This window comes from Physcomitrium patens, chromosome 13 (assembly GCF_059467195.1).
Source record: "Physcomitrium patens ecotype Gransden chromosome 13, ASM5946719v1, whole genome shotgun sequence".
Lineage (NCBI taxonomy): Eukaryota > Viridiplantae > Streptophyta > Bryopsida > Funariales > Funariaceae > Physcomitrium > Physcomitrium patens.
In genome coordinates, this window is record NC_143422.1 from 610,794 (window position 1) to 680,046 (window position 69,253).

General features: G+C 39.6%; 7 protein-coding genes and 1 long non-coding RNA gene across 25 annotated transcripts in view; 3 read left to right on the plus strand and 5 right to left on the minus strand.

Moving 5' to 3' along the window:
• Positions 1-9,961: 9,961 nt before the first annotated feature.
• On the minus strand, positions 9,962-11,496 carry LOC112290294 (uncharacterized). Its single transcript, XR_002972124.3, has 2 exons — positions 11,358-11,496; positions 9,962-11,186 (listed from the first exon to the last, which is right to left on the minus strand). It is a non-coding gene; the product is annotated as an uncharacterized LOC112290294 (long non-coding RNA).
• Positions 11,497-15,299: 3,803 nt separating this feature from the next.
• On the minus strand, positions 15,300-21,663 carry LOC112290354 (uncharacterized). 3 transcript variants are annotated; one of them, XM_024536528.3, is made up of 17 exons: positions 20,999-21,663; positions 20,522-20,741; positions 20,255-20,326; positions 19,956-20,027; positions 19,691-19,762; positions 19,429-19,578; positions 19,218-19,286; positions 18,919-18,987; positions 18,505-18,663; positions 18,097-18,300; positions 17,776-17,858; positions 17,521-17,667; positions 17,212-17,330; positions 16,824-17,034; positions 16,364-16,601; positions 15,970-16,120; positions 15,300-15,784 (listed from the first exon to the last, which is right to left on the minus strand). In XM_024536528.3, exons 1-17 carry the CDS (start codon positions 21,132-21,134, stop codon positions 15,395-15,397), a joined length of 2,562 nt encoding a protein of 853 aa, XP_024392296.1. In that variant the 5' UTR covers positions 21,135-21,663; the 3' UTR covers positions 15,300-15,394. The 3 variants fall into 3 exon arrangements, 1 of the variants encoding a protein (XP_024392296.1); XR_012218809.2 differs by lacking the exon at positions 16,364-16,601; XR_016505938.1 differs by lacking the exons at positions 16,364-16,601; positions 16,824-17,034.
• A 713-nt stretch (positions 21,664-22,376) lies between these two features.
• Positions 22,377-28,469, minus strand: LOC112290355 (protease Do-like 9). 8 transcript variants are annotated; one of them, XR_002972143.3, is made up of 11 exons: positions 27,424-28,469; positions 26,476-26,794; positions 25,884-26,083; positions 24,952-25,132; positions 24,530-24,721; positions 24,142-24,374; positions 23,954-24,032; positions 23,717-23,818; positions 23,427-23,477; positions 23,141-23,245; positions 22,377-22,882 (listed from the first exon to the last, which is right to left on the minus strand). XR_002972143.3 is itself a non-coding variant. In XM_024536530.3 (10 exons), exons 1-10 carry the CDS (start codon positions 27,772-27,774, stop codon positions 22,778-22,780), a joined length of 1,839 nt encoding a protein of 612 aa, XP_024392298.1. In that variant the 5' UTR covers positions 27,775-28,469; the 3' UTR covers positions 22,377-22,777. The 8 variants fall into 8 exon arrangements, 1 of the variants encoding a protein (XP_024392298.1); XR_016505939.1 differs by having other exon boundaries at positions 23,357-23,477; XR_016505940.1 differs by having other exon boundaries at positions 23,944-24,032.
• A 407-nt stretch (positions 28,470-28,876) lies between these two features.
• On the minus strand, positions 28,877-33,384 carry LOC112290746 (single myb histone 4). Of its 3 annotated transcripts, none has more exons than XM_090255124.1 (7): positions 33,250-33,383; positions 32,845-33,109; positions 31,477-31,685; positions 31,269-31,353; positions 30,412-30,495; positions 29,553-30,018; positions 28,877-29,330 (listed from the first exon to the last, which is right to left on the minus strand). In XM_090255124.1, the coding sequence occupies exons 2-7, from the start codon at positions 32,992-32,994 to the stop codon at positions 29,287-29,289; spliced, it is 1,038 nt and encodes a 345-aa protein (XP_090111250.1). In that variant the 5' UTR covers positions 32,995-33,109; positions 33,250-33,383; the 3' UTR covers positions 28,877-29,286. The 3 variants fall into 3 exon arrangements, with proteins under 3 accessions (XP_090111250.1, XP_090111251.1, XP_090111249.1); XM_090255125.1 differs by having other exon boundaries at positions 32,845-33,021; positions 33,156-33,366; XM_090255123.1 differs by having other exon boundaries at positions 32,845-33,384.
• A 4,832-nt stretch (positions 33,385-38,216) lies between these two features.
• On the plus strand, positions 38,217-43,509 carry LOC112290356 (serine hydroxymethyltransferase 3, chloroplastic). The gene is made up of 11 exons (XM_024536532.3): positions 38,217-38,533; positions 39,056-39,248; positions 39,524-39,698; positions 40,222-40,339; positions 40,555-40,667; positions 40,853-40,975; positions 41,199-41,303; positions 41,603-41,689; positions 41,865-41,972; positions 42,337-42,409; positions 42,645-43,509. The coding sequence occupies exons 1-11, from the start codon at positions 38,302-38,304 to the stop codon at positions 42,941-42,943; spliced, it is 1,626 nt and encodes a 541-aa protein (XP_024392300.1). The 5' UTR covers positions 38,217-38,301; the 3' UTR covers positions 42,944-43,509.
• Positions 43,510-43,991: 482 nt separating this feature from the next.
• Positions 43,992-49,378, plus strand: LOC112290358 (negative regulator of systemic acquired resistance SNI1). Of its 3 annotated transcripts, XM_024536534.3 has the most exons (17): positions 43,992-44,873; positions 45,007-45,045; positions 45,186-45,351; positions 45,439-45,505; positions 45,751-45,844; positions 45,974-46,045; positions 46,222-46,293; positions 46,432-46,545; positions 46,686-46,767; positions 47,098-47,153; positions 47,407-47,640; positions 47,877-47,947; positions 48,072-48,141; positions 48,430-48,495; positions 48,610-48,735; positions 48,846-48,937; positions 49,037-49,378. In XM_024536534.3, the coding sequence occupies exons 1-17, from the start codon at positions 44,784-44,786 to the stop codon at positions 49,104-49,106; spliced, it is 1,581 nt and encodes a 526-aa protein (XP_024392302.1). In that variant the 5' UTR covers positions 43,992-44,783; the 3' UTR covers positions 49,107-49,378. The 3 variants fall into 3 exon arrangements, with proteins under 3 accessions (XP_024392302.1, XP_090111248.1, XP_090111247.1); XM_090255121.1 differs by lacking the exon at positions 48,846-48,937 and having other exon boundaries at positions 44,408-44,873; XM_090255122.1 differs by lacking the exons at positions 45,007-45,045; positions 45,186-45,351 and having other exon boundaries at positions 44,385-44,873.
• A 558-nt stretch (positions 49,379-49,936) lies between these two features.
• On the minus strand, positions 49,937-55,432 carry LOC112290357 (serine hydroxymethyltransferase 3, chloroplastic). The gene is made up of 11 exons (XM_024536533.3): positions 55,116-55,432; positions 54,401-54,593; positions 53,951-54,125; positions 53,310-53,427; positions 52,982-53,094; positions 52,674-52,796; positions 52,346-52,450; positions 51,960-52,046; positions 51,677-51,784; positions 51,240-51,312; positions 49,937-51,004 (listed from the first exon to the last, which is right to left on the minus strand). Exons 1-11 carry the CDS (start codon positions 55,345-55,347, stop codon positions 50,706-50,708), a joined length of 1,626 nt encoding a protein of 541 aa, XP_024392301.1. The 5' UTR covers positions 55,348-55,432; the 3' UTR covers positions 49,937-50,705.
• Positions 55,433-65,726: 10,294 nt separating this feature from the next.
• Positions 65,727-69,253, plus strand: part of LOC112290118 (putative GPI-anchored protein At1g61900) — a 5,855-nt gene continuing 2,328 nt past the window's right edge. For 3 of the 5 annotated variants that reach the window (XM_024536091.3, XM_024536095.3, XM_024536096.3), the window contains exons 1-6: positions 65,756-66,293; positions 66,418-66,538; positions 66,819-67,019; positions 67,531-67,797; positions 67,949-68,440; positions 68,930-69,049. In XM_024536091.3, coding sequence (XP_024391859.1) covers positions 66,953-67,019; positions 67,531-67,797; positions 67,949-68,440; positions 68,930-69,049 — 946 coding nt within the window. In that variant the 5' untranslated portion in view covers positions 65,756-66,293; positions 66,418-66,538; positions 66,819-66,952. Of the gene's footprint in view, positions 66,294-66,417; positions 66,574-66,818; positions 67,020-67,530; positions 67,798-67,948; positions 68,441-68,929; positions 69,050-69,253 lie in introns of all 5 variants that reach the window. The other 2 variants (XM_090255126.1, XM_024536093.3) reach the window with 2 other exon arrangements.

The following is a 69,253-nucleotide window of genomic DNA, read 5'->3' on the forward strand; positions in this document are numbered from 1 at the left end:
TAAAAACTTGGCCAACAAGGAGGCCACATGTTGACATGTTGACCACTTGTAGTACAAGTTGGACATATGGTGTATACCTAAGAAACTTGTCTTGCAAATTAAACATGTGTCCTATAAGTTAGATACGTATTAGAGGTCCTATAGCATGTCACCATATATTTCTTAGTTAAGTAGTATATATAGAGGCAAGACTGAGGCCTTTCTCACTATTGTCAACTCCTTTTCTTATTTTTTAGTGTAGTTTTAAGAGTCTTATGTTTTCTAGTCTTTGGCAATAGCCATTTTAGTTCTTCCTTGAATATATATACTTTTTTTTATTCTATCACTTTTCTTTTGATACAAATTTTATAAATTTATGCATCTTCTTCTAGTTTGTGTCCTTAATACATTGATAAGTGTACACATACAATATCAAAGCTTTGTCTTTTCTTGATTAAGAAAGGATTATTCCTTTTTCTTAATAAGACATAAGCATATTAGAAGTTGTAGGTTACCCTCTTTTAAATTGATATTATTTCTAGAATTTTTTTTTCTTGATTCTTAAATATTGTATTTTGTAAGAATAGATACCTTTTTTTTTACTATACTAGCATAATAGAACTTGCTAAAATGAAGAGTGTAATAGCTCAAATACAAGACCAAATGAGAGAATTAATGCTTGCAATGCATCAATTTACTCTACCACCACAAGAAGAAACAAGATTATCAGGCAATGAAGATATAGAGATGATTGGAGTTGCTTCAACATCTACACTAAGCCATACTACTATTCCTACAACAAAATATTATTTCAAGGAACTTAAAATTAGATTGCCTAAGAAGTTTGATGGCACAAGATCTAAGTTTCAAAGATTCATCAATCAGGTACAAGTGATGATTGAACCACAACCTCAAAGTTATCTAACTCAAAGATCACAAATCAAGTTTATTGGAACACTACTTTCAAGCTTTACTTTATCATGGTTTTCATCATTTCTTGAACAACGTGATCTAATATTGGATAATTTGGAAGCCTTCTTAGCGGAGTTTTGATCTATGTATGGAAAACATGATGCAATCCGTATTGCAACCAACAAGATTCATGTCTTACAACAAGGCAATCGATCAGTGACATTATACACTTTATAATTTTGATAATTAGCAATAGATATCAAGTGGAATGATATAGCACTCATTAGCCAATTTTTTTATAGCTTATAATATAAAGTAAAGAAATTGATGCCCAATTTATTTGATCCTAAAATATTGAATCAAACAATTGACTTTGTTGTGAAATGTGACAATCGATTTTTTGAATTTTGATCTAAGTATCATACAAAAAAACCTCAACATTATTACAATTCAATGATGACATCAACAACTTCTCAATCTAAGCATTTGAAAGTAGAAGACATGCAAATTGATGCAGTATGTTTTAAACCTCTTACTAAAGAAGAAAAAATTTCTCATTGTCAAAAAAGATTATATTAATATTGTAGAAAAGCTAAGCACATTACTTAATATTATCCAAAGATATGACACAACTCTTAATAAAGGTCCTATTCTCTCCTTAGAATCCTCTCATTGTTTTACAGTAGATGTGTGTTTAGGATCTAATAACCACAAAGCCTCTTCCTTAATAGATTCAGGAGCCTTTGCTTATTTTTTAGATGAAAAATTTGTTAAAAGTCATAATATACAATTAGTACAAAAAACTAAATTCATACATGTAGAAGTCATAGATGGTCATCCGTTATCTTTTAGAGATGTTACTCATGAAACACTTCCTATAGATGTAATAATAAATAGTCATAATACTTACATAATTTTTAATATAATTAGATCTCCCTCTAAATTAGTTGTTTTAGGTTTATCATGGCTAAAAAAATATAATCCTATAATAGATTTGATTTCTCATAAACTTGATTTTTTTTCTAACATCATTAAGAGTTTTTTTAATCCAGTAGAAAGCCATGAGTTTAATATAGCCAAACTTGTACTTATAGGTGTAAAAAATATTTTGCATGTTGTAAAAGAAAGATTGTCTTTTGTTATTTATGCCACATTTATTTTAAATGGTAGAAAGATTTCAAGTCAAATTCCAACTCAATATCAAGTCTTTCAAGATAATTTTGAAAAGAAAAATATAGATATTCTCTCAGAGCATCATCCATATGATTGTTCAATCGATCTTAAAGAAGAAACTCAATCAATACTTAGTCCAATCTATAGCTTATCACAAAACGAGTTGGCTAAACTCAAGAAATACATTGATGAAAACTTGGCCAAGAATTTCATATGCCATTCAAAATCTCCTACAAGAGCTCCTATCTTATTTGTGAAGAAAAAAGATAGATCATTGTGAATGCATGTGGATTATCAAGGACTCAACAAGTTTACCATCAAGAATAGATATCCTTTGCCTTTGATATCTAAACCTCTTGATCAATTAAATCAAGCTAAAATCTATACAAAAATAGATCTATAAGGAGCATACAATTTGGTCTACATTAAAAAAAGAGACAAATAAAAGATTGCATTTCAAATAAGGTATGGACACTTTGAATATAATGTCATTTCTTTTGGACTCAAAAATGCATCAATTGCTTTTCAACATCTTACGAATGATGTTTTTTGTGAGTTTCTAGATGATTTTATTGTCTATAATTTAGACGACATTTTCATCTACTCTAAAGATGTAGAAGAATATGAAGTTCATGTTCATTGTGTGTTACAAAAACTTAGAGATGTTGGATTGTATGCCAAGATGGAAAAGTGTATATTTCATACTACCTAAGTTGACTTTTTAGGATACATCATTTCAAACAATAGTCTAATGATGGATCCTAAAAAAGTTCAGACAATCATAGGCTTGAAGAGTCCAAAAATAGTAAAAGATGTACAATATTTTTTGAGATTTGCCAATTACTATCAAATCTTCATCAAGAACTTTTTTCAATTTGCAATGCCACTTACATGCTTAACTTGTAAAAACAAGCTCGAGTGGAATAAAGAAGCAAAAGTATTATTTGAAGTTTTGAAGAAAGCTATTATTTTTGTACTAATTTTACATCACTTCAATCTCTCCAAAGTATTTTTTATAGAAACAGATGCATCTAACTTTGCCTTGGGTGTAGTCTTATCATAAATAGGAATATATGGCAAACTTCATCCAATAGCTTTTCATTCAAAAAAAATTTAGCATCTAAGATTAATTGTGAAATCTACGACAAGGAACTTCTTGTAATTGTGGATTCTTTTCAAGAATGGTGTTATTATTTAGAAGATGCTTCAAGTCCAATCATCATATATATGGATCACAAGAATCTCAAGTATTTTATGTTAACATGTATTTTGAATTGTTGCCATGCTTGTTAGAGTATATTTTTGTCAAAATTCGAGTTTAATATCACTTATCAACCAAAAAAACAACAAGGTTTGTATGATGCTCTTTCTAGATGTTCTTATTTTATACCAAAAAAACGAGAAATAGATTTTGACTAAAAAAATCATAATTTTATTGAAGATAGAATAATTTCATGTCTAAGCAATGAACTCAACATTGACTATTGATTTGACTTTTCTGAAGCAGATTTCAACAAATATGTTCTCAGACCTTTTTGTTCATGATATTAAAAATAATTCTTATAAGTCTTAAGATACTTCCAAATTTGAATTCAAGGAGAGCCTACTCTATTTTGAAGGATGCTTATATGTTCCAAAAAAAGAAGCACGATTACGTACTCTTGAAGTTCGTCATAATTTTTCTTCAGCAAGATATTTTGGATATAATAAAACTTTGGAGCTTTTATCTAGATTTTTTTGGTGGCATCAAATGAAGAAGGTTGTTAAAGAATTTGTATAGACATATGATATTTGTTCAAGATTAAAAACTCCTTGTCATCAATCTTTTGGACTACTCCAACCATTACCTATACTAAAACAACTATAGTCTTCTGTTTCTATGGATTTTATCATGGATCTTTTAATTTCAAGTTTATATGATTCCATATTTGAGATTGTAGATTGTTTCATCAAGATGGCATATTTTATACTATATACAAAATCTATCATAAGTGAAAGAAAAGCTAAACTCTTCTTTGACAACATCTATTGCTATTATAGATTACTAAGGGATATTATATCAAATAAAAGAATACAATTTTTATCGAGATTTTAGAGAATTCTTTTCAAGTTATTGAAGGTAGATATAATAATATTTTCAACTTTCTATCCTCAAACTGATGGACAAACAAAATAGGTAAATCAAGTTTTAGAGCAATATTTGATGTGTACCATCAATTATCAACAAGATGATTGAACAACTCTTTTGCCATTGGCAGATTTTGCTTATAATAATTTGATACATTCTTCTACTCAATAAACATCTTTTTTTGCCAATTATGATTATCATCTACAATTTGATACTTTTGATTTTTTAAAAGTTGATAATCTTGTAGCAGAAGATGTCGCAAATCAATTGTCAAAGCTACATGCAATAATGAAGGCACAATTAAAAGAAGCTCAAGAATGACAAAAAGCCAACATAAATGTCTATCACAAGAAACAACCTCAATTCCACATGGAAGATAAGGTATGGTTATTTTGTCATAATATTAAAACTATTTGTCCTTGTGATAAGTTGAATTATTGTAGGCTTAGACCATTTTCCATTTGTGAATAGATCAATCTAGTTGCTTATCGATTACACCTATCGGAGTCTATGAAAATCTATCATATGTTCTATATATCTTTACTTGAGCCATACAAAACAATGGATATATAAGGAAGGACACCAATGCCACCACCTCCTATAGAAGTAAACAATAATGAAGAATTTGAGGTAGAAGAAGTCTTAGATTCAAGGCGGCCTTGATATAGTTTAGAATATCTTATACATTGGCATGGATATGACATTAATGAACGCACATGGGAGCCATCTAGGAATCTAACAAATATATTAGCCAAAATTAAAGCTTTTTATTGATAACATCCATCAAAATCAAGATAAAGAGTCAAAAAATTCTTTGCTATAAAGCAAAGTAAGCCCAATGGAGATTTCATTCTATCTTGTATCATTCTTTCTTTGAATGTTTTAGTGCTTAGGAGATAGAGAATCAATAATCAATAAATTTAATTCAAGAGGTATCATTTGTTAAGCTATCAAACAAGACATTGCGACTATTACAACCTTCAAGATAGTAAAATCGAGATGAAGATCCTCAAAAATGACATGTTCTTCCTTGAATAGATGGCAAGATACAATGCATTTGGTACCACGACCTTGGAAGGGACTTCTAGTGTTTAATGATACTTTTGGAGATAAGTCCACTCTTCATGGTATTACTAATATTTTATTTGAAAAAAGTTATGAAGGCCTCAATAATGATCAAATATTAGGGTGGTCTTTATGCTCTAATATGAAATATTATCAATGGTTGAAGGGACCTATTACCTATCTTTGAAGGAAACAAAGATTAGAGTATATGGCAAATATGATTTGGCACATCTTGGACTTCATCTACATATAATCACCACTCTTCATAGAACTCGTCTCTAGAAGGGGAGATAATGTGACGAACATACATATTTATCTTGATAATTATTTAGTTAATAAGAATAGGTAGAAGTAAGTCAAAATAGATAAATATGATATTATCTTGTGGATAGCTTCCTAAAAGCTTCATAGATGTTACTTTGCCTTTATACATGTCTATAGGTAATTAATAGGTTAAAAATTTGGCCAACAAGGAGGCTACATGTCAATATGTTGACCACTTGTAGTACAAATTGGACATATGGCGCACACCTAAGAAACTTGCATTATAAATTAAACAAGTGTCCTAGAAGTTGGATGCATATTAGCGGTCTTATAGCATATTACCACATATTTTTTAGTTAAGTAGTATATATAAAAACAAGAATGAGGCCTTTCTCACTCTTGTCAATTCATTTTTTTGCTTTTTAGTCTAGTTTCAAGAGTCTTATGTTTTCAAGTCTTTGACAATAGCCATTCTAGTTCTTTCTTGAATATACATACTTTCTTCTATTTTGTTACTTTTCTTTTGACACAGATTCCACAATTTTATGCATCTTCATCCAATTTGTGTCTTTATCAATATTAGAGCTATATACAACAATCAAGGTATAATTAAAGGAACTTCAAGAATGACAATAGATCAATATAGATATCTATTATTAAAAACAACCTGAATTCTATATAAACTTTAAAGTATGTTTATCTTATTATAATATTAAGAATAATTACTCTTATGATAAATTAGATTACTATAATTATCATTTTACTTATTCTATAAATTCTTTTAAGAATAAACCTATAGAAGAGGATTCGAACTCAAGGAAAGACTAATCACATGAGCTTACAAGTTAGGGTCATTCAACTAATTGTAGTCCGAACCACTAAAATATTCAAACAATGCTTGTTTTCAATAACAATACTCCTTTATCAATTGATAACCACAATGTGCAATCCTACACTCTCAAAAGATTACTCAAAACACATAAATTCTATCCAACACTAGGAATAACAGACTTCTTCTAACCAATCTAGATTCACAAAAATTTTGTAATAACAAACTTCTTCCATCTAAATATACATACACAACTCTCAATAAACAACAATCATAATCTTTCATCCATAATCAATTTTTCAATAACTTCTCATATAATTCAATCACATAATACTTCAACTACATAATCAATAATCCATAAATCAATCTCTGATTTATTCCATAGACTCACTTCTTAGTATTTAAAAACTATCCATTACTCTTCAACAACAAAGAAACAAAGAGGTAGCACCAAGCTTACTCCAGCTCATAACTATCATAGTCTAGTCTCCAAACTAACTTCTATAACTCTTATATACTTACTCCCTATTCTCAGATTCTAACCGTAGTTTTGTAATAACCACTTTTAATAATAAAGTTAATCATTTATCTTCCTGAACTAACTATTCTATAGACTATTAGTCTATTTTACCAATATCTTACAAAAACGAATTAATATTTGTTCTACAATTACCCTAGATTTAGACCATTTCTTATTTGAAAATTGATCAATCTAGTTGCTTATCAATTATATCTATATGAATCTATAAAGATCCAATATATCTTCTCTATGTCTTTTTTTGAGCCATACAAGACAATGGATATACAAAAAAGAAAAAAATGTCACCTCATCTTATAGAAGTGGATAATAATTAAAAAAAATCTTAGATTCAAGGAAGCCCCATAATAGGTTGAAATATCTTAAAAATTGGCATAGATATAATATTAATATAAATACATAGAAGACATCTAAGAATCTTATAAGTATAGTAGAAAAGCTCAAAGCTTTTCATCGACAACATCTATCATAACCAAGATAATAAGTCAAGCAATTCTTTGTTATAAAAGAAATAAAATTCACAAAAGCTTGTATTCCATCATCTATTCTAGATTATAGTTTTTATTATATTTGTAGTTCTATAGAGATGGAGAATCTACAACCACAAGATTTAATTTAAGAGCTATTTTTTGTTAATTTATTAGATGAGACATTGCAATTGTCACAACCTCAAGACAATGTAATAAAGATAAAGACTTTTAAGAACAATATGTTTTCTTTTAAATAGATAGTGAGATAAAACTTGTTTAGTATCATGACTTTGAAAGAGACTTCTAATACTTGGTAATACTATTGGAAATAAAAACTAGTCTTGATGGTATTCCAAATGTTTTATTTGAAGTTGTAAAAGCCTCAATAATGATTAAATGTCAAGGTGGTCTTCTTGCCTTGGTATAGAAGCTTATCAATGGCTAAGAAGATATATCAACTACCTTCTAAAGGAATAAAGATCAAAACATGTAGAATATACAATTTGTCACATCTTTAACTTTCTCAGCATGTGATTACTGTACTTTTGTAGAATTCATTCTCTCATGGCTCATGTAAGGATATATAATAGAAAAATACTTAAATTGTTTCTATTTTTTTTATTCTTAGTGTCATTGCATTAGTATCATTAGCAACAATTATATTTCTTGTGTTCTAGGAAGGCATGTGTGTATGTCATGTTTGTAGAAGTTTCATAATTTTGGATGTTATAATATTTGTATTGTAATCTTATATTATTACAAGGCTACAATGTGTTAGTAGTTTTTTTATGATGTCTTTTTCTTGATGTTGTAGCAAAGTTGTGGTTTCAATACAATTCCAATGGCGGTTTGGTTTGTAGTAAGAGAAGTGTGCAATGATAATTTCTTTTCTTTTTTCTTTTTTTTTTTCCTAGATAATTGGGTCTAGAATTTCTAGCCCTCTACAACTCCAAATTGTTTTAGTACTCTACATGATACAATGGATATTTAAAGCAATAGTAGTTGTACTCATTGGTAGTTGATTTGTCTCCTTGTAGTGTTGTGGTTTTTGTTTGTTGGAATCATGTTGGCAACTTTGACTTTGGTACTTAATCTTAGTTCTACTCGTGTTGATGATTTGTGGCATTGACAAGGGCTTTGTTCTTATGATATTCTATTTGGAATTCTACAATGTATGGTAGTTAAGGATCGACTTTTTTTTTTTTCTTTTACTTTTTATTCCTGTAGATAGCAATGGTGCCATACTTATTGCATGGCAGCAATTGTTGATAACTCACATTGTCTGTTGTAGAGTAGTTTATCATTGTGGATGTGCTTAGACTAATTGTATTGCAATAGATTAATTGAAGTTATGTTCTTCTCTACTATGGTTGAAATTGTTGAATCTTATTTAACTTTGACTCTCCTACATCACTAGCTTTCCCTTCTTCTTAATTCCATTTTGATTCATGTTTCGAGTAATTCTATGTTGTTATTTTCAATATGCCTAGTGGCAGCCACTCTCTCTCTTTCAATGTTGAGTTGCAGCTAATCGAGATTGTTGCTTGTGTCTTAATTCTCATAGTGATAAAAGCTTTGTCAACAAGCTCCTTTTTTGAGTTTTCTTTTTTTTTTTTCTTTTTTTTTCTTTCTCCCTACATTGAGTTTCAACTAATAAGCGCAAGTAACTTCAAGCATTGCTTATGTAAGAAGGACTTATGCTCTCTTGTTTATTTTTCTTTTATGGATAAGAAAAGGATGTAAGATCATAGTTTTTTTTTTTTTTTCATTACTTTTCTATTTTTTCTTTTTTATGTTAAGTATGGACAATAGTAGCTAGATTAATTGAGCTTGAAGTGTTGTTGTAATTGAATTGCATTAAAACATCTATTTGGCTACAAAGACAATAGTCTACTAGTATTAAAGTAGAGTTGTTGTGAGTAATACTAATTAGTGGTTTATTCTAACTCACTCAATAACTTATCTTGTAATAACAATTACTTACATTGTAATTTAACATCCAACTATGTTCATATTATTTTATTTTTACTTTAATTTGATTAAAATGAAACTTAATAAAATTCACCTATACAAAATCCTTAATTGTTTAGAAATTATCATCCACAAATAAAAATTCATCTTTCAGTAATAACTCATCCTTGAATGATATTTCATTCACAAATGACTATTCATTCTTCATCAAAATTTCATCCTTGAATGATATTTCATTCACAAATGACTATTCATTCTTCATCAAAATTTCATCCTTGAATGATATTTCATTCACAAATGACTATTCATTCTTCATCAAAATTTCATCCTTGAATGATATTTCATTCACAAATGACTATTCATTCTTCATCAAAATTTCATCCTTGAATGATATTTCATTCACAAATGACTATTCATTCTTCATCAAAATTTCATCCTTGAATGATATTTCATTCACAAATGACTATTCATTCTTCATCAAAATTTCATCCTTGAATGATATTTCATTCACAAATGACTATTCATTCTTCATCAAAATTTCATCCTTGAATGATATTTCATTCACAAATGACTATTCATTCTTAATCAAAATTTCATCCTTGAATGATATTTCATTCACAAATGACTATTCATTCTTCATCAAAATTTCATCCTTGAATGATATTTCATCTGTAAATAATAATTCATCCACAATCAAAATTCATCTTTGGGTAAAAATTCATCCAACTTGATTGTCTTCAAATCCTAACCTAACTACATTCATCTCTAATCTAGCTTCATCCAACGTAGAGGTTCATTTCCGTCCACCTTCATCTGCTCACCGACTATGAAGTATGTCAAAGACAAGCCTGAAGCAGCTGCTTCGGTCTTGCGGGATTGCGAATTTGATCTCCTGTAACCTGAACCGTTGCAGCAGTGCCTCTTCGCTGCTACGTGGTATCCGTGGAAATATATTACTTGAGATTCACACCAAACCTTGATGGTCTGGTTGGAGATGCCTTGGCGTCCTCAGTGCAACAATACTAAGGATAGTATTCTCTCCCTTGTATGTAGTTCATAAAATAAATACACGTCTTTGAATTATGTATCCTTCAGGAGCTACCTTCTTCCTTGCTACTGTGACAGATCAATAAATCTCCGACAACACATGGGAGGTATAGCTTGGAACCACCAGACCACCTACGACACTCCTTTGCACTATTTTCCCACTTTGTTATAATCAAATGAGGTGCCTTACGAAATGCTCAAGTTGGATTTTATATCTACAGGAAGTCAAACCTTCTCTCACGACTCCTTAAACTAGCATCAATTAAACAGTTGCACTAGGTTCCGTAAAGCATTCAGAGTTGCAATTCGGCCGCACGATTGTCAAATACTAGAATCAATAGGTCGGCACAAGCCCGCAATATCCTATTCAACAGAAGAAATAGCCACCGCCGCTGTCCAGAGTGGTCGCCTCTTTGCAAGTCACCAATGGAAAAAACTCTACAATTTGCACACCAGGCTGAGGGCTTGCTGCTCTTCTAACTCCACAATGACAAGGAAGAAACAACCACCGCTTGAAAGAATGTCAAAGACGCCAATCCAACACCTCTAGTATACAAAAGATTGAACAAGAGAACTTAGCAGTCGAATGCCACTCTTCACCTTGTCCACAAGCAACACTATGGAGGCATAACCACTTCAAGGATACGGCAAATTAACAAAAATAGATCAGCGCAGAAAGCATGAGAGTTGTCAAAGAGGGGACCTGCAACCCAATTGGAGTGGTAGCTGGCCATAGAACGGCAAAAGAGAACAACCACTTGATTGCTTCCTTCTACAAGTCTGGAATCCTCCCGACTTGTAAGACGAGATCTATCATCAAAATTGATTAAGCGGGCTGCCTCTATAGAAACGCTTGTGGAAGAGCAATAATAAGAATCGAAGAAAGTGAGGACCAGCCGCTCAAGAAAAAAACCCGCGAGACGATACGAGAACAATAGCCAACATTGGAAAAGGTTTGCAACTAAGAACAATTTCACATACCAAAGTAGAGCGAGGTAGACGACAACCCTATCACGACAAGGAACCCGGCTGATAGATAGTCCGCAGCTCCAACCGCAGATGAGAGAAGAGGAATGAAGTTCGAGCCATCACTGCCGGAACAGCTGAACAGTGAGAGAACAATGCCCCTCCAATGAGATTTCTTCAGAGCCGTCGACAGCAGAGGAGAACTCAGCGTAGCCAAGGACGGAATCACAACACGAATCGGATGTCAACAACGCCAAATTAGGAGCTCCAGCGGCCACCGCAGCGCCACACGAAAGATGAAAGTAACACTAGAACAAGACTTTGACGAAGAAGATCCGCAAACGAGGCGAGGGGGAATCACCAAAATTGGCTTATTTGCTCAAAGGGAACCAAGCTGGGTGACCACAATTCCAGCGGTACAACATCAACGGTAAGACCTACCTACATATCCAAAAATGTAGGAGCTTAACAACTATAAAAAAACATGGACAAGACCAGCAGCTAGGAGAAAACCATGGAGCCGATGCCGAACGGGAGTAGAAGTAGCATCTCGCTTGAAACCACAATCGCTTAGAACAGGAACTCGGCAACGTCCAAGTCCAGCAACTAGTATCAACGCTACTAGACTACCAACAAGAACCAGGAGACGAGAGCGACACCGTCGCACACTTGACGATTCCACTGCAGCGCGACCAACAATGAACTCCAATGTCGAAATAAAAATAGGAATAAAAAATCAATGTCGAAACATATTCCTATTTTTATTTGTAATGCACTTATTTCTTGATTTATTCTAAATAAGGAACTCTTCTCAGTTTGAATTACATAGATGTAAAATTGGCTATGACACAAAGACAAATATTATTGGACCTTACATTAATTGAATTAGGAAAAAGTACTCACTTTGGAAATCTGTATGCTAAAATATACAAGATATTACATCTCCACAACTAGCATTCTGTTTTTTTCTATTTATTTAGTATTTTCTACACTAACTCAAAAGAAATCATAATTTTAGGGACAATACGTGCATTTTTTGTCCTAAACTAACAAATGAATCGATTGTGTGACTCAAAGTCGCTCATTGTTGGTTGTGGTAGTCGTCCACAATCCCTAGTTCACTTTGCTATTTCTTAGATTATTGCTATTACAGTGCTTACGTGCTACAAGGTTCTACAATTGATCAAAGTGAGGAATGTTGTGGTCTTGATTTTGGTTACGTGAAAGTGGTTGATCCTTCTGCAAATAATTGTTTCCTTTGTCCTCTTGAGCTAATGCTGTGGCCTTGTCAAATTGGATAATCTTCTTCGGCAGCTCTTGGTTAACATTTCCCATTTTTCAATGACCTATGGCAGTTGCAAAACCTTAAGCTTTAATTCTGATTTTTTAATGATTTACAATGGAGCATTTTTTATTCTTGACATCAATTCTTGCTACAGCATATGCTTCATTGATCCATGTTGCACTAATTCCAACAATTTTACTCTGTGATATTGTGAATTAATCAAATAATCGGAAATTCTAAGCAATAGGGGGTGTAGAGTAGAGCAAATAATTAGAATTAAGTAGCATTTAATGTTAGTTGCAGTCTGAATTGGCTTGCATGAATAGTATATAATCCTTCCAATGCTGCTGTCAGTATTACTTACACAAACTTACTCAGAATTTAAATAAGTCATTGCATTGTTTAAGAGGAAGAAGTTTTGTATTAAAGATTCTCCATCAAAACCAAAAAAAATTAGTTGGAGTGAACATTGACACCAAAGTGGAATCAATTGTAGAAAAACATTTCACGTTAGAAATTAATTCCATTGGATAAAATTTGGATAGATGAATAATTGAGATTCAATGAACTAGGTTAGAAGTTGGATGACATTAAAATTAGGATGAATTTAGAATTTGGATGAAAACTTATCTTGGATGAATTTTCATCATTAGATAAATTCTCTTTTTCAGATGAATTCTTGTTTGTAGATGGATTTTATTCCAAGATGAATTTCTATTCAATGATGAATTATGATTTAAAAATTAGTACTTCTAAAAATTAATGCTTTGCATGTATAAGTTTTATGAAGTCTTATTATTTATTAAAATAAATTAAGATAATTATTAATGGTAATTTAGAGATTTTTAAGTTTTAATGCAAGTAATTGATATAATAAGTTAAATTAAATTCTTGAATGGATTAGAATAAAAATTCATTAGACAAGGTTTATTCTATATCATATATATAGAGAGAGAGAGACAAGATTGAGGCTTTTTTTATTCTTTTTGATTCTTTTCTTGCTTTGAGTGTAATTTTAAAAGTCTCTAGTTTTTTTTATCTTTTAATGATAACTATTCTAGTTTCTTCTTAAATATACATATTTACCTCTTCTATTTTTTCATTATTCTTTGAAAAAAAATTACTTATTTATTTACATTCTTCGGGTTTTTGTCCTTATCCTATACAACAACATTCATTTATGTATAGAGTCCTTTTAAAGGCTAATTCTATCATCTTTTTTGATACTTTAGTGATCGGCATTTGCATTTGCCAATACTAAAAGTATTAAATCTAATTTTTCTATTTTAAAATAGAAAAATATTATAAATTTTTTATTTCTAAATAATTATTCTTTAGTAGGGACCTTTCAAAGCAAAAAACATGCTTATTTAGTCTCAATTTGAGTGGAATCTTAGCAATCAAAACAAGGATTTTGAAAAAAAACATCAAGATTACAAAATCATATGGTTCAAACAAAGTTCATATTCAAATTTTTCTTTTGAGAAGAAAGCAAACCCATAGCAAGGAAGAGCTATGCCTCCTTGACTCTCTTCTAATCATTGCAAATGTCTTGTCTAGTATTCAATATAGGATTCACAAATAAACTAGGCAACTTACCAAAAGTAATCTATTTGTGATATATATATGGCATATTTTACATATTAAGAAGTTAATTCTATAAAAATAAAATTATAGATTTATATCTTTTATTTTAAAAAATTAAAAAAATATTACAATAAGAGATCTTTTAATATAAAATCAACTAATATAACCTTCAAGTATTTGCAATTCTTTCTTATTTAGCCCTTCACAAGTTTTATCAATTCTTGCCAAAGAAGTATATTATATTATCTACTTAAAAATTCTACTTTATTGGTATTTAATCCAATATTCTTCTTACTATCAAATAGCAATGCTAATATCTAAAATAAAACTATTATAATATTATGCAAGTTCTTAAAATTTTGATTCTATAAGTAAAATATTATTTTTTTTAATTTTTTGAAAAACATTTGAAAGTAAATAATTGTACTTTTGTACTTAAAACAAAATGTTATAAGGGATATTATTTTAGGATTTGAATAAAATAGATTTAAAAACGAAAAATAAATTGATAATATTACTACTTAAATATAAGAATTTAAATATAAATACGATTTCTAATGTTAATCTGTGGATGTATTCTAATTTAATTAAATATTAACACTATATTATATTCTTTATATAGTAATAATTTTTTTTATATCTTAAGTGTGATTAGTTAGATTTAATTTGCTAATCTTGTGCTTTAAATATTAAGAAAGTAAATCTTGACTCTACCAAGTTTTACTAATATTCTTAATTATTCATATAAAAAATATTACTTTATTCTTTTCTAACTATTGAATTTTTTTTTGTTAGATATACCATCTTTGATAATAAATTACTTTTTAATATTCTTTTCATGTTAATTTTTTAGTGTCTATTTTCTGATTTTCTTATTTTTTTGAAAATACAAATACATGTATATATATATATATATATATATATTAAATGCTTCTAAACAAGACCTTTTGCAACCATATTAAAAATTATACTTATTCTAATAATTTATATTTATTTGGTTGAAGTAAAAAGACTTCAAGTAAAAATTATACAATATCAAAATTCTCTTTTTACAAATATTATGTATTTTTTACATTAAAAATAACTATTTTAATTATTTTATATTTCCATATTTCTTATTTTTATTTTAAAAATTCAAGAAGTTATATCCTACTCATAAAACATTACTAGAATAGATGAATCATCTAAGTCTTATTTCACTAAGCTCTAGCACAACACCAGTAGAATAATCATCCCTTAAATACTTTCTACTTTGCCTTGAAGAACTTAAAAATGACAATTCATCTTCCTCCTTTATAGTGCCAAGGCTACTTTTACCCTCAACAACCAACTTGATATTCTCCATGAGTTTTTCTTCACTTCTTGGTTTTAGAACTACAATCTCTGACTCACCTTGTCCTTGTAACATTGCCACCACTTGCTCCATGCTTGGTCGTTGCTCTGCTTCATTTTGGATACAAAGCAAAGCAATGTTGATTGCACGATGAACCTCCATCTTTTCTTCATCTTTCAAAGTCATTGTTTTGTCTACTAAGTCCATTAATTTATCTTGTCGATACAAATCCCATATCTGCATAATCACCAAATCAACAAGCCATATAATAATTTCTAAAAAAAAAATTTATATTTTATAATTATTTAGTTTTATTCATAGTTATTTTAATTATATAAATAAGAATTATCACTAAGTAAAACCATCATTTAAAATAAAAAATAGAAACACCAAACAGATACAAAATAAAAAGAATCTCTTACCCATCTAGTTAAGTAAACTTTGTCAAGAGGATATTTCTCATCAATATTTCTTCTTCCACTTATAATCTCCAAACATAAGACTCCAAAGCTAAATACATCCACCTTATCACTTAATTGACCAAGTGATGCATATTCTGGTGCCAAATATCCCCTATGCACATAAAAAATCCAATTGTACTTAAGAGATTGAACATAAATAAATCTGAATATTTTATCTTATAACTTAATACTATATTTATCTTTTAAATTTAATTTAATAATTTTATATAAAACAAAATACTATATATTTTTCTTTAAAATAAAGTCTACTTTCTCTAACTACCAAGAAAATGGCAAATACAAGTACAAAGCCTAGAGCCGAACTTTTACAACTTGAAATAACTACTAAACTTACTTGGTACCAGCAACATGTTTAGTCAATATGTAACTTTGTTCATCAGGAAAAAACAATGCCAAGCCAAAGTCTGCTATCTTGGCTTCATAATACTTGGTTATTAAAATGTTGCTAGCTTTAATATCACGATGAATGATCTTTGGATGTGCAAGTGCATGGAGGTAATGTAAACCACGAGCCACTCCTAAACAAATCTTTAACCGTACATGCCAATTTAAGAGATTCTTATTTGAACTTGCTGTAGCATCACAACAATAATATTATTAGATAAAAAAAAATTATGAATTTTCGAAAAATTAAATTGTGTTATAAGAAGTGCTAGATTAATTCTAGCAAAGAATACATTTTAAGAAATTGAAAAATAATCAAGGCTACATAATTCAATGTTCCAAAAATATTATTTGTAAAAATTCAAAAAAAAAATAGAAGATTAGAATACAAAGTTGAGAATTTAACTTACTTAGAAGAACTTGATCAACGTCACTATTATCCACATACTCATACACCAACAATCGTTGTTGCTCACGAATACAACAACCTTTTAAGTTCACAAGGTTCCTATGCTTCATTCCAGTTAGCAAAATAACTTCATTTAAGAATTCATCTACACCTTTAGAAGTCTTGGCAAATAGTTGTTTTATAGCCATTGTATTTCCATTTGGCAATGTACCCTACAAATAATAAAAAACATGGGTCATTTCTTTAGAAACAATCTATATTATAATTAAAATCAATTGTCTACTACTTGACACTTGACACCATGGGATGCACATACAAATGGTAAATCTATTGACATAGGGATTAACATTTAGATCTCCAAAGTCTACTCAATGTTGTTGAAATTGTACCTTGTACACTGCCCCGAAGGCTCCCTCGCCCAACTTCAAATCAGCATTGAAGTCTCGTGTGGCAGTTCGAAGCTCGCTGTAGTGGAATATAGTTGGTTTAACCTCAAACTCCTCAAACCCTAAGGTGATTACAAACGTAAGTGCTTCTCTACATAATCCAGTTTCTATAAGCCCATGCTCAAACTAGAAAAGAAATTATTCAGCTGTTACATTTGCTCTTGTAAATTTTTAAATTGAATAAGTTGTGAGCCACAGTCAGCATGCCAAGTTCAATACTTCGAACTACCCGAGGTGCAGATAAATTCTTACTTTGTTGGACCTGAAGCTGGAGATATCGCTTGTACTTTGTGTTTCTATACAATAGAGCAGCCAGACTGACCAGGAGGATCAGCAGTGATGTTACACTGACCACCACTGCGATTATCACAATCTTACGTTTGCTATCTTCCGTTGAACCTGAAACAATATACAAAAATTTTAAAAATTTTAAAAACTCTTTGAAGCACAGTTGTCAAGAGCATGAGAATGACATGTTAATTTGACCTCTAGTGAGAGAAGTAAGACCTGAAATGGAGCAGAATTGTTCACAGAAACATCTCGTCCCGTCATTGGGATCTGAAAAATTGCAGAAGGGATTCTCTTGTAGTCTGCACAAAATCAACAAAAGAATTCAGTAACCAATGTTAACCATGAATTGAATTCCAATTATGCAATTCCGTGCGCAGACTTTTCAGCATGATTAGTACACAACTACTTAAAGCCAATGATTGATTTTTCGTTCCATCCACCACTGTTCTACAACTCTTTCTCATGCGAGCTGATCTATTGATGATCGTTGATTTCCCTAATAGGATCAATCTCTATCAATCGCAAGGACTTGCTCACTTGATAACTGTGGCGGTGTTTGCGATATCATTCACATCGTAGATAACCTTGCTAATGTTGTTGTTCATCAATGAAAGTACTCTTAGAACGCTTGATGTTGAGTTTGTGGATGATGATGAGTTTGTAATTTTAGTCCTGAGCAAGCCCAGGGCATGAAGTTGACTGATGTTCAGTGTCCCATTAATGAGATTGTTGTCTAGATACCTGTAATGCCGAGTATCTTGTAAGGCCACTTCCACACAGCATTTTGATCAACTACATTGCAGGAATTTAAATCTTCAATTCAACCCAATACAAATATAATGGCATGCATTTTCAGCATGATAAACAAAGCATGATACAAAGTGCGCGATTAATTCATCTAGACACCAAATTTCTATAATTTAACTCTTGGTAAATTTAGCTTACAGTTCCTGAAGGGAGCCAAGTTCCGAGATGTTCCAAAAATTGGGATCGGTTGTCAGTTGATTGAACGACAGATCCAACACTGAAAGACTGTTGTTCTCAGTTCTGTTAAAAAACGACGACAACAAAACCGCTCCTGTGAACGCATTCCTGCTCAAATTCCTGTGGACATCATAAATACAGGAATCAGGGCATCTTATCCTCTGTTGCTCTAAATTCAACATATGTCATGTTCTTCCTGAGCCTGACCAATGGCAAATATATGAATCTCTCGCAAGAAAAATTGTGATATATCATGTGTTGCATTGCCTTAAGATTATTTTTTAATAAATAAATTGACAATCTAGCAACATAACTTCAAAGTTATGCTTATACGTGTGAGTTACTACATACATATCATGACCATTCGAAACTTACACACTGCGTAAGGAATGCATCGTTGTCAGGTCTGGCAGTGTCCCGGTAAACATGTTACTGGACAAGTCTCTGTCAATCCCACACACAAGAATAGTGAGAGGTTGCCACCACAACAAACCATCTATTGATCATCTACCCTTGTCATATATCGTTTTTTTTGCACTCTGAAAGTTTGACGTCAAACTTCAACTCCCTAAATGCAATTCGATTCCTTGGATACATCTAATATAATTATATGAGTGAATGTTTGCCATAGATTACAAGAACCAGACAGCTCAGAAAATAGAAATGGCACTCACAATACTTGGAGGTTCTTAATCGTTTTAAGAGTAGGCGCAGTTCCATTCAAAGCGTTGCTAGAAAGATCCCTGCATGCATCCAGAACCGAACCTCAGCCTTCCGAGACTAGTATGTTAAGATTGCCGATGGGGACAAGGAGATTAAGTTAGGTGAATTAATTCACTCGAAAACGGGAGTCTATGGGTTACATATTTGAATTCAGGTTCTTACAGTTCGACAAGCTGGGTAATGTTCTCAAGGGCTGGTTCTGGTATCGGCCCTTTAAAATCATTTCTGGCGATGTTTAATATCTGAAGGAACACCATATTCTTGATTTGAAGATACGGGAAGGACCCATTAAACTTGTTGCCACTGAGGTCTCTGTTGAAGTGCCAATTCATTTCGTCAAATGACCATGGTCTGTGTGGTGGTAACAATTGAGATGAAAATTCACAAATCATGGTTTGGCACACTACTGTAGCAGCAAGCTTACAATGTCAAGAGCGACTCGTACTCATCCCCAAAAAATGGGAACTCCCCCTCAAACGCATTGTCATGAAGATCCCTGGGACAGGAAGTGCGGCAGAACAATTTTTAGGATTTGCATCAGCAACATGTAACTGCGATAGCATATCCGTATCGGAACTAGTTATGTATATATTGCATAATATTTATGCAATTCAAATGCAATGGAAGTCTTTAAATGTATAACTTAGTCACGTTTGACAAGAAAAGCAGAAAAAAAATTCGAGTCTTACAGAACGTAAAGGCTAGTCTCATTCAATGTCACTGGAAGAGGTCCGGTGAGTTGTGGATTTCCTGTCAGCTCCCTGCAGCACACAACCCACCCACAAGTGTCGTCGTCCGTGAAGAGGAATCTAAATAAATGCATAGCTTGAACTAACATTGAACATTTCACAGTCCGTCGCCATTTGATCCCTTGCTATTTTAGGGCTGTACCATCGGTAGACTCCAATTTTCATTAACCAAGGTCACCCTGGATCATGAATTCTTATCAGCAGGTTATTTCAAAATCAAGGGCAGTTCAGAGGCTCACAGTGTAGTCAGCGTGGAAATGTATCCAATATCTCGTGGTAGAGAGCCTACAATTGATGCATTTTGTAGAGTCCTGTGTGTCGTGGCGATTAAACCTTCCATAATCAGAAATCTAATGTATATAACACGAAGAATCACAATCAAATGTACATATAAAATGACCTACAACGTTGGCAGCACTTCTACCCCGAGTTGTGTAGGAGCAAAATTCGATTCCAGCATGAGCAACACTTAAGCAACAGATAAAATCAAAGGAGTGAACACTCACAGGCCTATGATATAAGTACTGCAATCTCTGGTCGTATTCTCTTTATTTGTGTAAAAACAGTTGATGTACTGGAGACACTGCACCCCACGCCAATTGGGAGCTATATCTTCTGTCACATCTTGGTTGCAAGGGTATTTTTGAGACTCGTTCCACCCTGCCAAGTTACTCTCAATCTTGGGAGTGCTCTTCCATGCTTTCAAAAGGGCTTGCAGCCCGTCCACTGCAAGTTATTCCCGACAATAGTTCATTTGAAACAACCCCATGTAGACACAGAGTCCTCTTCTTTCACACCAGCCTCATAAGTAGAATAAAGTTTCTTCATCCTTTTACAAGCACTTCCAATTTTCCAGCCGACGTCCAACCATGCGGCGAAATCAATCAAGAGCTGCCTCAATTCACAGTGTCCAACACCCTCTTCGCTGGCTAATTGTGTAACCTCACACATGTTCACACACAGGAAGGAGTAGGATTACTTACGTTGTTGAGATTTATAAGTTTGCCAAGTGAATAGTCCATCGCAAATAGACGGTGTGCACAACAAGACGAACAAAGCTGCGAGGAAGCAAGGTTGGTGGACAAGGGGGTACTTCTCGATGCCCAATCTAACATCCATGGCGGTTTCAGTTTGATGCACTCTTCTGCCAGTACGAATATACTCTGACTATGGTGTCGATAGAGACATCAAATCACTTGATGGCACAGAACATGTAGATCTTCTTCAGTGCTGTGCCAACTTGACATCGACTGCCTCTACCGATTTGGGAAGTGACCCTGAAAACATTGTCGATAAGAACCACCAGCAATTCACGCAGGTGTTGATGGTGGAGCAATTCAACTTGTTGTCATAGTCAAGCGGCACACACCATGACGCAAAGGAGCCTCTTAGGTCAAGCTGGTCGTGGGTCAGGGCTCTGCCGCGTGCGAGATATTCAACACTGGTTACAGAATACGCCAGGGAGAAGACCGGTCACTTCGAGTCTGGTCTCCGAGTTGTGTGACAACCGTTCTCGGGCACTCTCCTGTTTTTAATGGCGAAATGAGTCGTTGGATCACCCACGTTTTGAGATCAACAATATTTTGAGGCGTTCAACAATGTATTCGACACGAGAGGAACATTCGAGCACGCGGTGACTAGTTCTAAAACTAATTCACAACATCGCTTTTCGAGCCATCGAACTTGCATCATTTGCTGGGACCCACAGAACATGCAGAACCCCAGCCCTATTCGTACTCTTCCACACATCAATTCTTATAGTGGTTAGGTCCTAGTCCACGTAAGGGCTGATCAATATCAATAGGCCGTAGAACTCAAACTTGGAATGTGAATCGGCAACGAAAACAGACTGTTCGCCACCCAAAATTAGATTTCTAGCTATCCGGTTTTGCGGCGGGTCCCGCATAGAGGATATCTTGCTGAGGGCTGTGCTTCGTACAAGCTCTGAAGAAGCTCGATAGCCTCTCCTTTGCTTTAATTAACAAAATTCCAGATTTCAGAAGAACAGTAGTCCGCTTCAAGTGTTTAACTTCGACTCTCATCGTCAGCTTTGATGGTTTGTTGATCAGCCTTTAATTTAGCGAATAAGATGATTCTTTAAAGGGTCCCTTTCCTGATTGTAGAATTGAATCACGCGCACTACTTTGAATCGTCACTGATACTCCAGCCTAACGTCTTTCAATCCAACAGAGGAATATAAAGTTTTGACCAAACATCTCTTAAGCGGAGCTGTTATTTGACTATCACTTTCCAACTAAACCTAAGACAACAAAATCTTGACCAAACATATCTTTCCACCATTAAGAACAATATCATCATCTACATAGTTCCTCAGTACATCAACAATTACTTCTACATTAATTACTGCTATACAGCAACTTGAATTGTGGAAATTTTACTGTATAGACATTGTCTGATTGCTTAACTTCACAATTTTAATCCACAGTAGCCCATTGCAACTAGAAGTGCGGTTGCTAATTAGTGTGGCAGCTTTGTAAAGATGCAATAACTAGTAACAATTAACCCTTGATAATGCGGCAGTCTGGAGGCATAATTATCACGACGTGGGAAACAAATGCTGACCCTAAACCCTACATCCTAAACCAAAATATAATAAGTTCACACACAGCAGATGACGTACAACACTCATCACAACCACCGCTACAAAATACTGAGGGCTAACAGTAACCCATCCTTCAATTTCGGCCCTTCCGATGCAGGAGATGATTCTTTTGAACAAGTACCTACCACCTGAGACCCCCTCAACACTCCACTTTCAAGTCATGAGACATTGCTGAAGGTATACAATGGGTAGCAAGGATCTCCGGGGTAGCAGCCTTGGCTGTCTGGGTCTCCAGAATCACAATCTGCACATACCCATTTGTACAAAATACTTTTTCAGGAGCATCCTCTTCGCTCAAAAACTCTTCTATCAAACCAACCCAAATTAAGACCAACGCACGCCTCATACGAATACCGGTATCCAAACAAGAACAGACACCTCAGTCTCATACCCTTCGCTTTAGGTTTACAGCTCTAAACCCACACACCAAGGCTCACGTACACTTCACTCCCATCCCAACGTTTCTACATTACGACTACACGGTTTCGCATGTTGGACACACCTGCTGGTAATCAAGACCGAACCGCAGAAATGGGTCCGTGCACTTCTCCACCAAGTTTGCCAAATGCTTCAGATTTCTCACAGGAGTGTCATTGAAAGCCACAACCTGCCATCCATGACCAACCAACAGTAACACAAACCATCAAAACAGTAATCTCCTTCCCAACTACAACCACAATTCTAACAACGTCCACACACAATTCATGCGCCGGCTTACATTGCCACCCATTCACGCCTCCCGACCAACACAGAAACTCCTTCTGAACCCTTGTGGAGCGGTCACCCACCTGCGTGTTCACAATATCTTCATAACCTATGTTGATATCCGCCACCAGCACCTGACAACCTCATCAACGCCGACAAGTTCGTCAGTAGACGACATTGATTTGTATTTTTGGTTCGAATCCAAATCACATATTTTCAAATGTTGTATAATGTACTCAAACCGACAATAAACAACATATGAAAAACAGAACACCCCATGATGGAGGGCGTCCAAAACCCTTCCGCAAAGAACATTCGCATACTTCAGGTAAATTCAAAACATCGAAAATGCACCGGGACGGAGTATAAGCACCTGGGACACGACGACGAGCTGCTCATCTTCAGACTGAGACATCGAATGTAGCAGCTTGTCCAGCAGCTTCACTGGAGCGTCATAATCGTAGTCCTTCCCATACTGCCACATCCCCCGACAACAACCAGTTATCAATCATCCTCATCGTGAACCCCACAGGAGCAAAAGGGGACGGGCTTTACAACCAAAAAGGCTGAGAATCGAAACACAAGAAGAGAACAATCGACCTGAACTAACCCAGTTCAAATTTCACATCCAGAAGATTAAATCCACCCCCAAATTCAACTCCACGTCCTCCGATCAACAAACACTTTTTCTGATGCCCACCTACAAAATACCACCGTGAGTGAGTCTCTAGCCACTTTAACCATCACGCCCTGTTCATCCTCCACATCCTACCATGTCATATTCCACTGCACACGAACCTCTGAGCGAAGATAAGGCACGGAGATGGCCGCAAACACGATGCCTGCCAGTATGTAGTACGACGGTGGCTTCCCCTTGATGTGCGCAGGTACCAGCCGTTTGTGGTTCACCAGATCGATATCAAACTCCTTCGACTTCCCATCCCTCAAAATCTTCACCTTGGCACACTCGCCGCTGTATTTCTTCGATACCAAATAACTGAACCCGATTCGTTCACCGTGCCTGAAGGGAACTTCATTTCCATGCACACACATTCACACCTACATCAGCACTTGCCCGCCCACCATCCGCAGTAGCCGGAATCTCAAGTTACACGTACAAACATCGTGTCCACCACCGCCCACCGAGTTTGGGACGACTTCGTCAAGTTTGGCAAGGGATCCGTACCGGTGCCGTCGTTTGCAATATCTATGCCATCGAAACTCATCAGGATGTCTGAAGCTCGCAACTGTGCGAATGCAGGTGCAGTGGGCTCCACGCGTCGTATGCGAACACCTTTCTGGGTGCTCTTCATTCCCAGCGCCTTCCGAAGATCAGGGTTTTCCATCTTTTGCCATTCGATACCCAAAATCGGAAACCCTGCAATGTTCGCATCACATACACCGCATGATTATCCACCCACATCGTGTACTGACTCGAAGTAAGCACCACAGGCTACTACAGCCTCGCCATGAAACCCAAGAACCAGGATGTAATAATGCAGACATATAACAACCGAGCACGACGACCCTGCCTTCACATGTGCAAATCACATAATTGCATTCCCTCTACCACGCGCAACGCGTAAACGCCACCTTATGTCCTACTACCTGTGTAGTCGTTGTTGCGGACGTAATCCGTAATAAAGTGATCAATGACCGGGGTGGGAATAACGTATCCGATGTTCTCAGCATCCTCGTGCTTCAGCGACTGAAAAGCGATTCCCACGCATTCACCTCTGTCGTTGAAAGCAGGGCCTCCAGAGTTCCCAGCATTTATAGCAGCATCAATCTGCATTCCCACCAAGAAAGCAAGTAAATCCAGCAACTCCCCAAAACAAGTCCCACAACCCCAAAACCAAAGAAACCCATGCAACAGATGTGCGCTGAGAGAAAAAGTGAAGTGTGAAACTGAACATATACTTACACATTCACCTCTCAAAAAATATTACAACAAAAAAAAAAAAAAAAAAAAAAAAAAACCAAATCAACACAAAAAGGCACTAAAGTCATCTCGACATCATTCCTGCTCTCATTGCTCCCAGCGCAGTCAATCTCCCAGTCCTCTGAGCTGCCACTGCCTCCAACCAACTACGTACACTGACCACGGGCTACATCTGGACCCTGTCAAGTCGGCACGACTTGATGATGCGATGGACTTTTGCACCTCAGCATGTTCGCGAAATGTCGAGGCACACCAAATGTCTCGTGCATGCTTCGGAGTCGCTACGCACAGGGAGTTGCGTGCTATACATCCTGCCCCGAATCCGACAGGGGCTAAGCTGTCTACTCAAACTAGTACGTCCACAAACGCCCGCATCTTTTTCTAAAAATACTCAAGAGCGGAGATTGCCCTTCTCGACTTCGCATCCATACTTAATGGTCACTCGACTCCACCTTGCCGTTCGTACTTCGGGAGGTGTAACACCACTGTTATTCGGACCAGGCCACACTCTCATGCTTAAATGTACGTGCCGGACATTCATCGATGACACCACATAGTTTCCAAATTGTGCACATGCGTGTTGCACCGCGCTCCTCACCTGCACGCCCAGCAACTCTGTTGCGCCATGCACATATGACGTGACTTCGATGCGTGACACCACGCCGCTTGTCACCGAGATAGTGTCACCGCCAATGGGATACCCCACCACCGTCACCCCGTCTTGCAGACGAGGCAAAGACCCAAAGTTCACCGGCGTCACATCCTCCCAAAACTCGTCGTTGCTGACGGTCAGCATAGCTGTGCACGCAAACGCCAATACAAATCATCAGCATCTCATCCCCACCCTCCACACATCCATCACCTCCATGTTATCCTACAACCTCACACTCCAACATTCCGACGACCTCTTCGCTTCACACCCGCACAACCATCATCCGGCAGTGACGCCAATATATTCCGCCCCCCACACCCAACACTACGGCACCCACCCACGTCCGAATCTCCGCAAATCACCAGCACCCCGCCTCTGCAATCTACTCAACGTACACGCAAGATCTTAACAGTGCGCCGCAAATCACACCACGCTCCCGTCACACTCAGCTCGTATTGCGGAGACCGCATGACCGCCTGCACGTCCTCGTACCGTACTCGGCCCCTCGCACACGCTCATGCACTGGGCAGCAACTGACCTATATCGCATTCGGTTCCAATCGCAAGCACTGTGGCCAAGTACTTTGTATCCGATCCCCGTTTCTTCACCTTCACCTGCGTATGGTGCTCCACTGAGTGCGCGTTCGTCAAAACCCGACGGCCTTTGATGATAAAACCGCTGCTGTTGGAGCTGAATTGCCGTTTCCTCTGCCATGGAAGCGAGAAATTGGGCTCCGTGTGCACGCAAAACACTTTCACCACAGCATCCATGAACGGAGCATCTTTCAAGTCGTCGTCTCTTCCGCCCGTTGCGTCCTCCAACGATGGAGCATGCCCCTTGATGTCGTCAGCGTTTCCCTGCAGGTATCAAAGCATCCACCTCTGTTAGCCCTCTGTAAACGTCCACCTCTAACGACCCCCATACTCCATTCCTCTGTGCCGCGCCCATTTTGGTCACTACCCAGTGTGGCTGCCATGTCTTTTACGAACGTGGCTTTCTGTCTATGTGCGCATCTCTCAAGTACCCCTGACAGCCATCCGCGACAGTCGTAAGCAACAATGCCAACGATCGTCCCCGATTCCCAACCTGGACTTCTCCTCAGCTCCGTGTCTGTGGTACGCTCTCTAGGACACTCTCGTGTCCGACTTTCCATTCGTTCTCAACCTCGGCTGTCACGCAGTCGCGGATTCGGGTTGGAAACTGTGCATTCCGGTGAAGGCTTCTTGACCGGCTCAACCATGAATCCTGACCCACCTCGCTCCCACTCTAAACCCTACAACATCCATCAGATTCCCGTCACCACGACCGTCCGATGCGGTCCGGGCAAATGCGCTCTCGTTCTTCACATGGGTCGCCTTCATTTGTGTTGACGCCCTATTGCGGGAACCTAGAATTACCTGTGCTACTGCCAGCTCGATTTCGACAAGACACTTGGTCACACAAAGCATACAAGTGCACGAACAGGATGATTGATGTTAGAATGTACCAGGGACGACTTCTTATTCCTCTTTCTGGCTACTCCCTCCGCAGGCAACTCGCTGTCGTCTCCCACAGACTTGGAAAGCTCCCGATCGCTGGAGCTTCCTCCTCCTCCGTCGGGCGTGATAGGAGCCAGCCCTTCTACCTTCTCCGCCACGGGCTTCTTCCTCCCACGCTGGCCCGACCGAGGATCGACAGGCGACACGGCAGGGTCCGCCAAGTCCACAGGGACGGGAGTGGAAGGAGAGAGAGAATTGTACTCGTTCAAATCCGATGCGACGCGTGACTTGAGAGAATCGCTTGGGGCGGCTTTGGGATGCTTGAGCGGGCGCCCCCGCTTGCGAGGAGGTGGCTCCATGGCTCCTGGAATAGGTAAGAGGAAGGAAACGAATTAGCTGAGCATGCTAGAGAAGGGCGCAAGCAGGAGCAGGAGAGAAGGGGGCGACGAGGGACAGAGGGACGGCGGTGCTGTGGTGCGGCGTCCTCATGGCGTGGAGCTGGACGCGGCGGCGTTGGGCAGGCAAAGACAGAGTGAGAGAGTGCAGAGCAGAGCTGCCCCGAATGGCGCCTCTCAACCATCCTTCGTTTCGCTTCCTCCTGTCTCGCTCTCTCGTCCCCCCCGCCCCCCTCCTTTCCTTTCCTTTCCTTCCCCGTCCCCCTGCGACGGAGTGTCACATCTTGTCCTGCCCTTCGCCTTCGTCCTCCTCGTGAACTTGTATCTCACTCCGTTCCCTGATCCCTCTCCTCCAATATCCGGATGCCCCCCACACCCCACCCCACCCCCCCCTCCAAGACTGTGCTGCACAATGCTACACAAGTATATCAAATTCTTTCAAATACATGTTATATTATAAAAATTGTTAGTATTATATGTAAAGGTTGGATGTGGAGATAATAGTCATTGTTATACTAGAATTCTAAAAACTCTTCAAATGGATCGTTTTCTGTATTAAAAATTGGCGTTATAGCACTACAACAAGGTGGGTAAGTTGGCCATTCAAATGACTATTACATGCTATTGCGGACACTAATAAATAAATTGACGAAAGTTAATTTCAGGATTTGTATCATAATATTCACTAAGGTGGGATGGTTAGGTTCGTCAAGGTTGTTGCGTGCACTTCGTTGTTAACTTACGAAAAACCTAAATTTAAAAATGACGACATTTGGGTTCCGGTAAGATGCAAATAATCATGATATGGTCAAAATTAGTGGCAAAAGTATATTATATTTTAATTTCTTACAGGTGACACTGTATTTTGACTTCACAATTCTGTGATGACGTAATTTGTGTAGTTATTTCTTTTACTTTGGCACAAAGTTGGAGGTGAGATAGCCATAAAACTACCAAGAACTTGCGTGCAAGATGTGAATTCCTGAGGTCCGGGCACATGCCACAAACTTTACCATAACTTGAATTCTACACACTTAAGCAATGCAATGCATAGTAAACAACAGGCTGACAAAATAAAAATCGTCTGAATTGAAGGACATTGAGCAGTAAATAGCTTGTTCAAGAGGAAATACGCAGGATTGAATGAGAAATGTACATCAAGGAGAGTCCCTGCCCTGCGTACAACCTTCACAAAGTACACTATCTTGTTGAGATAGAAATGCTGAGCCAGAAAATCCATACCCCTGAAGAACTTAAAAGGTGTAAAATATCAAACTTGGAGTTGCTATCTCCACTTTCCATTCTCCTAAAACCTTAAATAGCTGGCTTCTATATAAACAAGCCGGATTGTCTACAATACAATTTGCCTACCATGAAGAACTTCACATGACCTAGTTGTTGAGCTCATTACATCTGATAGGTGTCCACAATGGTGCTCTTCTCCCTACTGCACGTAAGGGAGCTGTAGTATACTGCCTACCCGTTTACTGCAACCTCCTGCATCACTGCCATCGCTCGCACTGTTGCATCACCGCGAATACAGAGTCAATATCAAGGAAACCAACATCCTGGAAGAAGCGTTTTCAGCACCACCATATGTACCTCCTTTCACTCCCCTTTGTTTTAGACTTCACACAAAACTCCCCGTCCACTGCCACTACTCCCACAACCTTATCTCAACCCAATACCAACTAAGCACAAAAACCTTTCAAATACTGCCCTCAAATGGTACCGTCACGTACATTTCTTTTGAGGCCTAATTGCTGCTGCAGCAGCAACCTCGGCAGCAGCTTCCAGAGCCTCCGCTTCGGCTTCCGCAGCTTCGGCTTCTCTGGCAGCAGCTTCAGCAGCGGCTGCAGCGGCCTCTGCTTCGGCCACAGCCACGGCAGCTGCTCGTGCAGCCTCCTCAGCGGTCTTTGTCCTGGCCCTCGCAAGGTGCTCAATGTCAATCTTGGGCTTCTTATACGGCTGACTCTCGGGCCTTAACTTCTTTGAGCTATCTCTAGGGTCCCATGAATCTCTGGGAAGCCGTGAAGGATGTCGCTTGTTGCTCTCCTCGATCTGAACATCCTGCCGTCTCAACCGAGACTCCTTCTGTATACGGACATCACTGACTACGATGGCATTCTCCCTCTCCAGATGGTCGGGCTCCTCCACAACCGGTGCTGGACTTTCGCTACCGTCATTCACCTTATAATTCTGCCGAACCTGTTCACACACCAAGACCATAATAGCAACATCTACACATAAGCTCAGAGATCCAACCTGATCACGGGCTCTCATACCAAAATACAATAAATCCCTTCAAGGAAAAAAGTCACACAATAAATCCGAACATAAACTCGCACTTTGACAAGTGCTGGAGGGTGAAGCATTTCAGATCCGTAATTCACCACAAAATACACATATATATTACTCCTCCACAGAAGCCCCCAATTATGCTTCTGTAAACACTCTTACCGTCTCCCACAACCTCCACTCTCTTCACTCCCACACTGTTTCCATGTAACAACCATAAAAAAAATAAAAAAATAAAAATAAAAATAGAAATAAAACTCCCTAATGTGCATTCGCAATTTCATGCTTCCAAGAATACCTCACCTTTACTAACTTCCCTGCTAGAGCTAGCTCTTTCAGTTTCGTTGTTAACAGCCTCCGAAAGTTTGAAGGTACTGCATGCCGCTCCTGGATCCTTCCAACACTTCATAAATCAGCGTTTCGTCACATCTCTAAATGTCAACAAACTCACATCCTAACACAATCAAACTCCTAATCAAGTAACACTTGCTCCCCTCACTCAACAATCACCACCACCTCATTACCCCCAACTTCCTCTCCATCGCCTCTACCACCATCAAACTTACACTCCAACTTGTCACCGGTTTCAATTCAGCCAATACTTCTAAAACCCTCTCCCCATCCTGTCGTTGGTAACGACCCTTCACCCCGTGTCACATTTTCCCTTCCATCAGGTTCAAAACATCCCGGGGACCAGAACACCCACAAAAAAGGCAACATCCCCCACAATTTCAATACGTTGGACGAGGAGCCCCATACCAAAACAAAGAGGCATTTCATTTTGCCCTCATCCCCACATATCATGTCACCATCAACCACAACCTCACTCACCTCCACATTTCTCGCTCATCACATCTCCTCTCACAGTATGCCACGAAACACTCAATACACTACCCTCTCTCCTACAAATTTCAGCGTCGACCAAGGCTTCACCCACGTGTAAAAGTTCATCCACTTTGCTTGCAAACATACTATTCCGACAACACATAACAACACCCTTCAAAGACTTGTATGCTTAACGCACCTCGTCGACTCCCGCTACACGAGCCAACTCACACATGTTGAGGATACAACACATCCTCGAGACCAAAAAAAACACATAAAAAAAGAGCGTACACACAACACTAACATGCAGTCCACGACCAATACTCCCACATTACCTCGATGTAGCTTGTAATGGAGGCGTTGCTAGATCCATATGGTTCTTTCAGCCCTATCACTGCTTCAAAGACCATATCGTCATATCTGCCAAGGACGACCATATGTTTTACAAACGTCACTGATATGGCATATTCTACGTCTTTCGACCTGTCATATGTAACAGACATAACTGCATCGGACCAAAGACATTGATAACCCAAATATTACCTGGAACCAAGTGACTTGCGATCCCCAGATGTATCCGCGCTCTCCCTTTTCAGAGCTTGTGCATCATCTATTGGAGGTAAAACAGCCAAAGGAAGCACCGATACTGCATCCTCCATCAAGGTCATCATCCCTGGCCCACCAGTGATGGCCAAGGGCTTCCTTGCTGAACCAAGCCCATTGGCACTTACACTCATGTTCCGCCATTTATCCTGTCATGAGGCAACCATCAGATGATTATCAACAACCCCTCTAACCCAAGACTTTCCGTACACCCAGTATTGCGAGTATAGTGAGAGGGCTTGTAACTTGGTGCATTCCCAAAGTGGCCTCATTGTGTATGAAGGTATTCACCACTCGTGAGATTGTTAAGGCGCCTCCTCGTTCGATCAAACACGTTGTCGTACCAAAAACGCCCCATAAATTATGAACGCATATACGCAAATTTCAATAACCGTCGTTATCTCGTGTGCCAGAATGTTTGATGTGCACAAACTGATGTTTAATTCAATTTTTGTGTCATGCATATCTTGTGCAGTATTTAGTGCAGCACTGCAACTTCGTTTACATCCAAAAATGGAATAAATCAAGGTAAAACGATATATGGCCCCATACCTCTAAGGTAAAAAATATATGACAAGGTTGTAGACGAACACGGAGAGAACAGGAGAAATTAATGCTCATAAATTAAGAAGTTTTTGTTTTCTTGAACGCCTTTGTCACTCAAGAGACAGAACAGGAAAGGAATATAGAAGGGGCACAGAGTCCATATAAAAACCTCGGAAAGCCTCAGTTCCTCTTATAAAACATTATTGTAAAGAACCTACAATGACCGACATTTTAGTACTATATAAATGTGGTGCTGAGAAGCGACAAACATACAACCAACGATTCCACGTCCAATCGTAGTAACGACCAGGTATTGCCACCCTCAGAGTAGATACTGTCCACAACCACTGCAACCAAGCGAGGAAGAAAGATCCCAAACCACCCTGAAACTATACCGGTCAAACAATTGCGATATATTGAGATGCAGTAGCAAATAAGTACAACGGGGTAAGTAACAATTCGTTCGTTACGAACCTTGCCTACACACCACAACCAACCGCCCCCAACAAAATTGGCCGGGAGAAAGGGACACCTGACTCGAATGCAAAGGCAATCCAAGGCAACCGACTAAGCGCGAAAAAATTGGCAAAAGGTAAAAGAGCACGCCGAGCACCAACTCGAAAGAAATTGCGTTCACCAAGGTACACGCTCAATGTGATGATATGATTGCAGACAGAGTTGCTACGAAGACAATAACACAGAGACACGACGACAGAAAAGGGGCAGAGGAGGAAAAGAAAAACAGAAGAAAGGGCGGGGCACCTTAAGGTCTACATTGGAACGAGAAGTGAGACACGGGCCGAACTTAGAATCCTTCTGAATCGCCCGCCATTTGCCAGGCCCATATTTCTCGACACCAGCGCGGAGAGCAGCCTCTTCCTCTGCAGTCCACTTCTGTTTGGGGGCTCCCATGACTAGGCAGGCAGTGACAGTGAAATCCTGGTGGGGAGAAGTTTAACTATCAATCATGGGGGATGGCTGGATGGGTTCGAGCACGAACACGGGCAGCAGCAGGAGAGCGGAAACCCTAAAAGGGAGAAGAAAACAAACAATGGCGGGGTGAGAGCACGCACGCAAGCATAGCAGAAACAACAAGGCGGGGAGCGTATTGGTATACACGACGATGATGATGCTTCACAATTACTAAGTGTTAGATTCGACAATTACTAAAACCACGCAGAGTCTTCTTCTGCCCCAGTGCATGCTGCTGCTTGCAAGCGCTCTCTCCCCCTGGCTCCATAGCTTTCCCTACTCTACACCCCCCCGCTTGCCCTGTGCTTTGCTTTGCTTGTTTTGCGTTGCTCTCAACTACTTTCCCTCCCTACTACACTCGGCTCTCCCTATGAAATCACCCCTCTTTCTTGTTACACCAACACTTTTCCTTCATGCTCGTGCAATTCACCACGTTATTCACATTACATTGTACTTGTACCTCAAAGTTATTCTTGCCATGCGTCTCATTTTTTGTCTTTTTCATACTCTCTGTAATATTTTGCATTAGTTTGAGTTGAACGCGTAGAAACAGATTTGTTCTCCTGTAATGTGAAGCAAATACTAATTGTCGAAATTTGATTATTCGGAGGTCTGAAATACAATTGAAAAAAATTATAATGATTTAGAACTACTCTCTGCTGTTCATAAATTACTCAAGTATCCAAAACTATTCACTGACAAGATTCAACTTAATAGATGACAAAGGTATTTTAATAAATACATATATATATTATGAATATTCGTCTTTAATAATTAAACTCCGACCCAATATAAAATAAAAAGAAATCCAAAACATTTCATTTAAAGATATAGAAAGGAAGCATATGCATACATGTATGTATGTATGTATGTATGTATGTACAGATGCACATATAATTTCTTACAATACACTGCAAATGTACATCACTTGACTTTTACCTTTATAATTTTACACTGCCATGTAGGATTACCCATATTGAAAAAGAGGAGTTATTGACATTCAAACATTCCTCCATATCATTAAACATATAATTTCAACAATCACTGTTGATAAAAATCAAGTTTAGGATATTCAATTCACAAGGTTAAATTGAATAGAACAACCAAATGTTAACAATAAAAGAGATTTTATAAAAATTTATTTGACTACAAATAAATTTCTTATGGATTTATTGTGTGACAAACACATTTATATTAGTCTTAATATAACATGAGGTTAGTCAAACATGTATTAAAACGCTTTCTGAATTATACAAATGACTAATATTAATCTGTCACCCATCAAAACTTCTAACCATAAAATAATAATCTCTACAAAAGAATAATTTTAGAGCATAACATGATATTGTAGTAAGCAATTTATTTATTTTTATTTTAAAAGTATATCTTACTTAATGTAATACTGAATATTAACAACACCATATATAGCTTGCACACACACAACTATGATTGCATTTAAAGGAATAAATACTTGTTGTACACTAATATAAAGTGGGATACAATTATATGTAAGTAAAAATACATAATAACTAAAAAAATACATGCAAAAATGATGTGCCTAAGAAAATTTTAATATTGGAATATTTACACAGACACAATCTTACTAATAGCAAAGACATTCACATAGTTCAATATTTTGTAAATAGCAATTTTAGAAACAAGTGATAATATTTTATTAAACTGAGTTACAATAATTTATTGAATTATATTATGAGTTATGTTTCCATTAAGAAAATAAATAATGGGGGAATATTCTGCAATATGATATTTAACAACATGTAGTATCAATTTACAGTTGCTTAATCAACTTATTACATGCTGTTAGTAAACAGTACTTTTGAAATTCACAAAAGATCACTCAATGAATGTACAAAACGAAATATTTTGACGTATAGATAGACAAAGATGGGCATATATATATATATATATATATATATTAAAAGCCATATGTTTATGTACATGTAACATATTTCATTGAACTAATTTTTGGGTCTTTCTCCATGAAGAAAAGTATTTTTTATTTACAAAATGAGATTTCTTTGTAGATGCACATTTAAAGTTGGTGAGAATTTATCATGACCACTACTTTGATATAATTATTATCTTCTGCAAAAAAACGTATTAAATCAGATAAACACATTAAATGATAAACCCCAGAAGTGTTTTTTTATATGAAATTTGATCTTCAAAAAATAATGTTTACATCCAAAATGAGAAAAACATATAATTTGTTCGTATTCATTATGACATTTAATTCAGGATTGATTATAATTTAAGCAAAAGTAAGCAACTATTTTAAAAAGGTTTCCTGAATCAACATATAGATTGAATCATATAAAATATCATGTGTTGTATGAATCTCCCCATAAACTTTTGTTAAAACACTGAGTTAGAGTCCAAATCAAACACATATACATGTTACAAAATCTGATGGTGCTTTATAATACTATACTCTAGTTTCATTCAAATCCATGTAAAAAATGACAAAATAAAAAACAATAAAATTTAAAATCATGAAGACCTACTCATAAAATAAAACTAACACTGCCTCTTTCAGTTTATAGATAACATTACATCAAACCTAAACATTAAGACTCAAGTATTACAACAATAATATGTCTTAATTGGCACCAATATTATTATCTAATCACCTTTACATACGTTATGAATCCTCCCATAACATAAGAAAAAAAAAAAAAAAAAAAAAAAAAAAAATGTTAGAGCCACACCTCAATTTTGTTAGCCACACCCCCTTCCCATATCCTCATCTATTTCGTACATGTCCCTAATCCTGACCCCACCCCGAGTAAGTGATATATATATATATATATATATATATATATCTATCTACATATCACTTACTTTGAAAATATATATTATAAACAATATTTGAATTGTTATGACTTACTTTCAATATAAATATAAGATTAAACTTTATATTATCACAATATTTTATGTCACACTATAATTGATAAGAGGTATTCATATCAAATGCATCATACACATTACATTTGAAACATGTATTCTTTTATAAACTCAAATACACTTTTTCTGTTACAATATTTTTCATTCTATTATAGCAGTTGAAAAAGATTCTTTTTGTTAATAACTAAAGTTTTCAAGAACTGCAAAGAAACATTATGTCCCCACCATTGACCATTACATACTAAGACATACTTTCACTTAAATTAATGTATTTGTGGTATCATTGATCTAGTACTCATTTAAAAACTACATTTATGATTTATTCTTAAATTAAAACAACTATAAATAAATAAAATTTAAAAAAACATATCATAAATCAAATCATTTCTTGTAAATCAAATCATTTCTTTTGTACTGCAATTGCATACAAAAATTTAAAAACCATTAAATAATTAACCACTTAAAAAAACCTTAATTTATTAGATTATAAAAACAGTATTTGATTCAATGATAAAATCATAATAAAAATATTTTACTATTCAATATATATATATATATATATATATATATATGTATATATATATATTTAACATAATACAATACTTAACAAACAAAACAAAAATCCTAACCTATATATATATATATATACACATACATCTAATTGTAGTAAAGTGAAAATTGCCATGGGTGGCACACCGGAAAGCGCCAGTACCATGGATGCAGAACAAATCACCTTGGAGTTGTAACAAGGTGCACAATGAGGGTAGGAATGGTTATTGGGAATGAAGTTCAAATAGGGCACTGGAAAATACTGCTAGGGATGGGATTAAGGACAAGGGCATGTACAAAGCATCAAGAGGTGGGAAGGGGTTGTATATTAAAAAAAATTGCTATGTGGCTTTCACAACTCCATAAACAACTTGAGACATAAAGGAGTAAATTGATACTATTTCTAAACACAAATAATCAGAGGTGATACTAAATTATCCACTAAAGTAATCCAGCTAAACAATAAGACATGCACAGACCTGCTATTATAAGAACCCTCATTAAATAACTCTGTAAATCACATAGAAATGCAAAACAAAAAAAAACATGACACAATTGGAGAAAAGTCAGTCGGTCAAACTTCTGTGATAGTCCAGCAACCCTACACTCCACAGGACAGAGGCCAAGGAGAAGAATGCTGTGAATGAAGTGAGCCTTCCTGGTGACACAACCCTAATAGCTAATCAGACTCTTTTTTTGGGACAGTGCACCCCCTCAAGGCCAACCTGCATAGCTAAGTTACCTCTTGATCATAGACTTCCAATAATATTCCACTCCAATGTTCCAGCTTCCCTGACTCAACCCCCATAGCTACTTCTACAATTTGTGCAACATGCAAAGCTTGTGCTAAGGCCGTGTGAAACAGTGATGGTGCAGAGCAGTCTTTGTGGTTGAGAATGTGTTGATCTCTTGGCATGTTGACAATGTTTGTGGAGAGGGGGGGGGGGGGAGGCATTGGTTGAGGGGAGAGAGTAAATTATAGAAAGGCAGTGGATGGGGGGGGGGGATATGGGGATGGGAGTGAGGGGGGACAGGGGCAGATAAGGACAGGGGTTGAATATACCAGACAGCAGCACAGCATGGATGCTGCTTGCTGATAAGGATGACAACAACACCATCATCCCCTCTCACCAGGCTCAAATCATTCCCCTATTCCCTTCTATAATAACTGATAGAGTATAATATCAAGAGAGCCCGGGGCGAAGAAAGGAACAGCAGCAGAGTAGTAGTAACCAGTCTCAGTCTCAGGCACACCCTGGCGCACAACGACAAACTGAGTTCCCCCTCCCTGCTTGCCCCCATTGGTGTACCGATCACAATCGTCTTGTGTAGCGTTGCTCGTAGCCTGCTGTGGTTTTCCTTTAGGTTTGTCGATACGAGGCTGGCCCTGCGTAACTTCTAGTCTTGTCTTGTCTTGTCTCGTCTCGTCTTCTCCGCTTTCGCATTCGCATTCGCAGCCCGACTCCAGCCACCGCCCAGGCCCCGAGGGTCGTGTAGTTTAGGCTAGGCTACGCTACGCCAGGCTAGGGTGCGTGCCCTGCCTGGTAGCTGTGACGACGACACCCCCATTACGGGTGACTCCGAACACACCACCGAAGCATCTTGTCTACTCCACTCCCGTCCTCTTCCTCTCCTCTAGGGTTCTCTTAAACCCTCGCCTTCCCTTCCCCCGGTCACTGCCCAACTGTCTCTGTGCGTCTCTCCCCCGCTCTCGTTCTCGCCGTCTCATCTTCCTGCTCTTCACCCCCCCCCCCTCATCGCAGCCCCAGCACCATGGCTGCGGCGCTGAGCTCGTCCTGCTCGCCCGCGTCCCGCTTGTGTGGCTGTGTGTCGGTGGGGTCCAGCCCTGGGTCTTCGAAGGTTTCGCATGTCCAATTACCGCATTCCCTTCGGTCTGCGGAGGTGCAGGCCCTCGGAGCTGTGAATTTGGCGCCCGCTTCTGTTTATCGTCGCCGGCCTCTCGTGGTGTGCGCCAGTGCGGCGGCACCAGTGTCCGTTCCCGAAGGTGCGTGTCTTCTCCCCGCTCTCTTCTGTTGGCTGGTCGCTGTCCCTTCCTGCGAATCTGTGGAATCTACAGGGACCTGTCGTTGAGCTAAGGAATTGGATTGTACAGTCCAAGCTTCTTTGTGGAGGTCCTGTAGTGAAGCGATTCTGCAAATTCAAGTCGGATGCTCGTGAATTGTCCAATCGTTTTTTGTTCGTGAGGGAAGCGCCTTGCATCTCCCAACATGCTTCCGGCGTTTATTTCGCAAGTAGCTGAGCTTTCCGAAAGAGAGCCGCCGTTGATTGCGACGGCAGCGTGGCAGCAGGGGGTGTCGTGTAGGGGACGAATCTCGTATTGAACATGGGCGCTGCCAGAGGAATGTTGGGCGCGCAAGCTGCACCGCCGATTGAATTTGTGTGTGGACGGTCGCAGTCTTTGTGAAGAATTGGGAGTGAAAAGTCGGGAGACATTTTGGAATGAGGGTTCGTGCAGAGGATTGACGCAGTGCACACTAACATGAGTTACTCGGTTACACGCTTGCAGGAGCTACGCGATTTGTCGACCCTCCGTTGTCGGAAATCGACCCCGATGTGCACGCGATTATTGAGTGCGAGAAGCGAAGGCAGTTTCGGGGCCTGGAGCTCATCGCATCGGAGAACTTCACGTCGCGTGCGGTCATGGAGGCTGTTGGGTCTTGTCTGACGAACAAGTACTCGGAGGGCTTGCCTGGCAAGAGGTGTGCTGATGAGTCTGTTTGACGCTTTCTCACAACATGACGCTCTGCCGTAGTGTATCGTTCAGAGTGGACTGTGCAATGTTGGAAGGATCGCGTTCGGCTGTTTTGTCATTGCTTGCTTGTCCCGGTTGTTCGGGTGCTCATGGGGTGCTGTTGAACGATGCTAGTGTCATGGATGGGTTGTTACAACAGCGTCGATAGGGACCTTGGAAGTCCGAGTTACAGCACGGGTAGCACAGAAGGTGCTGAATTCTGGGAATTGAGCTGAAATGCAGGTATTATGGTGGGAACGAGTACATTGATCAGAGCGAAAGGTTATGCCAGCAACGAGCATTGACCGCATTCCATGTGGATGAAAAGGAATGGGGAGTGAACGTCCAGCCACTGTCTGGGTCCCCGGCCAACTTTGCAGTATATACTGCTCTTCTTCAGCCGCACGATCGTATCATGGTATGGCACGACGCCCTTGTTGTGCAGATACAGCTAGTTGTTTGGTACGGGAGGTGTTGGAGTATGGTTTCGTGTGGAATCGTAAGGGGTGTTGAGTTCACACGCAAGGTCGAGAACATTGGATGATGTTGTGAAAGTGGGTGTCTATGATTTGATGAGCTTCGTCGGGGGTTTCCCACACATCTGTTGTGTGAGTTCCTTGGAATGTTCGGGCAGGAGGTGAAGGTACATCTAGTATAATGACTGTGAGGAGCAAGGGCCGACCAGGTTTCAATGTTCCGTACCGTATGCCTAGTGTTTTCATTGTCATCACTGGCATGGAGGGAAGCACGCATAGTCATGGGTGATCCGTGAAATCACACGGGTGATAGCAGTCGGATATCATATTCCAATGTTTGAGGGGTATGCTGTGTTAGTATTTTGTTGGGCGTGCAAGCAGGAAGTGAACGGATTGATCGACGTGCATGGTTTGGGGGTTCGGGTTGAGGGTTTGTGATTAGCATATTGGTGGGATGTGTTGCAGGGGTTGGACTTAGCACATGGAGGGCATCTGACGCACGGGTTTATGACCCCGAAGAGACGGGTGTCTGCCACTTCAGTGTACTTCGAGTCAATGCCGTACCGCCTGAACGAAACCACGGGTAAGTTGGACGTGAGAAGTAGGTGTTTTGCAGAGAGATGTGCTGCAGTCTTTGTCGTGGAAGAGGAACCCACCCTCGTCGAGTTTTCCAGTTCAACACGCTGATGAGAGGAGCAGAAGCATGCGTTGGGGTTAGTTGGAGGTCCTGTTGCCGTCGTAGTTTTGTGAGTGGAGGCGGGCACATGTTTTTGACTGGTCGTGCATGGGAACGAACAGGACTGGTGGATTACGATATCTTGCAACAGACGGCCTTGTTGTTCCGGCCGAAGCTGATCATAGCGGGAGCAAGTGCTTACGCTCGTGATTTCGACTACCCACGTATGCGGAAGGTAGAATTCGTACCGTGGGTCCGCAATTTGGAGGTTTGGTGTGAGGTGGAGCGGGGAGGGCAGTTGTGCGAGGGATGTGTCACATTGTGTGAGGCATGAGTTTGTAGTGGCAGTGAATGGCGGTGAAACGATGCAACAGACGTACTAAAAGTGGGTTGATGGTTTCCGGGGTTTGGGTGATGTAGATTGCGGACAGCGTGGGAGCTTTTCTGATGATGGACATGGCCCACATTAGTGGGCTTGTTGCAGCCGGTGTTCTAAGCAACCCGTTTGAGTACTGCGACGTCGTGACCACCACTACCCACAAAGTAAGGCTGGTGGTGTTGGTGGTGCAAGCAGTGGTGCCTGTTTGATGGGTTGCTGTCGCGTTTGATAGAACGTTGGAGTGACATGTCAGGTTTGCATGTTGGAGTAAGGCGTGGATTGTGGCAAGGGGGTTTGAAAAGTTGAAGGGGTTGTCGGGAAGGAGGTTGAGGGGACAGTGGTCTCGACGTTGTGGGCTGACCGTGTGTGTTGTTGTGTGCGGGGCAGTCTTTGAGGGGTCCAAGAGGAGGGATGATCTTCTACCGGAAAGGAGAGGTGAATGGAATCGATCTGGAAAACGCCATCAACAATGCTGTTTTCCCGGGTCTTCAGGTGCGTAACAGAAGTGGAGAGTATCAGCGTAAGTGGAGTCGAAGAGGATTAGTTGGGGGTGGTTCCAGCTCTGGCTTGCGTATCGTGGCTGGAGTGTGATGGTCGTCGATACTTGATACACGACGACGGCGTGTTGTGGTGCAGGATGTGTGGCTTTTCTACTGGGTTTGTGTGGTGATGGGGTGTTTTGTGCACCGGTTGGCCCAGTAGTATGGGGCACGAGTGCTGTCGCTTCATGGATGGCTACGTGAATGATCGCCGGTGTGACGGGTGTTGTGTGGTGTTGGCATGGTGGACAGGGTGGTCCGCACAATCATACCATCGGAGGACTCGCCGTATGCCTGAAGCAAGCTGCTACCCCAGAGTTTAAGACTTATCAACAGCAGGTATGGCTGTCCACGCAAGGAGTGGCGCGTGAGAGTGTTTCCGATTAACCGGTGTTTATGTGCGGGAGCCTGAAATATTGGGCTGTGGAGGTGTTGATCTTGTTGGAACATGTGGGCAACGTGTAGTGCTCGATGGCGGTATGCGTTGATGCGAGTGTTTTTATGTTGTGTGCAGGTTGTGAAGAACTGTCGTGCTTTGGCAGATAGATTGATGGAGCTGGGGTACAAGCTTGTGTCAGGAGGGACTGACAATCACCTGGTGCTGGTTGACCTCCGACCCATGGTAAGTGTGTGATGAGAGTGACGCGTGGAGAGCGCCGAAATGTGCATGTTTGTGTGCCGCAATGCGTGTTACGCGTTGCATGAGGAAATGGTGGATTGGGAGAGTAGGGTTTCACGGGAACAAAACCTTGCGTAAGGTGGTGGAGTCGGTTTTAGAGAAGTTTGAAGTCGGGGTTTTAGGGGCGAGCGTTTGCAGCATCGTCGATGAGGTTTGTGCAGAAAGGAGTCGGGAGCGAATGTGAAGTGGGGAGATATGTTTAGCCATGTGATGAAATAGGCGAGAAGGACCGGTGGTGTTGTACAGTTGCACTGCTTGTGTGATTGCTTGGTAGTTTCCGACTCTGAGCTGTTGATGGCATTGGCAGGGTGCTGATGGTGCGCGGGCAGAGAAGGTGCTGGATTTGGCATCCATCACGCTGAACAAGAATTCTGTTCCTGGTACGTGTGTAGCCTAGGGTTTTTCGTGGCGTGAGTAGTGAGTTTATGTTGGTGGGTTGAGGGAATCATGACGAAGCAGGTGATCATCTGTGTTGTCGGAGAACGCGAACTAGAGCCGTGATCGATGTGGAGGTCGGATGATAACCGCCGGGTGCGGGAAGGTGCATCTCGACACAATGTGGGAAGTGTTGTGCATCATAAGGGTGGTAACAACGAGTTTGGTTATGATGAACAGGAGACAAGAGTGCGATCAACCCCGGTGGAGTTCGAATTGGCTCACCGGCTCTTACCACGCGAGGTCTTGGGGAAGCGGAGTTTGTGAAGGTGGCAAACTTCATCCACGAGGGTATCCAAATCACAGTGAAGGCAAAGGAGACGTGTCCAGGGACGAAGATCAAGGATTTTCTGGAGTACGTGGAGTCGGAGAGCTGCGAACAACGTGGTGCGATTCTGGATCTACGAAAACGGGTTGAAGCATTTGCGACCCAGTACCCCATCCCAGGGGTTGGCACAGAGAGTCTGTCGCAACATTGAGGCGTAGGTTATTGTGCAGTTTTTGGTGAGAGAGTTAGCAGAGCAGAAAAGCTCCGTGAAGGAAATGGCATCCCTTGGCACTTGATAGAGCAGGACGTGATAGTCGCCGGGACGGGTGACCCTCGCTGATTCAGCTGTCGGCTTGAGAATGGTTGCGCTCGTGGGGGAGCTTGGTAGTGGTGGTAGTTCGGACACAAGGGGAGTTGCGAACAATGAGAAATTCGTACATGTTGGGTGCAGCATTCGTTTGGAGAACAGCAGCATGTTCAATGGTAGCGCTGTAGAGTAGTGACGAGCATATGGTTAGGATGCGGGTTCTGGGGGAGTTCATGACCTCGGCAGTGAACTGTAAGCCGCGGGGATGGGTTAAGAAGTGGTCGGGTTTGATTCAACGTTTGGTGGGGATAGCAAGTGTCCGTGCAATAGATGTGTACGCAGAAGGGGCTCCATTGCATCTTCCATGTAAATTGCATGCGGATAAAATAGTTGTTGCGTGCGGAAGGGGGTCACAGTTTGCTCCCAGCTCCTGGCAACCAGGTTGTGCACCCCACGTACATTTTATGTCAGTTCTTTGCCAGTCACGACGCGGTTCTTGCCTTTGTTTTTTATATGATGTCTGATTACGCTCTTTGTTTAAGGCTTCATATAGGGTGTTATCTTTTTGTTGTCTTCGATTTTTGTATGTGATTCTTGTTATGTAGCGTGTATTTTTTTTCCACTCTGACATATGTATTTGGAGCACTTCCTCTGTTGTGGATTTTTGGTTGATTTGTTGGATTGTCCTGAACTTTTTGGGTGGAATTCTTTGGATACGTTCTTTTAATTTATCCCCTTTCTTTTCTTTGCTTTTTTTTTAAAGTTGTGCATTTTTTTCTAGGATAGCTTTTCTCTGCCAGAAAGCCTTTCTTATGGCTTTGGCTATCTGGATTATTCCAGGATACTACGTGCAGTTTATATTTTTACTTTTGGGCGCGATTCGTGTGATGAATGGCGTTGAATTCCTCTTTAACTGAAGTGATGCACATATATATTGGTTATCTTGATTGTGGTGGTTTGTGCTCTTATTTTTGTGGTGTTTTTTTACTCTGTTTTAATTTTACAGACTTGTGAATTGAATGTTCTGTTGTTTTCAAGTTTGAATGATTTGAAATGTCTATTTATTTGAGTACAATAGTTCTGGATATATCTGTAGATCGTATTTATACATCGGTAATCGACACGCGATTTGATGTTTGGGGTTCATTTCTAGCAGTTGGAAAGTTTTCGGGAATTTGGGCTTTGTAATTCTGCCTCAAGCTCAACCGTCAGCTTTCGAAATCGGCAATGTTGTGGACCCGTTTCCGAGTGTGCCCTAATCTCTATGTGCAGCTAGGATGCCGCGGTGGCGCGCATCATCTATTGCCCTGCTGGGAGGCTGCATAACGTCCAATGACCCAGATGCCCCCGGTACTCCTTTGGCATTCGGAACGTGGTATTTTAGCTGGAGTTATACTAAGTTCGTAGTATGTAATTATCTTCATTTGTGAAGCCTCTTTGCAAGAACCCTTCATCACATCCGTTTTTTGTGAATCACTGTTTGTCGTTTGGGTTAGCAGCTTCCAGGGTGGTACCTGGTTTCAATTGGGTCATCATTTGTGCTCGAGTATTCTGCTTAGTTTTAGTGTCCTTGGGTATTTTTGGGCAGGAGGTTGATCTTTCCACCAGCTCCTTTCTTCATCCTCCTTTTCCCACACTGCTAGCTCACTTAAACCCTAGCACCCTTCAGATCTTTCTCGTCTGGTTTCGTTTCTGGTTTTCCCCCCTTCGCCGCATCTGGGCGTTATCTCGGCACAACTTCGTCATGCCTCGCAAAAAGCAGAAATTTGCTGTCCCCGACGATCCTTCATCTACTGAGACTGCTGCTCAACCTGCCACCCGGTCCCGTGCTCGGGTATCACCATAAATTTCCACACCTCCATGTGATGTTTTCCCTTCTTTTGCCGATTGTACTAGTTATGCAGGGAAGACTTTATTTTTGGACATTTGTACAAATTAATTTGAAATTAGATTTGTGACGTACTCAGCACATCACCAGAAGCTCTGCACCAGCGCCACATGTCTCGGTACTATCACGGAACCAATACTTCCTCATCTCGCTGTACATGATTCTTTTTCTATTGCACCACAACAAGTCTTAAAACAATTTTGCGATGTTTGCCACCTACTTGCCGATGGATTGTCCTATTCATTGATCGTGTTTCAGGTCACACCCACCAAGCAGAGCACGATTTTATTCAGTGCTGCGTCGACGCACAGAGATGAAGAAGTAGGGAAGGAACGAAGGGTTATGGGAGCCTCACTAACGACGAACGTCCTTGCTCTCACTGATACGCTTGGCATCAAGAGAGGGTTTCATGTGGATGCCGATCGTAAGAGTTCCTTTTTTCTTCCACCCTAAATTTTGGTTCCAGACTATCTGAATTAATGGTGGAATAATGTGGCGCATTTGTGCACAGAATTGTTGTTTCTGGACACTGTTCGGGTGATGTCTGTTGTACCAGATGTTGCTGTGGTTCCGGCTAAGTACGTTATCAACTGCCAACTCCATCTTGTTTTTGGGATTGTGCGATGTCTCTTAATAGTCTTATTTTTTTGACGCATTGAGTTGCTGTTGATACAGATCAATTTGCTAGGTATGCAGGTTAACGTGAACTTGGCCCTTCCCCCCCTGTATGGTCTTTTAACGTTGTCCGAGCACGATGCCAAGTCATTGGCTTCTATCTTCTGTGTTTGATGAAACATTGCTGCTCTTGTACTTTTGGTTGTAGGGATGTTTATGAGAAAATTTTGTCCGGCATACAAGAAACAAAGTCTTTGTGGGTGATAGTGGCTAGTTACCGATTGCTTCATGACCTCGATCTGGTTAGTGTATTTTAATTTGGGGTGGAATGACTACTCTTTCATTTATGTATTCTTATAAGCTGAATATTTCTTCCCCCGAATTACTCCTTCCAAGTTTCGCATTTTATTTTTTGTAACGTTTTCTTACAGCGTCATCCACAAGTCACCTTGAAGGCTACTGGAGCTGGGAAAAGCAAAGTGTACGAACTTGTAGACAATAAGGTAATACCATTTTTTTTATTATTAATATTGTCTATAGATAGACCACCTTCTCGGCACTTTTTTCGGATTGGTGCGTCTGCCACACTTGTACGTTAACTCTCGGGACACACGCCTCGAACACGCCTCGACCACGCTATGATCATCTGATGTAGTTGTCGGAATGTGTTAAATGGCAGGAGCAAGTATGGTCGCCTTTTAAGTTTGCAACTCAGAAAGCTAACGAAAAGCCCTTTACCAGGGTTACCACTGTAAGTGTTCGAGTGCAGGAAGTTCCATCAATAGTTAGACGTAGTTTAATGCGAACTTCTCTTAATTTTCAAGCATTTGTAGCTTGACTTATCATGGATCAGTATGTTAAAGTCTTTTGGTGGTGGTGGTTGTTGTAGGACCTCTATTCGTTGTTGGAAAACATCGCCGACGAACTTGATGGACGGCAAGAATCAAAGAAGAAAGGAGATTTTGGTGTTGACTCTGCTTCTAAAAATGAAGACCCACTTAATGTAAGTTAATAATAATAATCATATATCAGTTTCAAACTTGTTTTTTCAGCCAGTTGTTTGCGATCCTAACAATGTCATATCTCTTGATAAAGCCAAGTATCTGTTCATGGCTGCTGAGAAAATTAAATTGCTCTTGACAGAGACTGGTGCAGTTTCTGATGCTGCGCTGGTTAGTAAGTCTTTTTGAGTCTGACCTGCGAGTACGTCATCAGGCTTTTCAAGGTCTTTAACTCCAAAGCGCACACTATGGTGTAGATGGGTACCTTTGTGTATTAGCGTGCTTAGTCTTGACCACATGTGTCGCTGTTTTAGTTAGACGGTTAGTTTTACTGCATGTTAAACTAATGCAGGTTCATCAGCTATTACTATCAGGCTTTTTTGAAGGTTCAACTCCACATTGGCATCCGAGTTGTCGCACTTGTTCTCGAGTTGCAGTGTAGTCTATTTGCACTTTTCTCTGCGATGTGCATTCTAGTCTTTCAGAGACCCTACATTTATGTTGTTAAAGCTAAGGCAAGTGTGAAGATTTTTAATTGCCATTTAACTGTGCAGGAAATCCAGAGAATTCGGAACTGGTTCAAGAATCTCTTATATTTCGTTTTTTGATGGTTTGTGCCTTCTTTCTTCTAGTCGATGCTTCATACTTCGCTGGCCTGTTGTTAGAGGGATCTTTTCTCAAGTAACCTGTGGGTCTATCAGTATATCAGAATTTGTTTCTATTATTTTTGTTCTTATTTCATACTTGTTTTTAACGTGGTTTAGAACCACTAGAGGATCAGTTACAAACGTACCTGAATCTGTTCTTTTATCATCAAATCTTGTTTGTTTTCTTAGCGTTTCAAACTCATTTTTATGATGCAGGGGCAAAAAAATGTAAAAATTAAGGAGCTTATCACAAATCTCCTGCGTCTAATAGCCAGAGTGGATAAGCTGGATGATTTGAATGATGGAATTCCAGAACTTAGAGGTCAGCCAGAACGACCTGATTCAGGAGTTGACCCAACTACATCATTGCTTCCCTCTGCCAGTTCAAGCCCTGTATTTTCTGTCACAGATGCGGATTTCGCTCACCTAGCTGCTACTTTTTTGTCAATGGTGAATGAAGATCATGACCAAATGCTTTTTTTGTCTTGAATCTTCGTCTATTTTGTAGTTGGATATTAGCATTTTTATGTCTGGGTAGATTAATTACTACGAGTTCATCTTTTTACAGTTTGTAGTTGCTACTTGCCATCGTCAATGTTTGGAACTATTAAATTGTATTAGTACATCTTCTAGAGCAATAGTTATTGACGAGCTCTTACAAGTGAGTTGGTAGCTTTGGGTAACAGATTCTTGAACTAGAAGACTTTAAGGCTTTAAGTGACAGCAAATTTGGAGCTGCGAGAAGGAGTGTCTCGATGTAAGAGTTTTGCACCTTGTTCTACCTCTTACGGATGTTCATAGCTTTTAGGAAGCAGATAACTACGTCAAAGATGATTTCGTAATGTTAGTAAACGTTTTCAATGTGGCTGCTGTCTAAACAGATGGAGTCCTGTGGAGATTCTGATGGGTATCTTGCAATATTGGAAAGTATATCTCTGTCCACTTCTTCAGGTTGAAGGCTTTACCTATCTCGATGTGTTTCCATCTTTTATACGCCATATTTCTTTATTAGGGAAAACTTTGTACATGGATCTTCGAAACAGGCTAAGGGTCTTCTTTTTGATGGTAATCAGTCCCATGGCAAGTGAATTGTTTACTTCTTGTATATCGTGTTCCAACTCCAGACTTGAAATATTTAGTCAAGTCTCAGCCTCACTAATATGATGGTCCTAGCATACGGTGCTTGGTGTGGGAGCAATGCGTGGTGGTGTTGATAGCGAGATGATGTGTGCTATGCAGACGCTGGAAAATCCGCAATTGAAGTTCAATCTGATCCTCAAATACCTCGTCACTCATGCTCCAGGGGTAAACTCGACGTATCTCACTTTATTAGTCTAAGATCTATGTGTTGGATTTATCTTAATTTTTTGAATTCATTGAAATTACTAAACTCTGAAAATGGTGGGGTCCTGGGTTCAGAACACAAAGAAGCAACTTCGTGAGATCTCCACCCCCAAAAACCTATTCGATTGCGTTTCAAATGTTAACCTACATAAGAGCTTCGATCCCCATGTATTACAAGTTCTACTTGCGGGTGCTTTTCAGGTGGGGTTCTTTGCACGCTATTCTAATTATGGCATGGTCTTAAATGGAAGTTTTGTGAGACAAGTGTTTAATCATGGCATGCTCTTAAATGACCGTTGATGATTTACTAGGTTTTTCTGGAGACACATACAAGTCATGACGCACACTTGAGAGAGGTCTGCAGATCCTTTCAAGTAGCATTTAATACTTTGGATGCGAAGATGTAAGCCTGCAATCTCAACCCCTAAACTACTGCTTGCTCCATGAGTATATAACTGTTGTATGTGTATGGTCTCTGATGGAAATTCACATGGTATTGCAGGAAATGTGAAGTTACACATCATACTGCGAGATGTGCCCTGGTCATGGCTCATACCCTGCAAGTTTCCTGAGAAGGAAATTTGCTTGTACCATTTACGCATATCTAGGTACAAAACGATCACTGCATTTTCAGAGTAAATTTTACAATTTCGCTATGGTGGTAACCCATCGAATATGTTTCGCAGTACATACTATAAGGCCGGTAGCGCCTGGCCAGCGATGAATTAGGTAGAAGAAGTTGGTTTCAGACTCACATTACGGAAATCACAATGTGGATGTTCAAGAATGTATGAACATGAGAGTTGTCTCGCGATAAAACGGCAACCTCTACTAGTGACCCATAGATCTGCTCGCCTTGCAAGTAATGAGTCTTTCTTCTCATTGCACACACTGAAGACCGGAAAATTCATTGAAAGAATAGTCCACTCCTATTACCACTATCAACTAAACTCAGCGCAACCTTAGTGATGAACCACTTTCCTGTGGACTCGTGAAAGATATTGAAAATTTTAGGATAAAAACTAACTTGAAATGTTCTTTTATGAGAAGTATAATGCCTAAGATATTCTGACATAGATGAAATTCCGCCCATATCAACTATTTCTTTTTCCTCATAAAATCAGATATTTGTTTGATTATATCGCACAACAGGTTCACATATCACGGCGTAAGGCGAAACCTTCAATTCTGTTATTTGAGCGTTTAGTACTACCCGAACTAACTATTCCCCCAATCATAATTGACCAGACTCTTTCTTGCGGCTAAGACTGTTAAAAAGTACCGTTTACCATCGAAAAGCAAGTACATTCAGGGATGATACATCCTGAATAGACAGTAACAAAATAAATCCACCTTTATTACAAAAAAAATTAAACATTTCAAAGTCGACAAACTGTCATGATTCGACGAAGACCAATGCATCCACAAGATCGAGAAATGCATCGAATAAACATTTACGAAAAAGAAGAGTATATCATAGTCAGAACTACACGTCCCTCGACTGCAACATGGTTTAACAACACCTCCTACTAAGTAACATCCTTTCTTCCTTTCACTACAAACGAAGTTCCATCCGTACGAACCGAGCCGTGACTGGCAAAGAACTGACATAAAATGTACGTGGGGTGCACAACCTGGTTGCCAGGAGCTGGGAGCAAACTGTGACCCCCTTCCGCACGCAACAACTATTTTATCCGCATGCAATTTACATGGAAGATGCAATGGAGCCCCTTCTGCGTACACATCTATTGCACGGACACTTGCTATCCCCACCAAACGTTGAATCAAACCCGACCACTTCTTAACCCATCCCCGCGGCTTACAGTTCACTGCCGAGGTCATGAACTCCCCCAGAACCCGCATCCTAACCATATGCTCGTCACTACTCTACAGCGCTACCATTGAACATGCTGCTGTTCTCCAAACGAATGCTGCACCCAACATGTACGAATTTCTCATTGTTCGCAACTCCCCTTGTGTCCGAACTACCACCACTACCAAGCTCCCCCACGAGCGCAACCATTCTCAAGCCGACAGCTGAATCAGCGAGGGTCACCCGTCCCGGCGACTATCACGTCCTGCTCTATCAAGTGCCAAGGGATGCCATTTCCTTCACGGAGCTTTTCTGCTCTGCTAACTCTCTCACCAAAAACTGCACAATAACCTACGCCTCAATGTTGCGACAGACTCTCTGTGCCAACCCCTGGGATGGGGTACTGGGTCGCAAATGCTTCAACCCGTTTTCGTAGATCCAGAATCGCACCACGTTGTTCGCAGCTCTCCGACTCCACGTACTCCAGAAAATCCTTGATCTTCGTCCCTGGACACGTCTCCTTTGCCTTCACTGTGATTTGGATACCCTCGTGGATGAAGTTTGCCACCTTCACAAACTCCGCTTCCCCAAGACCTCGCGTGGTAAGAGCCGGTGAGCCAATTCGAACTCCACCGGGGTTGATCGCACTCTTGTCTCCTGTTCATCATAACCAAACTCGTTGTTACCACCCTTATGATGCACAACACTTCCCACATTGTGTCGAGATGCACCTTCCCGCACCCGGCGGTTATCATCCGACCTCCACATCGATCACGGCTCTAGTTCGCGTTCTCCGACAACACAGATGATCACCTGCTTCGTCATGATTCCCTCAACCCACCAACATAAACTCACTACTCACGCCACGAAAAACCCTAGGCTACACACGTACCAGGAACAGAATTCTTGTTCAGCGTGATGGATGCCAAATCCAGCACCTTCTCTGCCCGCGCACCATCAGCACCCTGCCAATGCCATCAACAGCTCAGAGTCGGAAACTACCAAGCAATCACACAAGCAGTGCAACTGTACAACACCACCGGTCCTTCTCGCCTATTTCATCACATGGCTAAACATATCTCCCCACTTCACATTCGCTCCCGACTCCTTTCTGCACAAACCTCATCGACGATGCTGCAAACGCTCGCCCCTAAAACCCCGACTTCAAACTTCTCTAAAACCGACTCCACCACCTTACGCAAGGTTTTGTTCCCGTGAAACCCTACTCTCCCAATCCACCATTTCCTCATGCAACGCGTAACACGCATTGCGGCACACAAACATGCACATTTCGGCGCTCTCCACGCGTCACTCTCATCACACACTTACCATGGGTCGGAGGTCAACCAGCACCAGGTGATTGTCAGTCCCTCCTGACACAAGCTTGTACCCCAGCTCCATCAATCTATCTGCCAAAGCACGACAGTTCTTCACAACCTGCACACAACATAAAAACACTCGCATCAACGCATACCGCCATCGAGCACTACACGTTGCCCACATGTTCCAACAAGATCAACACCTCCACAGCCCAATATTTCAGGCTCCCGCACATAAACACCGGTTAATCGGAAACACTCTCACGCGCCACTCCTTGCGTGGACAGCCATACCTGCTGTTGATAAGTCTTAAACTCTGGGGTAGCAGCTTGCTTCAGGCATACGGCGAGTCCTCCGATGGTATGATTGTGCGGACCACCCTGTCCACCATGCCAACACCACACAACACCCGTCACACCGGCGATCATTCACGTAGCCATCCATGAAGCGACAGCACTCGTGCCCCATACTACTGGGCCAACCGGTGCACAAAACACCCCATCACCACACAAACCCAGTAGAAAAGCCACACATCCTGCACCACAACACGCCGTCGTCGTGTATCAAGTATCGACGACCATCACACTCCAGCCACGATACGCAAGCCAGAGCTGGAACCACCCCCAACTAATCCTCTTCGACTCCACTTACGCTGATACTCTCCACTTCTGTTACGCACCTGAAGACCCGGGAAAACAGCATTGTTGATGGCGTTTTCCAGATCGATTCCATTCACCTCTCCTTTCCGGTAGAAGATCATCCCTCCTCTTGGACCCCTCAAAGACTGCCCCGCACACAACAACACACACGGTCAGCCCACAACGTCGAGACCACTGTCCCCTCAACCTCCTTCCCGACAACCCCTTCAACTTTTCAAACCCCCTTGCCACAATCCACGCCTTACTCCAACATGCAAACCTGACATGTCACTCCAACGTTCTATCAAACGCGACAGCAACCCATCAAACAGGCACCACTGCTTGCACCACCAACACCACCAGCCTTACTTTGTGGGTAGTGGTGGTCACGACGTCGCAGTACTCAAACGGGTTGCTTAGAACACCGGCTGCAACAAGCCCACTAATGTGGGCCATGTCCATCATCAGAAAAGCTCCCACGCTGTCCGCAATCTACATCACCCAAACCCCGGAAACCATCAACCCACTTTTAGTACGTCTGTTGCATCGTTTCACCGCCATTCACTGCCACTACAAACTCATGCCTCACACAATGTGACACATCCCTCGCACAACTGCCCTCCCCGCTCCACCTCACACCAAACCTCCAAATTGCGGACCCACGGTACGAATTCTACCTTCCGCATACGTGGGTAGTCGAAATCACGAGCGTAAGCACTTGCTCCCGCTATGATCAGCTTCGGCCGGAACAACAAGGCCGTCTGTTGCAAGATATCGTAATCCACCAGTCCTGTTCGTTCCCATGCACGACCAGTCAAAAACATGTGCCCGCCTCCACTCACAAAACTACGACGGCAACAGGACCTCCAACTAACCCCAACGCATGCTTCTGCTCCTCTCATCAGCGTGTTGAACTGGAAAACTCGACGAGGGTGGGTTCCTCTTCCACGACAAAGACTGCAGCACATCTCTCTGCAAAACACCTACTTCTCACGTCCAACTTACCCGTGGTTTCGTTCAGGCGGTACGGCATTGACTCGAAGTACACTGAAGTGGCAGACACCCGTCTCTTCGGGGTCATAAACCCGTGCGTCAGATGCCCTCCATGTGCTAAGTCCAACCCCTGCAACACATCCCACCAATATGCTAATCACAAACCCTCAACCCGAACCCCCAAACCATGCACGTCGATCAATCCGTTCACTTCCTGCTTGCACGCCCAACAAAATACTAACACAGCATACCCCTCAAACATTGGAATATGATATCCGACTGCTATCACCCGTGTGATTTCACGGATCACCCATGACTATGCGTGCTTCCCTCCATGCCAGTGATGACAATGAAAACACTAGGCATACGGTACGGAACATTGAAACCTGGTCGGCCCTTGCTCCTCACAGTCATTATACTAGATGTACCTTCACCTCCTGCCCGAACATTCCAAGGAACTCACACAACAGATGTGTGGGAAACCCCCGACGAAGCTCATCAAATCATAGACACCCACTTTCACAACATCATCCAATGTTCTCGACCTTGCGTGTGAACTCAACACCCCTTACGATTCCACACGAAACCATACTCCAACACCTCCCGTACCAAACAACTAGCTGTATCTGCACAACAAGGGCGTCGTGCCATACCATGATACGATCGTGCGGCTGAAGAAGAGCAGTATATACTGCAAAGTTGGCCGGGGACCCAGACAGTGGCTGGACGTTCACTCCCCATTCCTTTTCATCCACATGGAATGCGGTCAATGCTCGTTGCTGGCATAACCTTTCGCTCTGATCAATGTACTCGTTCCCACCATAATACCTGCATTTCAGCTCAATTCCCAGAATTCAGCACCTTCTGTGCTACCCGTGCTGTAACTCGGACTTCCAAGGTCCCTATCGACGCTGTTGTAACAACCCATCCATGACACTAGCATCGTTCAACAGCACCCCATGAGCACCCGAACAACCGGGACAAGCAAGCAATGACAAAACAGCCGAACGCGATCCTTCCAACATTGCACAGTCCACTCTGAACGATACACTACGGCAGAGCGTCATGTTGTGAGAAAGCGTCAAACAGACTCATCAGCACACCTCTTGCCAGGCAAGCCCTCCGAGTACTTGTTCGTCAGACAAGACCCAACAGCCTCCATGACCGCACGCGACGTGAAGTTCTCCGATGCGATGAGCTCCAGGCCCCGAAACTGCCTTCGCTTCTCGCACTCAATAATCGCGTGCACATCGGGGTCGATTTCCGACAACGGAGGGTCGACAAATCGCGTAGCTCCTGCAAGCGTGTAACCGAGTAACTCATGTTAGTGTGCACTGCGTCAATCCTCTGCACGAACCCTCATTCCAAAATGTCTCCCGACTTTTCACTCCCAATTCTTCACAAAGACTGCGACCGTCCACACACAAATTCAATCGGCGGTGCAGCTTGCGCGCCCAACATTCCTCTGGCAGCGCCCATGTTCAATACGAGATTCGTCCCCTACACGACACCCCCTGCTGCCACGCTGCCGTCGCAATCAACGGCGGCTCTCTTTCGGAAAGCTCAGCTACTTGCGAAATAAACGCCGGAAGCATGTTGGGAGATGCAAGGCGCTTCCCTCACGAACAAAAAACGATTGGACAATTCACGAGCATCCGACTTGAATTTGCAGAATCGCTTCACTACAGGACCTCCACAAAGAAGCTTGGACTGTACAATCCAATTCCTTAGCTCAACGACAGGTCCCTGTAGATTCCACAGATTCGCAGGAAGGGACAGCGACCAGCCAACAGAAGAGAGCGGGGAGAAGACACGCACCTTCGGGAACGGACACTGGTGCCGCCGCACTGGCGCACACCACGAGAGGCCGGCGACGATAAACAGAAGCGGGCGCCAAATTCACAGCTCCGAGGGCCTGCACCTCCGCAGACCGAAGGGAATGCGGTAATTGGACATGCGAAACCTTCGAAGACCCAGGGCTGGACCCCACCGACACACAGCCACACAAGCGGGACGCGGGCGAGCAGGACGAGCTCAGCGCCGCAGCCATGGTGCTGGGGCTGCGATGAGGGGGGGGGGGTGAAGAGCAGGAAGATGAGACGGCGAGAACGAGAGCGGGGGAGAGACGCACAGAGACAGTTGGGCAGTGACCGGGGGAAGGGAAGGCGAGGGTTTAAGAGAACCCTAGAGGAGAGGAAGAGGACGGGAGTGGAGTAGACAAGATGCTTCGGTGGTGTGTTCGGAGTCACCCGTAATGGGGGTGTCGTCGTCACAGCTACCAGGCAGGGCACGCACCCTAGCCTGGCGTAGCGTAGCCTAGCCTAAACTACACGACCCTCGGGGCCTGGGCGGTGGCTGGAGTCGGGCTGCGAATGCGAATGCGAAAGCGGAGAAGACGAGACGAGACAAGACAAGACAAGACTAGAAGTTACGCAGGGCCAGCCTCGTATCGACAAACCTAAAGGAAAACCACAGCAGGCTACGAGCAACGCTACACAAGACGATTGTGATCGGTACACCAATGGGGGCAAGCAGGGAGGGGGAACTCAGTTTGTCGTTGTGCGCCAGGGTGTGCCTGAGACTGAGACTGGTTACTACTACTCTGCTGCTGTTCCTTTCTTCGCCCCGGGCTCTCTTGATATTATACTCTATCAGTTATTATAGAAGGGAATAGGGGAATGATTTGAGCCTGGTGAGAGGGGATGATGGTGTTGTTGTCATCCTTATCAGCAAGCAGCATCCATGCTGTGCTGCTGTCTGGTATATTCAACCCCTGTCCTTATCTGCCCCTGTCCCCCCTCACTCCCATCCCCATATCCCCCCCCCCCATCCACTGCCTTTCTATAATTTACTCTCTCCCCTCAACCAATGCCTCCCCCCCCCCCCCTCTCCACAAACATTGTCAACATGCCAAGAGATCAACACATTCTCAACCACAAAGACTGCTCTGCACCATCACTGTTTCACACGGCCTTAGCACAAGCTTTGCATGTTGCACAAATTGTAGAAGTAGCTATGGGGGTTGAGTCAGGGAAGCTGGAACATTGGAGTGGAATATTATTGGAAGTCTATGATCAAGAGGTAACTTAGCTATGCAGGTTGGCCTTGAGGGGGTGCACTGTCCCAAAAAAAGAGTCTGATTAGCTATTAGGGTTGTGTCACCAGGAAGGCTCACTTCATTCACAGCATTCTTCTCCTTGGCCTCTGTCCTGTGGAGTGTAGGGTTGCTGGACTATCACAGAAGTTTGACCGACTGACTTTTCTCCAATTGTGTCATGTTTTTTTTTGTTTTGCATTTCTATGTGATTTACAGAGTTATTTAATTACATGTTTGGTTTTTTTTTAATATATATATTCTGGAGTTTTTTGGATTTTTTGGTTTTTTTCGTCAAGTCAAATAATTGTCTTGTTTCATGAGGTTTAAATTATTTGTTTCAAAATACACTCTGGAATGATCAGTTTGCTTTTGGTTTTTTATATGAACTCTTAACTTAGATAGTTTATGGCGCTTTTTGTCATCTAGATGAGGCATTGGTACATACTATTGGAATGGTACTTGTGTTTGCTTGTTTTTACATTGTTATTTTAGAACAGTGAAATATAGAAATATATATATATATATATATATATATACTGTTATTTGAATTGACCTCCTTGCAAACTTACACAGGCAAATCAGACTACAAATTTTTGCGGTTGGAAGGGATAGAAATTTTCAGAAGAAATATAATCAGTTAAGTGTGGTTAGTTGTATGTACTTAAGTTCATGTTGATTATTTGGGTTGTGTCCATTGGAGGAATGGCTGGAACTATTTTGCTGTTTTACTACTATTTTAGTGATATGTGACCAAGATTGTAGGTGATGTAAATGGAGTTGCAATTGAGGAAAATTGTGAAGGGGCTCTGATGGGGAAAGTGATGTATTCTCTGTGTTGGGCAAGTTGAGTTTGTGTTTACATGTACACAGACAACAAGTTTGAAAATCCTTCTTGGTTATTTTTAACATTGGAGTGGCCTTTGCAGGTTGACATCAGAGATTCCTTTGTTGGATTTACCAGTGCTGAAATATGTTGTGGATTGTAGTAGTGTTGTTAAAAACATTAAAATGTTTAACTTGGTAGTTTCATAGTGAATATATAGAGGGAGTTGTTAAAACTACACCCGCTTCCTGCCTCATGATCTGTTTTGTGCATGAGCCATTTTGTATATGTTCCTTGTGCCCAACCTTGTTCCCAGCCACCATCTCTGCCTCTCTGCTGCCCACTTGTCTCTAATTATATGTACATATATATAATTTGAGTTATAAAAGGATAATGTTGTAGTTCTTTAAGCAATATATTAAAATGATCATCAACAAAATAGAAGAAGAAGAAGATTATTATTAATTTGGCATTGAACCAATTACACTTTTTCTTCACACTTTCAGTTACAGTTAATGCTTTGCAAATTTGTTATTTTTCATATGAGCATGCAATACTGTACACTAAATGATTTATTCAAATATTTATTAGTTTTAAATTGAATTTATTTGTAAATTTATTCATAAAAGTGAATGTCTTAAATGTAGTATTTAATTTGTGGCTTAAAAAAAAAATCAATGAACATAAAAAAGTTATAATATTTTGTAGTCACAAAGGAGAGGCATGAATCTCTATCTAGTAATGTTTGATTTGAATTTGTATTATCACAGTGCATTGATTTAAAAAAAAAACAAAAAAAAACAAAAAAAAACAACAACAACAACAAAAATAAGTACTAGATCAGTGATACCACAAAGGTATTAAGCTGAGTGAAAGTATTTCTTATTATTTAATGGTAAATAAGTGGGACCTTAGGTTTATTTGCAATTCCTTTGATTTGTAGACAAAAAGAATCTTTCTTCAACCACTGCAGGAGAATAAAAAATATTGTAACATGAGAAGTGTGTTTGAATTTTCGTATATATATATATATATATATATATATATTTCAAATATAGTGTGTAAGATGCATTATATATAATTATCCTATTTATACTAAAAGTAAGTAATAATGATTTAAAAATTGTTTATAAAATATCATTTGCAAATAAGTGACACATCACTTACCTAGGGTGGGGTTGGGGTTGGGTCGGGGACAAAGGTGGGATTGAGACAGGGTGGGAGTGGAGGTTGTGTTAAGACATGGGTGGGAACAACATAGGCTAGGAACAATGTAGGAAACAAGGAACATGTACAAAAATGGATCATGAGGTGGGATGAGGTGGGAAAGGGGTTTGATTTGAACAAAATTAGGGTATGGCTTGAACAAAATTGGGGTGTGATTTTAACAAAATTGGGGTGTGGCTTTAAAAACTCCTTATTTATATATACATGATAGTGTTATGTAAAAAAACAAGATTATGATATTATATATTACCAAATTTTTTTGGCATAATTAAGATTAATATATATATATATATATATATTAAATTCCAGTCCTTTGCACAATTTTGTATAATTGAATTCTTTATTGAAGAGTTTTTTAAAGTTATATTTTTCCAATTGTTTAAAAAATATCTACATCATCTTCAGTTTTATATTTTTTTGAGTTTCAGTTTTTTAACAAATCTTATATACTATGATTAGGGATTAATTTTATAAAAGTATTTAATTTTACTAAAATAATTAATTTTATAAAAATATTTTACTGTAGCGTTATAAATTTTCATAACCTGTTAAGAAAAATGAAGGTTGATTTTGATGCCTCAGAGTAATATATTATTTGAATTTTAGTCTTGGATTTATACACATTGTATCTTTGAACTTTATGAGATGAATCTGGATTTTAGACGATTCTGTTTCTCTAATTATGTGACAAATGCTTAGTGAAATTGTGGTATACAAAATCAAAGACTTGGTTTTATCATTTAATTACATTCGTGTAAGAGAAATACTGTTAACTTATGATGATAACCTTAAATATTCATCAAATAAAATGAACTTTGCATGCTTTGATAATGTTGTGTTTCTAAGCTGTGTACAGCGTTGTTCAAATTTAATAATGCATTGAATTTTGTTTATTTGAAAATAGAAATATAAATAATTTATTACATTTTTTTGTGATAACTATTGATTAAAAAAAATTAAGCTTGTGCAATAAAACATTAAAAAATGATGTTTACTTTATTTTAATAATGGTGACATAATATTATTATTTTTATTATTTTAATTGGATTTTTGTTAAATGTTTGACTAAATGCATGTTGTTCCATAAACAAAGATAAACGTGTTAAAGACAAAGTCAACATATAAAAAAAGTTACTTTTAGTCTATGCAAATTTAAATAATAACTTATTTTTTTAATCATTATTTTTTGTTTTGATGATGAATCTAGTAATTTAAATATCCTAAACCTAGTGATTATTTAATCAATACATTCTAATAGTTTGACTAAAGGTTTGAAAGTAAGCACCTCCTTGTCTTTAACGTTTGTAATCTTATATGTTAGTGTGAAATTCTAAAAATAAAGACTTAATGTAGTACATTTTCAGTACACGGTTAAAGTCCATCTAAGCATGTGCGTGTGTAAGTATGTATCCAGGTGTGCTAAACTCATTGCTGAATTCATTAATATTCCCTCATAGAAGAGTTGTAAACTAGTACCAATCAATAGGGTTTATTTAGAATTGTTTGTTTCAGGCTTGTTTAAGCAAAGTTTCTCCAGTACTGTTCAGTTCCTTCAATTTTTTTCGGTTTCATTCTCTGTTTCTTGTGTCCGAGTATTTCCTGAATTGTCACGTTGTAATGCAAAATCTGCAACACTGTGCGATTACGGTACGACAGATATTTGCACTAACGTGACTCTTCTACTGTTTGTAGAAATCCTGCATTGGAGACGAGGTCGTCATTGACCAGAAAAGTGTCCAAGCACATGTCTTGTGTCACGGTGACCACAAGGGCCTTTTAGTCATTGGACTCGCTTTTTGTTTTTAATATCTTTTTCCAATTCTGCAAGTTGAGGTAGAGATATTCGCATGATAACTTCGTTTGTGTTGCTCCTGTGTGTTTAATTCCTTTCGCGATCATGTTGTTGCGGAATTCTAACAATTTTAGACCCCGAAACATGGGCGTTGGCACGAACTTAATTTGGTTTGGGTGCAGGAGAAGTAATGGAAGTAATGGCTCCACTCAAAAGCTCAAAGTACCTAAAGTGCAGAAAGCTGGAAAATGAGACCAGAGTATTGGGTTATCTGGTAGTCCTCCTTGGAACTGGAGGTCTGAGTCGCCCTTTTTGCTGTCTACTCTTTCGCTACCTTGTGCACTTCTCACAAGAGCTGTTGTTGAAGATCTGCTAGAAGTTCTCTTGTAAAACTAATTTCATTGAGGTGGAACCGTTCTAGTTTAGTAACTCGCATATTCTCATGTAGAAGTCTTAGCTCATACGTGGTATTTGCCTGGAATGAAACCTCCTAAGCAGTAGTGTTTTATCTTTTTACATGTAAACAGAGTTTGCGTAATGCTAATGCCTCAGGCTACGAAACTTTGGAGGAGCACCTTAGGTTAGAACTGCAAAAGCGAATGTCAGCGTAGCTGTTGAGGAGCAATTTACCGCACCTAATCCACTATCACATGGCCTGGAAATCAAAGCATCAGCTGCATCAAATTGTGGTCAACCAGTTGAAAATAAAATTTATTTCCCTCTTCCAACAGAGGAGAGGAATGCTAAGAAGAGAAAGAAAAGTAAACACATCATAACGCACAAGGTAGGGGTGAGAGTAGAGCACGTGGTTGTGCTGACGTCTAGTTGGAACTGAACACACAAACTTACAAGTTTAAAACTTATTAGATCCATTGTTATAACATATCCAATCATGATAGTTAGAAGCTGGAAAAAATGTTTTTCTTAAATCTGGAGTGAAGATGTTCCATATGACTGATCTGTAATGTATTAATCATCGAAGCAAGCTGCTTCAAAATATGATGGTACTCAGGAGTGAAGTCTCAGTAATGTCTGAGCTGATTGTAATGTGCACACAGTAAGGTGTGTTAGGTGCCTGCAACATTTTTTTATCAAACCACATCAGAAGGAATGTAACAGAATTATTTTTGGGAATGTTACTACTACCTTCAATGTCTAGCAAGCGATTTTGTCTTTGTAAATCGGAGGCTGTGATTGCTTCACAAATTTCCATGCCATAATTGGGAATGCAATGCATAGGCCTTGCAATCAATGAAGGAGAAAACGAAGTGGCTGAAACAAGAAAGAAAAGTAGCGATAGTGATGTGATCGTGGGTGCAGATGTGGAAGAAGTAGGTATTTTAAATAGCAAGAATGGAGATGGGGACAAGTCGGAGGTGAAGGACTCTGCTGCAGGTATAGTTCGCAGGTGCAAGCCTATCGAATTGAAGATGTTCTCAATCAAACTTTTTTTAAATGTAAAGATATCTAGGGAAAGGCTCATTTTTGGTTCTTGTTTGTTTGCAGAAACAATAGTAGATTCATAACTATTGAAGAAAAGAAGTCTAAAAGCTACAAACACTTAGCATCAGCAAGGATTGTACTCTAAGAGAAGTGTGGAGAAAGATAATTCTTACTTCCAACACTCTTTACTTATAGGTGGTGGTTTGCTCACCAACAAAGCAACTTCCATCCATTTGATATTACATCCGTTTCTACCTCATCTTACTAAAGCCTCGGTACCACCACAATAACTTACTTCACCTCTTTGCTACCTTTTTACTATTAGCAAAATACCATGCTTAAACTTTATGTGGTTGTAACTAAGCAAGTACTTGCTGTTCTTCAACAATAACGATTGCTGAGCTTTGGTCGCTAGTAATAGCAACGAGAATATTATGTTAAATCTTGAAGTTCAATATTTTGGTTTTTACCTCTATTATTCAATGAAGTGCTAAGTTCATGTTGTTGCAATACTAGGGCCATCATTTGGCTAATCAAATAACCTCCAAATGTGCTGTGCAGCAAGTGTTGTACGAGGGCCTAGTGTTATGCGTATTTCTGTGGTGTAAAGATCTTTGTTGAACTTACTGATCTTTCATGAACATATCCAAACAAAGGAATTGTTGAAAGAGCTCCTGCCATAAGTTGTACTCGAAGCAGATGAATTGGACAACAAACCTCTGGAGATATAGATGGTTGAGACGATATTGCTATTTTTACCATAGACATTCATATATTTTATTTCTTCATTCTCTTACTATGGCAATTTTTTAGTACACTAAGGTAATTAGCTCTTCAAAGTTTTCATGTGTTCAGTTGCTTCTCTTGTTCAAACACCTTTTCAGTAGCAATTAGATAAATTGTGCCATTCATATTCAAGATGGATATTGTTTCTTATGATTATTTTTTGCAGTTGAGTGCCTCTTTCAAATTTGAGGTAAATGGAAAATGGGTCACCTCGACAAAAGAATCGAAATGCATACTTTCAGAAGGACCTGCCTTATTAGTCATCTTGTTTACTGGGTGTCTTGAATTTCTGCATGCATTGATGATGTACAGAATCGATACTCGTACATATAAAACTTGCCAAAATTAATTCCTTCAGAGATACCTATTGTAGTAGGTAGTTTGAGGGGTAAGAATCCTATTTTTGCACTCTTTAGTGCCACAATTAAAGAGCTCGTTCAAATATATCTATCTATCTATCTATCTATCTATATATATATATATAGTTCAGTACAGCTCCTCATAATTTGATCTTTTATATGTTGTTCCTAGTGAGGTTTCTATTCCACAGAACTCAAGAATGTATTTAGAGGTTGAACTTTGGATACTTCTTACAGTGAGTACTATCTATACATATAGAGTTGGTTGTAGGGGATTATATACATACAAATAGTTTATATATTTAGATAATATTGGGCCAATGAACCACTTATTCAATAGTTAGACAATTGATTGAATTCTTCTGTGAAACTCTTGTTTTGTTCATTTATTGGTTTGTGAATTTATATTTTATTGGTTCTTTGAAATGGCAACCATTTTTATCATAAAAAGGATTGTTTTTATAAACAAGAATTATCAATAGTTATGCAAATACAAGGTCAACAATTCTTAATCCAACCAAAAAAACAATGTACCTATTGCTTAGGAATAAACTTGGTTTGGAAGAAGGTCCAAAGTAAGCTACCATCTTGGTTATTTTAGCTAAGCATGAAAAATATCTTGTCATGTGGAATGACATAGTTTTGCAAGCCAAGCACTAATGCAAAGTCATCCTTCTACATCTAAATATTGAGCTAGTTAATTGGGTTATTTTATATTATGTATATCATATATTTTGTTAAAGTGATATTATCAATCAATAAATAAAAAATTAAGCTCAATTCTATTAAATCAACTTTTTTAATTTTTTAGTTAATTGGTCTTTTTTTTATTTTTAAAGAAATAATATGGTTTTATAAACATTTGAATAAAAAAAATAAGAAATAAAAAATAGTTTAGTTGATACAACAATTATTGAAGTTCTTTAATCTAATTTTGTAAAAAATCTTTTAAAAAATAAATTTTCAATACCTTTAATGTAAATAAGACTTAATTTTTTTGTTAAATATTGTTAGATCATATAATCAAAATAAATCAAATTAAAAAAATAAAAAATAAAAAAACTTGCATCATAGTGGCATTTTTAGTAAATTCCACCAATAAAGACATGCTCTCTTTGTTTTTTTATTGAGCATATTGCTAAGCTATATGCATTCTATATAAGATCGATAGTAAGATCAACTTTTATTATTGATACAATATAAAGGCTCAAGATGTTAAATTATTTTTTTGCGATGAAATTTGAATTATTTTTTAGAAGATACATAATATTAATTGACATATCTTCATATTTCATGATAATGCTTTTTTTGACATAATCAATGACTAGGAGTTTACTAATATTAAGATTGCAATATTTGCTTCCAAATAAAATATCAAAGATCTAGCTACTTGAGCCATTAATTATGTTGGAGCCAAAAATACTTATTAAGGTAATCAATGCAATTTAATAACTATTAATACTTTATCCAATTAATATTAAAGAATATTAATTATATAGAGGAAGCATCATATGTGCACTAATAATTTAATAATAATGAATTTTTGAATGAAGCTATATATAACACAAATAAGAATGTAATACCAGCATGTTTTTAGATCAAAGTATATGATCCACAAATACTATGGAGATTCTAGGATTTCTAAAAAATAGCAACAACTTTGTTTTTTGGTTGACTTTGGGCTTTGCTCTTGTAAATAGCTTAGTTATTTGTTTATGCAAATATGTATTTTTAGGGCATGAGAATTTTATTAATAATGTGATTATATATATATATATATATATATATAAATTGGTAGTTAGAGCATTCATAACTATAGTCTCATCTCCAAATAAAAATTACGAAAATTGGTCAATATTCTACACATTATTCAATAAGAAGGTTTATACTTTAATAATAGAGAATTAAAGTATTATTATAAAGTAGCATAGTATTATAAAGTAATAGAGAATTATATTGATTTCATATATATATATATATATATATATATATAAAACAAAGAGAGATAGAGTTTATATACATATACACACATACAGCAGCGGAATTGGAAGCAGTATTCATTGGGAAAAGGTAAATAAGTAAGATTAGAGGTGCTTGTGCTTTTGTTATATGAGATCTCCAACTCAAGGTCTTCATCATGGGTCCTGCTTGTAGGAGAAGAGATTTTCACTTGTTCCTTATTCTTCTTCTAATTTGGGCATAAATGGAAAGTCAGAGCATTTGACCTCCTCAAAACAAATTATGCTTCTGGAAGCTCCCAAATCAACTGTAGTGTTACATGTTAAAGCTTACTATCCACATGTTCACTATCTTTTAGTGGTTTTATTAACAATGAAACAAACAATGGAGCTGTTCCACATCTCATAACATCTAATAGGAGACAATATGCAAGTATAGATAATCAGTTCAATACGTTCTGTAGTGCTTTTTGCAGAACACATTAAAACCCGTCTTTTATACTGGGGATTCTTTTGATACTGTTCTTGTATGTAAATGACTGTCAGTATGCAGTAACTAGTCACAACGTCATGTTTATCAGTCCAAGTAGAACAATGAGTCATATTTGACACCCAAACTCAAAAGCTCGTAGGTAGTGCAGCTAGATTCCACGAAAACATTAGAAAAATCTCAAAACTCACGGTTTTGGAAGAACAGAGAAACAAGGATTTGGAAAGGAAATAAGTTGTGGGTTAGTTCATGAACAGAAGGGGGCCAGATTTGGGTTAGGTCCGAAGCAACCTTGGGATGGTGATACGTTTGGTTCTCAGCCTAGAATGCGGCGAGGTGGTCGGTCCATGGTGTGGAAATCAGCACAGGCAGTTGGCAGTGGGTAGCAGCACCTAAAGCTGTGCCCTAGAGGGGAAAAAACATCCATGACGACAGAGAGTGCAGTAGAGGGCTTTCAAACAAACAAGGAGAAGAAGAAGAGTGTTCTTCGTCGTTGTCGTCTCCTCTCCGTTGCAAATTCTTCTACTGTATGTATGACTCTGGCTCCCCCCTTCCCTATCAGAGCCAGTAGCTGGTGGTGCTGCCGCGTCTTTCTCGCCATGGCCCCTGCCTCTCCTGCCACCCCATGTATCCCTCTCCTTCTTGACTCACAACCATATTCTTCTTCTCATCTACGCTGGCTTCACTCCATCTTTTCTTACCTAGGACACCACGACTGCCATTTCTTTGTTTTCTCAAAACCCAGATGCTGTGTACATGCCTGAACATTGCACTTGCAGTGTTTTATTCTCCTGGTACCGCCTGCATTTTCTCACAAGTCGCGCTTCATGTCTCTGTTTCTTTCATCCTACACGCGCCGTCCCCCAACCCCCCCTGCCTCTCTCTAATTAGTCAAACCTCATTCTGCATTTTGTTAAGGTGTATAGTGTTGCTTTGGGTGAACTGTGGCTGCGAGGTGCATTCTTCGCCGAACGGTTCTGCACCTGGCGAGACATAAGCAATAACGCGGAAATTCATAATGGTTAGTTGAACTCTTCCCTCTCCTGCATTTCGAGGTTGTTGCTAGAATAGCTGGCAATGCTCATGTAGTTTGCCTTGTTTGCCGCTTAGTTTGACTTAACTCAGCTGCATTTAACACGATGCAGTTTCCCGAATGCTGTGCGTGGATCCTTTGCAAACTTTGAGCATAACGTACAAGATAAGGAAGAGTGCGCAAGTCCCTAATTTCGAGTCTGCAAAGCTGGTCGCTGACGCTTCCATTGACAGGTCAAGATCAAGATTGTTGACAGAGTAGCATGATGGTAAAAGAAAAGGATGTTTGAATTGAAATGTAGTCCCGAATTCTACTCCAAGCCCTAGATCATGGTGTTACAACTTAGTTCGACAGTAGTGGAGTCATTTATTTTTCTCCGAGCTCTTCTTCCTTAGCTCCGAGTACAGAACATTTGAATTCGTCTGTGAAGGGATACAAGTTTCCAGTCTTTACGCAAATGCTCAATTAAATGACCTTTATTGAATTGGCTTGCTGTTGAATGGATGTACTCAGAATAATTTCATTGGCGAGTCTCTGCCGACGAGTGGCGATGGTCGCATGCATTTATGAACATGATCATGAGATGCCCGTAGCACTATTTTTGCACGTGTGGTGATTGAAGGCAAGCTCATTTAGTGAGGTGGGAAATGAAGGGGATGAAGGGTTGGCGATCTGGGCTTAGGAGGCCTCAGATGTCCACTCTGCTTCTTCTCTGTAAGCTTTATTCAATTTGTGAACCCTTGAATGAACACATCCTATTTGAGCTCAAATATATAGGATATGTTTTCAAATGATCCCTCTCAAAACCCATATGCATGCTGTTTGCAATTCGTCACATTTTTTTGCACCAGTTAATAAAATCCTTACCTTGGTAAATCTTGAAACTCATTACATCGAAATTTTATTCTGCTAAGCCACCAATTAAGTTCGTTGAAGCTTATCTCCATTTCATTGTGCGTACTTGAGTTTGCTCTTTCTTCATCATCTTCCTCTTCCTATTCTTAAACTTATTTAATTTAAATGATAAGTTTCAACAACGGTTTTCGGGCGTGTGGATCACGGAGTAACAGCATACGGATGAGCGAGATATCACATGCTTCATTCTCTTGAGTAGTCCAGCTAGTAATTGGGTCCAAGATTACACTGACGTTTTCTAAATGATCGGGATATTGCAGCGGATTCAATGTTTCAGGAAATTTACTTACACATTCGACGCTGCTTGCAGACGTGGGGCTACTATGTCAGTTGCGAGGCACATTCTCTATAGGTCATCAACATGGCAACCCAATCGAGGTCGGCCAGCAACTCATTCAGGATTCGTCTCCCACTCCCTCAAAGTTGCCTACTCCCTCTCCTCCAACTTTCGACACTCCAACACCTTTTCCAACTGCGTCACCTCCCGTACAAGCTTCGTCAGGAATTTTTCCATTCATGGCTCCCCCTCCACTGGAGATTCCAGTCATTACCAATCCATCTACGCCTGAACTATCAGGTAAAACAATTATCTGGATTATTAACTACTTTAGCTGCTGCCCTGAGTCGTGAACACAAGTGATGCTCAGTGTTGGAATCGAATAGTTCTTGCCCAAAACGTGTTGAGCATCAGAATCTCAATCCCAGTGCTTTTTGGATTTGTCCCACAGGTTTCTGTCCTTTTGATTTTTCAACGTTAGAAGGGACTCTTATTCGAACTGCTGGAGATTGTCCAGCCCCTCTAGCACTCTACGTTGGAAGTGTCATCTGTTGCCCACAACTTGAGAGCCTTTTTCAAGTCTCTTTGGGTCAATACAGCCTAGACTCGGGCAATCTTGGGCTGAACGTTACAGAAGCTGAATACTGCTTTTCGGACACCCAAAATCTTATGGCTAGTTTGGGAGCCAACACATCCTTAGGGGATCTTTGTGCTGCTCAACCTGCCAATCTTACCAGTGGTTTATGTCCAGTTACCAAGGTTAGCCAACTGGAAGAGATGATAAATACTACTAAGTTATTGGATGCATGCCATTCGGTGGACCCTTTAAAGGAGTGCACCGAAGAACCTACTTGTCAATCTCAGGTCATGGACGTAGCCACTCAAATGGCTGGGCAGCTTGTGGGTGATCCAGGTCAATTGAATGGCAGTGCTGTACCACCAGGTTCTGACCTCTGCTTCCCTGTGCGATTGTTCCTTGCTCCAGCATGTCAACACCTGCGTTGCATTTTTGCAAGTTTAAATGTTAATTTTGAGAGACTTATTGTTGAAATTGAACGTATGTGGGTTGGGTTCATGGCAGCTCTGTCTAGAGTTTCTTTACTTCGAGTCCTTGAACTACCTCAGCCATAATTTCCTTCTTCCCCCAACCAATTACACTGAGAACGTGTTTTGCTTAAAATCTAGGTGGTTCCCAAGTTGTATACCCATAACGTAGGTTTTTGGGGATCAGCATAGAATACAGAGCTACATTCGCGCATCTTCTCTTTTTTTGTGTTGTCCACGTATTTGTGTCAACCCTTAAAATCTCGTGAATTGTACCCCTCAATATTTGCGTATATATCACCTTCAGTCTTTTCAAGTATTTCACAATGACATTGTCGTTGAATTAGTGTACTCCTATTGAATCCACTTGAAATTATGTAAACGTCAGGTGAACAGCAGGTGGTGGTTGATTGCAAAAACATGGTCCTTGCATGGTTGGCAAGTAAGCTGGGTCCAGATGCAGCGAACACCATGCTGCGTAACCTCATCAGCTGCCGTGTCAACAAAGGTGAGGAATGATGTTTCGTAATGGCTATACCCTTTATGTACTCTGTTGCTGACGTGATAATTGTCTGCTGAATTTTTCATGTGAATGTTCATCGAGGTTGTATGTTTCAAAGGAGGGCTTGACAACTGAAGCACCAAGTGTCACACTTTTCTGTTTCAGGAAATCATCTTTTAATTTGCTTGCAGGAACATATCCGGACAGAAT

Bases quoted from the DNA above. Each gene is read 5' to 3' on its own strand.
- LOC112290358 (XM_024536534.3), top strand. From the start codon at position 44,784: ATGCCTCGCAAAAAGCAGAAATTTGCTGTCCCCGACGATCCTTCATCT. The intron at 46,768-47,097 runs GTCTTTAACTCC...TTAACTGTGCAG, and splicing joins ACGTCATCAGGCTTTTCAAG to GAAATCCAGAGAATTCGGAA. The intron at 47,154-47,406 runs GTTTGTGCCTTC...TTTATGATGCAG, and splicing joins TTATATTTCGTTTTTTGATG to GGGCAAAAAAATGTAAAAAT.
- LOC112290746 (XM_090255123.1), bottom strand. From the start codon at position 32,994: ATGGGAGCCCCCAAACAGAAGTGGACTGCAGAGGAAGAGGCTGCTCTC. The intron at 31,354-31,476 runs GTAATATTTGGG...CGTCCTTGGCAG, and splicing joins CGCAAGTCACTTGGTTCCAG to ATATGACGATATGGTCTTTG. The intron at 29,331-29,552 runs GTACGTGACGGT...GTGATGCAACAG, and splicing joins AATTAGGCCTCAAAAGAAAT to TGCGAGCGATGGCAGTGATG.
- LOC112290354 (XM_024536528.3), bottom strand. From the start codon at position 21,134: ATGGATGTTAGATTGGGCATCGAGAAGTACCCCCTTGTCCACCAACCT. The intron at 20,742-20,998 runs GTAAGTAATCCT...AATAACTTGCAG, and splicing joins AACTTATAAATCTCAACAAC to TGGACGGGCTGCAAGCCCTT. The intron at 19,579-19,690 runs GTAAGCTTGCTG...GCACTTCAACAG, and splicing joins TACGAGTCGCTCTTGACATT to AGACCTCAGTGGCAACAAGT.
- LOC112290356 (XM_024536532.3), top strand. From the start codon at position 38,302: ATGGCTGCGGCGCTGAGCTCGTCCTGCTCGCCCGCGTCCCGCTTGTGT. The intron at 40,340-40,554 runs GTAAGTTGGACG...GGGAACGAACAG, and splicing joins CCGCCTGAACGAAACCACGG to GACTGGTGGATTACGATATC. The intron at 41,304-41,602 runs GTGCGTAACAGA...CATGGTGGACAG, and splicing joins CTGTTTTCCCGGGTCTTCAG to GGTGGTCCGCACAATCATAC.
- LOC112290355 (XM_024536530.3), bottom strand. From the start codon at position 27,774: ATGGAGCCACCTCCTCGCAAGCGGGGGCGCCCGCTCAAGCATCCCAAA. The intron at 24,375-24,529 runs GTACGGATCCCT...ATGGAAATGAAG, and splicing joins TATTGCAAACGACGGCACCG to TTCCCTTCAGGCACGGTGAA. The intron at 22,883-23,140 runs GTGTGTCCAACA...GGGTATGTGCAG, and splicing joins TCGGTCTTGATTACCAGCAG to ATTGTGATTCTGGAGACCCA.
- LOC112290357 (XM_024536533.3), bottom strand. From the start codon at position 55,347: ATGGCTGCGGCGCTGAGCTCGTCCTGCTCGCCCGCGTCCCGCTTGTGT. The intron at 54,594-55,115 runs GTGCGTGTCTTC...ACACGCTTGCAG, and splicing joins ACCAGTGTCCGTTCCCGAAG to GAGCTACGCGATTTGTCGAC. The intron at 51,313-51,676 runs GTAAGTGTGTGA...TGGCATTGGCAG, and splicing joins TGGTTGACCTCCGACCCATG to GGTGCTGATGGTGCGCGGGC.